Below are 72,089 nucleotides of genomic sequence, written 5' to 3' on the forward strand. Positions count from 1 at the left end.
TGCTAAATTTGTCAAGCATTGCGCACGCTCCTAAATCTGATTCACATCCCGGGAAAAGCTGAATCCTAAAGTCGCGGCAAGTATGCGCATGTACAGCTCCACCTACACACTGCCATGTGAGCGGGAAAAGGGAGGAAGGCAGAGAGCACACCACTTCTCAGCCATGGCCCTTGAGGCTTTTCTGGAGGCTATGGAGAGGTGCAACAAAGATTTTCAGAAGGCTGTGGAGGGCCCCATCACTTCTCCGCCCACAACACGGTGACCCAGCCGTCTCCCCCCGCGACACGGTGACCCAGCCTGTCTCCGCCCACAACACGGTGACCCAGCCGTCTCCCCCCACAACACGGTGACCCAGCCTGTCTCCGCCCACAACACGGTGACCCAGCCCGTCTCCCCCCACGACACGGTGACCCAGCCCGTCTCCCCCCACAACATGGTGACCCAGCCGTCTCCCCCCGCGACACGGTGACCCAGCCCGTCTCCCCCCGCGACACGGTGACCCAGCCTGTCACCCCCTGCGACACGGTGACCCAGCCTGTCTCCGCCCACAACACGGTGACCCAGCCCGTCTCCCCCGCGACACGGTGACCCAGCCGTCTCCCCCCACGACACGGTGACCCAGCCGTCTCCCCCCGCGACACGGTGAACCAGCCTGTCTCCCCAGCGACACGGTGACCCAGCCTGTCTCCCCCCGCGACACGGTGAACCAGCCCGTCTCCCCCCACGACACGGTGACCCAGTCCGTCTCCCCCCGCGACACGGTGACCCAGCCCGTCTCCCCCCGCGGCACGGTGACCCAGCACGTCTCCCCCCGCGACACAGTGACTCAGCCGTCTCCCCCCGCGACACGGTGACCCAGCCCGTCTCTTCCCATGTCACGGTGAACCAGCCATCTCCCCCCGCAACACGGTGACCCAGCCCGTCTCCCCCCGCGACACGGTGAACCAGCCATCTCCCCCCGCGACACGGTGACCCAGCCCGTCTCCCCCCGCGACACGGTGACCCAGCCTGTCTCCCCAGCGACACGGTGACCCAGCCTGTCTCCCTCTGCGACACGGTGACCCAGCCCGTCTCCCCCCGTGACACGGTGACCCAGCCTGTCTCCCCCCGCGACACGGTGACTCAGCCGTCTCCCCCCGCGACACGGTGACCCAGCCCATCTCCCCCCGCAACACGGTGACCCAGCCTGTCTCCCCCCGCGACACGGTGACCCAGCCTGTCTCCCCCCACGACACGGTGACCCAGCCTGTCTCCCCCTGCGACACGGTGACCCAGCCTGTCTCCCCCTGCGACACGGTGACCCAGCCCGTCTCCCCCCACGACACGGTGACCCAGCCTGTCTCCCCCCGCGACACGGTGACCCAGCCCGTCTCCCCCCACGACACGGTGACCCAGCCTGTCTCCCCCTGCGACACGGTGACCCAGCCCGTCTCCCCCCACGACACGGTGACCCAGCCTGTCTCCCCCTGCGACACGGTGACCCAGCCTGTCTCCCCCCGCGACACGGTGACCCAGCCTGTCTCTCCCTGTGACACAGTGGCCAGAACAGCGACACAATTTCGCAAAACGTTTAATGACCTCACTAGTGAGTACCCTTTCCATTCACCTTGCAATGTGTTCATGTGCTCCTCTATGTCTTACACTGCTCACCCTTTCTCTGTGGATACCAGGCCATGCTCCTTGTTTGCTGGAGACACCCTAAAACCTCTCTATCGCCTCACCAGACATGCTTGCCCATCCAAGCGTCTCACTTTCTCGCTCCCGACTCAGCCTGAGGACACCCACCAACACTTTTTAACTCTTCACATGCAGTCACAGGCTTTCAGCCTCATACTTACTCATAGCTCTTGGTCTCCAAATCCCCATCATTGACACATGCATTGTGCGCTGCCACGCAGGCTGAGATGCAGAGATACACACCTCGCGACATTCGTAGCGAGTCACTTACTGCAGATACATGTGGCACACCATTAGCTACAGACCCTGTTGTGTCCTTAGATGCTCTAGAAATGACTCCACGAGGCAATGTGTTGTACTTGAACCTTAGTCCTTTATTCGTTAACTCCAGAGTGAGGATCACACCTCGTGGCCTGCTATTTATACTAGGCCAGGCATCACCTACACAGATAACCTACAAGTCTCCCACTGCTGTGCCCTCTGGTGGCACACCTTGAGATAGTACCAACAGTAGCCATGTAGGATACATGACATCACTCTTCCCTGAGCCTTTAGTACAAATCGCCTCTGCATTGACCGTGCTCTGGGCTTAGCTCTATGTGGGCTCTACCTGGTTGACCCTTGTCAGGTCGTTTCAATCTTGGGTGAGAGGTTGATGCAGTAGAGTGCTGGTGGTTGCTGTTTGTGTGTGTGTGTTCCTGACCACTCCATTCTCCCCCCCCCCCACATATAGATTATGTCGGAGGTTCATAGCATTCATATACATTCAAGTTCAGGGAAAGCGTCACATTTGTAGTTCCGTTGTGAGACAAGTACGTTAGACAGGTGAGATGCCTTATCGATGCAGTAACCGGTGTGTGAGGACAAACTAGTTCCAGAACTGCTGGATGGTGTCCCTGCAGTCTGGTGGCGGTGCAGTGCCCAGTGCTGGCAGTGGGAACCTGGTTGGCTCGAGTTGTCTGCTCTTGGGGCTGTTGCCGTGGTCCCTAGCGTCGGGCGGGTTCACAGATGCCTGTGACCTCCCTGTCCTTTCTTTGTGCCCTGGGTCGCTGCTGCTTCCTGAGGATCTGTCGTCGAGCAGTGCACAGGGAACTGCTGACTCGCTGGCCTGGGCGTTGTTTGGTTTGGGATCCTGGCTGATCCCGGTCCCCTTTGGGGGAACTGTGGCGGGTGACCCTTCGTTTATGGGTATGGCCCTGGTGGCGATGGGGTCTGGGGGCTGCGCCTTAGCACCGTCTGCTCCTTCAGGCTCGTGGCAGTTGGTGCCATCGGGTGCCTGAGAGATGGAGCCGATCAGGGGCATGGTATCGATACCAGTGCCATTGCCCTGCTGAGGTCGCTTAGTCTGCAGCTCGTGTGTGTTGGCTGCTTGTAGCCACACTCCATGACTCTGGTCCCCGGGACGTAGGCTACAGCATTGGGTAGCTCGCTGGATCTGTGTGCTCCCGATGGGTGTCTGCCCGCTGCATTAGCTGCGTGCAGTTGAAATCCTGCATCGCACAACTTTTCATTACTTATGCTGGACACACTGTGGGTCCAATCGCGATCGCGTGACTTTTCCTCGCTGGTTGCATGTGCACAATTCACATTATCAGTTACACATTTTACATGATCAATTAGACATTTTGTCTCTGACTTACAATTGCTGTTACATTGCTTGAGTGTGTGGAACTGTCCCTTTAATTGTGGTGGATTGCAGGCCTTACCACCTTTACCCCAATCCGCTTCTCCGTTTGGTGCCACGTGTTGCTCCATCAGCGCTGCACCTCGTGGTCTGGCCGCCGCCATCTTTTTCTTCAGCGCCTCACCTCGTGGTGTGGGCACCATCTTTCCTCCATCCACGATGTCGACTGCGGTGAACCTCTTCTCCCCGGGTTCTGCCTCCAAAGCTGGGAAGTCACCTCTGGATCCGATTTTCTTCCTCCAGCGTCCTGCCACTGGAGCCCGGAAGGTGCTTTCGGGTCGTCTCAGCTGGATCATCTCCACACAGTCGTGCTGAGCGGTCTGTGTCTCGAGTGCCGTGCTGGTCTGCTCTCTGGTGCTGGATCCAACCTCAAGTGAGGGCTTGCTTAGCCTCTGAGTGCAGAGGACGTCGATCGCTGGAGGAGTGAAGTCTTCCCACTTCCAGTGGATCTTCTTCATCCACCTTCTGCCGAGCAGCGTTGGTCCATCACCTGCAACAATCCACAGGGGTAACTTGTGCACCGCGCCATCATGGAGTACCTTTACATCCGCACTACCAACGACTGGATTGATTTCATCAGCGTAGGTGCGCAGCTTTGCCTGAACCGGGACTAACTTGGGTTGTTCAGCCTCTCAAAGGCTTCTTGATTCATTACTGACTTGCTCACCCCCGTGTCCACTTCCATGAAGACTGGAATGCCATCTATCTCGACTTCCATCTTCAGCGGGGAACACTCGGTGGTGCAGGTAAACATGCTGTGTACCTCCCTGTGGGGCTGGGCTGCCTCTCTGCCTATCGATTCATACTCCGCGCTGGATTCCTGGCCATCTACAGACTCTCCATCGACACAGTGAGTCATATTTCTTTTACACATTTGCTGGAGGTGGCCCTTTGTGCTGCAGCCTTTGCATACATAGTTTTTAAAGCAGCACTGGTGAGCCCTGTGATTCCCTCCGCAGCGCCAGCATGGTGCTACTCGATTAGCCCCCCTCGGCGGACTGTGAGTTAAGGGACTCGGGAGCCTGTTCTCTCTTCCCTGAGAGGGTTCGCGCTCTACAGTCCAGCCTCTAAACGGCACCACTCTGTGCACAGTACTTGCCGGGTTTGAGTCCTGAGGGTGAGTCATCTGCCCAGAGCCGCAGGTCGAGGTCATGAATGCCTGGCTCACAGGGATGGCCTGCTGCAGTGTGACTGTGGTATCCGCCGACAGTAGCTTAAGAAGAAGGCCCTCATGGCCGATTCTAATGACAAAAATGTTCCGCAGCGCTTCGTTGAGGTGGTCGCTGAACTCGCATGGTGCCGCCAGCCTCCTGAGGTCTGCAGCGTACTTCGCGGTTTCCTGGCCTTCGGGTTGTCGGTGGGTGTAGAACCGGTGTCTGGCTGAGAGGATGCTCTCCTTGGGATTTAGTTGTTCTTGGATCAGGGTTATGAGCTCCTTGTACGTCTTGGTCGTTGTCTTTGCTGGTGCCAGCAAGTCCCGGACGAGGCCATAGACGGTGGGCCCACAACTGGTTAGCAAGTTAGCTCTGCGCTTATCAGCCAGTGTGGCCGGGTTGTCGCCTGCCAGGTCATTTGCTGTGAAAAAATGTTCGAGCCTCTCCACAAAAGCATCCCAATCATCACCATCGGTGAACTGCTGCAACGTACCACGGTAGCCATTTTTGCGTGAAAGTTCGTAATCTCGTCGCCAATTGTTGTGTCCTTAGATGCTCTAGTAATGACTCAATGAGGCAATGTGTTGTACTTGAACTGTAGTGACCTTAATCCTTTATTTGTTAACTCCAGATTAAGGATCATAGTTGGGGGCCTGTCTTTTACACTAGGCCAGGCACACCTGTACAGGTAACCTACAAGTCTCCCACTGCTGTGCCCTCTGGTGGCACACCTTGATATAGTACCAACAGTAGCCATGTAGGATACATGACAGAACCACTGACAACTTCTTGTTTGGGTTATTGCAGGCCAAGCTCGCCCACAAAAGGCGAGAGCAGCAGTGGATGGGAGGAGGGAACAAGCGTCCGCCCTCATGGACCCAACAGTCGGGGCGGTGGCGGCCGAATAGGCAGAGCCCCCGCTCGACAATGACGGTCTGTGAATGGGACGGGCATTTGCTGTGACACCCCTCACCCGTGAGCCCACATGCCTGACAACATGTAGCTCCACAATAACGATGCACCCTCCTTCCTGCCCCCTCCCCAGCTGCTACCCACACATCTGTTGTTTTGTACTTACAGATGATGAGCCAGATGAGTGGCACCCTGCCCATCAGCCGTCTTTGTCACGCCAAGGGGAATATGAGAAGGACCTGGAGACGAGTGTGGCCACAGAGCGGGACCCGTCCTCAGTGCCAGCGAGTGGAGCAACCAATGGACGAGACCACGTTCCTGGGGGTTTTCAGATCCGGACGCTTCTGGACCCAGTGGCCAGCAGCAACGCCCAGGAGTCCTGCTCAGAGTCAGGCAGATGAGAACCTGGATTTGGAGGCTCTGTCCAGGGAGTTCATGCAGATGCACCGTGAGATAATGGGTGCATTGGGGAGGGTGACGCAGAGCATGGATGCACTGTGAGTGTGGCGGAGGCCGCCTCCCAGCATGGCCCGTGCCTCTCAGCAGCCCACTGAGCCCAACCTTGCCCAGCTAAACCGTGAAGTGGGCTTAACATGCGACAGTGGGGTCCCAGAGATGATGGCGTATGCCATGATTGACGTGGCAGCAACCATGACATCACAAGTCGAAGCCACGCAAGGTCTTCATGATGTCATGCAGACACTGGTTGCTGGCGTACAATCTCAGACTGCAGCGGTTCAACCGCAGGCTGCTCTGATGCAGTCTCAGAGTGATGCCATGCAAGCCGTGTCTGCCTCTATCCTTTCTGTCTTCTCCACAGTTGGACGGGGAACAGACGGTGCTGCAACAGCTCAGCAATCTGTGGGGGCACACATTGCTCCTGATGCTCTGGCACCGCCCCGGAGGAGTGGCAGTGTGCCGCAGGAAATGGAAGGTGCTGTCCTTCCTCATGGTAACGGCATCCAGCTCCCGCCACCCCTGCCAGTCCGCCGTTGCATCCGCCACGGCCTGCACCCCAGCCATCCCACACTGTGCCGCCCATCCTGAGGTGGTGCAGTCAGCAGCCGGGCTTTCCAGGCCCATAGCTGGTCCAGGGCGTTTCCATCGGCCGTCTGTCCTGTCTCCCTCAGACAAGCAGCAGCCCTCAAGCAGCCTTGCTGCAGGCACTGAGGCCACATTGAGGAGGAGCAGTAGGCATGGGAGGGGGGTGAGACAGAGGGGTGGGAAATGCCAGCGCAAGACGCGCTGATGAAATGTGTCCCAAGGGGGCGTTTGTACACATATTCTGGATGGTAATTATGTTTTGTGGTGTTGGAAGGGGCGGTAGCTCCAGTTTTTATTATTTGCGGGTGTGGGTTTTAGGATATAAATAAATAAAATATTACTTTGACTGTCTCCTTCAGCCTCTGGTGTCTGACTGTGGACTTGTGACGGAGATGTGGCATTATTGTGGTACAAGGCGCAGTCATTATTAGCTGCATCCCTCAGCTCCCTCTGTTTAAGCAAATGAGCCGCTGTTGAATAGCCATGCCGCCGCTAACATTGGCACGCTGCCTCTTCCGTGGCTGCTGCTGGTCCTCTTCATCTTGCTCTTCATTCGGGGCATCGCCAGGCTCCTGTTCCTCCTCCTCGCCCTCCTGAGGTGGGCCTGCGATCCCCATTGGTAAGGCCTGGGCCCTCACGATGGCCAAGTTGTGCAGCATGCAGCACAGCACAATGAATGGTGAGACCTGGTGAGGGGAGTATTGAAGGCTGCCTCCAGAGTGGTCCAGGCATGGGAATCACGGCTTTAGCACCTCTATTGTCTGCTCTATGATGTTGCGGGTGGTGGCATTGTAGTGTTCCTTCGGCTCTGTGGTGGGGGATCATTAGCCAGATGGCCAGGCCGTATCCCTTGTCCCCGAGCAGCCAGCCTCGGCCTTCCCATGGTGGTTGAACCAGCCATGGCACAGTGCTCCCCCGTAGGATAAAGGCACCATGTGAGCTTCCAGGAGAGTGAGCATTGACTGTGAGGATGCGCTGCGTGTTGTCGCACACCAGCTGCACGTTTCGGGAGTGGTATCTCTTTCTGTTTCTGAATACCTCTGCATTCTGGAATGGTGTTCGCAAGGCCTCGTGCATGCAGTCAATTGCTCCTCACACCCTCGGGAAGCCCGCTATCCTGGCAAACCCACATGCGCACACATCCTATTTCTCCCTGGTTATTTGGAAGGTAATGAAGTCTGTTCGACAAGTGTAGAGAGCCTGTGTGATGTCGGGGATGCAGCGATGTGATGCAAATTGTGAGACACTGCATATGTCCCCTGATGCAGCCTGGAAGGAGCCGGAGGCATAGAAGGTGAGCACCACCGTGACCTTCACTGCGACGGGCAGCACAGTCCTGGTGCCAATGTGCGGCTGCAGGTCTTCCTGCAGGGGATGGCATATCTCTGTAATGACCTCCTTTCAGAAGCTCAGCCTTCTGACAGACTGCTCCTCGTACAGGTCCAGGTATGAGTGTTACTGCTGGTGAAGCTATGGGGGGGTGAGGCCTCCTGTCCTGGAGGTCCGAACACTTCAGCTCCGAGACATAGATTCACAGCCCAACGCAGAGGCCCACGTGATCCCAGGATCGTGCGGGCATGCTGGGATCACGTGGGCCTGGACCACCAACGAACATGGAGTACAGGTACAATGTCCAAAATCCGGAATCCTCGGGACTGAGTCCGTTCCGGTTTTGGGGTTTTTTCCGGATTTCAGAAAAGAAAATCAATAGTCTGAAATCCTGAATCCACGATCGAATCCGTGCCGAGTTTTGAGCGGCGAGGTCCAAAATCCATCAAAATCCAAAATCCGGCACGGATTCCGTCGAGGATTCCGGATTTTAGACTTGATTTTCTTGTCTGAAATCCGGAATTCTCCACTGAATCCCGTTTTTGCTTCAGAAATGTCCGGTTTTTGGACAATTCCGGTTTTCGGAGTTCCAGATTCGGGATGTTGCCCCTGTTTTCTCATTGATAGTAATGGTGAGTTCCGTTTGTACGGAGCTCCCATTACTATGAATGGGAATACCCCCAAAACACAGAAACACAATACATAAATTTAAAAAACACTCCACATATTTAAAATTAATTGAAATTGAATTAAATGTTTCAGAAATTTCTTTTTGCAATTTTTAAAAATATGTTTTAATAGGGTTAAAAATAAACTTAATGGACAGGGTTGTTAAGATAAAAATTAGTGATAAAATTTAATTTTTCTATCTTGTAAAACTCTTGCACAGGTAAAAGCAAGCCTTACGCTTGCTGTTACCAGACATAAGAGTTTGAAGGACATTTGCTGGGTAGGAGTTGGGTAAATAGCCCAAATCGCCACCTGTGAAGGCCCTTCTCCCAGGGATGTGTGCAATCCCGCAGGTGCATGCACTTTGCGCGACTAAACCCGGAACTTGTGGGGCCTCTTTGTGCGTCCCGTACGCAGCCAGAGAGGCCGTAATATCAGGGCCAATGTCAGCCACACATGAAAACACTGCTGTCACTGCAAAAGTGCCATTTTATTAGCTTGTTGCAAAAGTCTCCGCAAGATCCTGCAAATCCCCTGGGAGGACAGGTGCACCAACGTTAGCGTCCTCGACCAGACCAATATCTCCAGCATTGAAGCACTGGCCACATTCGATCAGCTCCATTGGGCAGGCCACATAGTCCGCATGCCAGATACGAGACTCCCAAAGCAAGCGTTCTACTCGGAATTCCTTCACGGTAAACGAGCCAAAGGTGGGCAGAGGAAACATTTCAAGGACACCCTCAAAGCCTCCCTGATAAAGTGCAACATCCCCACTGACACCTGGGAGTCCCTGGCCAAAGACTGCCCCAAGTGGAGGAAGTGCATCCGGGAGGGCGCTGAGCACCTCGAGTCTCATCGCCGAGAGCATGCAGAAATCAAGCACAGGCAACGGAAAGAGCGTGCGGCAATCCAGTCCCACCCATCCCTTCCCTCAACGACTATCTGTTCCACCTGTGACAGGGACTGTGGTTCTCGTATTGGATTGTTCAGTCACCTAAGAACTCATTATTAGAGCGGAAGCACGTCTTCCTCGATTCCGAGGGACTGCCTATGATGATGATGATGCAACAGAAATAATATGCTGGTAAAGAAAGAATACAATTATACAGCAGCACTCCGGATCAAACCCTCAGGGCAAAAGAAAAAAGAAAGAAGGTCGTCCCAAAGCAGTTTACATCCAATGAAGTACTATTGTAATGTAGGAAATGTGGCAGCCAATTTGTGCACAGCAAGAGTCCAAAAACCATCAAATGAATGATGTTGGGTCAGAGACCAGATTACCAATCATCTGCCTGCTCCTCTTCAAATAGTTCCATGGGATCTTTAAAGTCTATCTGAGAGGGCTGTCCGGGCCTCGGTTTAATGTTTCATCCAAAAGCCAGCACCTCTGACAGTACAGCACTCCCGCAATACTGCACTGTAGTGTCAGTTGCGATTACACACAATTGTCTGCCTCAGAGGTGAGTGTGCTGCCAACTGAGCCAATGGTGACATTTAGTAAGCCAGTAAGTGAAGAAAAATATAGAATACAGACCCTTGTGACACTGTGCTGGCCTCCGATCGACTGATGTCCGTGACCTTGTGGTCCTACTTAAAAACCCGCTGTAACTGCAATATGAATCAACTCCTTGCAAAAATACTATCGACTGTAGAATAAAAGTTATGTTTTAAGGGGTGTGGGGGAGTGGTGGCCATCCCTGTTGATTATTTTACATTTTAAATGGAACTTTTATTGGTTGTGGTGACATTTCAATTTTAATGTGCTGTTAATTATTTCCGGCAATGTGCGACTGCTCACTATTTAGCCAAAGACAATACTTTGGTTCACACGTTGCTGTAATCCCCTTCGACGAATGCATCGTAAATAGTGTCGCAGATTTCTGGCATGCACTATCTCAGATTAAGTTAGCGTCCTTATGAGCTGACGGGACACAGAGCGTGATGTAAGCATAGCATTTGATTAATAAGAAGCTGTTTCAACGCAACGTCTAGAAGTCTGTTGGGAAGAAGTTTATTAAATCATGAATTTAACAGTGGCAGTAGCTGTCCAGGGGATTTGACAGCTTCCATTCAGCATGGGAAAGCCAGACTATCTCGTACCTCACGGTGATTACATTCATAACAGTCAAAATGCATCTTTACACCAGGGTCATATCAATTCAAAACAGGGCAAGTCCTCCTTGTGTAACATTAATCAACAGGCCATGAATTAAATAGAGTGACTATAGTATATCACAGACGCATGGGTTCGTCAGAGTATTTTGGTTCACTTCCTATCATTGCTGCTCCCCAATCCAGGCATCATAGATCTTCCTGCTTTGTAAGTGTTGAATGATTTCTTAAGTTATCTCTTAAACAGCGAGGAGAGAACATTATTAGAAAAAGCAGACAAAAATACAAAAACTAGCACAGATCCTGGAGAATGGGAGAGGTACAAAGAACAGCAAAGGCTGACAAAACAGATATTAGGAGCTACAAAAAGTGTGTATGAAAAGAAACTTGCAAGGGATATCAAAATCAACACAAATATTTTTTGACAATTATATTAGGAAACAAAGGGTGGTCAGGAGCAAGATGGGCCCCTTGAAAACTGATATCGGTGATATTAGGAAATGGCAGATATGTTGAATAATTTGCGTCAGTATTTACAGTAGAGGAGGAGGATAGCAGGCTGCACATCCCAAGGAAACTAATATTGAATCAGGAATGGGGTCTCACCAAAATTAACATAAGCAAAATAACAGTAATAAAATAATGGCACTGAAAAGTGATAAATGCCCAGGACCAGATGATTTCCATCCCAGGGTTTTAAAGTAGATGCCCAAACTGCAATCTTCCAAAGTTCTCGCAATTCAACAACTGTCCCTTTAGATTGGAAAATTGCACATGTCACTCCACTATTTAAGAATAGCAAGAGAGGGAAACGAATGAATTATAGACCAGTTAACCCAACATCTGTTGTCGGGAAATTATTCGAGTCTATAATTAAGGATAAAGTGACTGAACACTGTGAAAATTTTCAGCTGATCAGAGAGAACCAGCATGGATTTGTAAATGGTAGGTTATGCCTGCCAAACCTAATTGATTTTTTTGAAGAGGTGACTAAAGTAGTGGACAGGGGATTGCCTATGAATATTATTTACATGGACTTCCAAATGGCATTTGATAAAGTCCCTCATAAGAGACTATTAACTAAAGCCCATGGAATTGAGGGCAAATTATTCACCTGGTTAGGAAATTGGCTGAGCGGCAGGAGACCAAGAGTAGGGATAATGGGTAGGTACTCAAATTGTCAGGATGTGACTCATGGTGTCCCACAGGGATCTGTGTTGGGGCCTCAACTATTCACTGTATTTATTAATGACTGAGATGATGGGACAGAAAGACATAGTTGATAATTTAGTGGATTTTTTAATGGATGGAGGACCATGTGCGTAGTGAGTGGGCTGATCTGTACCTGAATTCCCAATACATGTTCTGTCCCACAAAGCTCAGTGCTGAGAGCACGCAACTGTAACACCTGCCCCATAATACCGATACTACGGAACGACAAGGAGCCATAGGCAGTGCATCTAAACATCGAACTGATAAACAGGTAATCTGAGAGAGAAGGATGGGGAGCGAGAGAGGGGGGCCGGGGGTGAAAGAGAAGGAGAGAGAGGGAGGGAAAGAGAGAGAGTGAGGTAGAGAAAGAGAGAGATTACATTGAATGTATACTGTTATCAGAGAGGGATGTGGAAGAATCGCTAACATGCTAAGTGCATTTAAAAAGTTAATGGGATAGATTTTCATCTTCACAATCTGGGCTATAGACCGGATAATCTGCCCATTGGAGAACCCAATGGGATGGACACCAGGCATGGTTCTGTAATGAGCGGGCAATCCGCTTTGCCAGTTTACCACCCGCATGGTGAAGGTGAAAATCTACCCCAAAGGGCACTTACAAGGCGTTTTTAAGTCATCGGGCACCAGGTGGTTTACTCTACAGAATTGCAAAGGAGTCTAAATGAAGAGATAGCAGAGATAGTGACTCTAATTTTCCAAAATTCTCTGGAAAAGGGACTGACTGCAGGTGGCCACTGTTTCACCTTGGTTCTAAAGCTTAGGAAATGGGTAAACCAAGTAATAATAGACCAGTTATCTTCACATTGAAAACCAAACTGTGCGAGGGGCCACATTGAGGAATAGCTTCGGGAAGCACTAAGGCCACGAAATTGCGTAGCGCCCAATATGGGGGCGGTAACAGCCGCGAGGGGAGCGTTCCTGCGCGGAAGTCTCACCCACGACCTATATTTGACTTACCACCCCCGAGAGCAAGTGGAGCGCAAAATATCGCGCATCACTTGCTCAGCGGGGCGGGAATGAGGCACAAAGACTCCGCAAAGGGCGCACAGTTACAAGGTGGGACGCATAGCGCTGCCGTGTGGACAGGGCCCTCCCCTTCATGAAAGGTGCAAACTCTGCAGGTGGTAAACGGGGCCATCCCTGGACTACCAGGGAGCGGGGTGCTGTGGCAGCAAGATCGCGGCAAGGACCCCACGGGTCAGGCCGAAGAAGGCCGTGTATGTCGGCCATTTTATTTTACAACCCACCCCCCCCCACTCTCCCCTGTAATTAGTGCCCCCGCGAGCAGCCGACAGCGCGGCAGCTTCAGGGGGCGCTGTCAAACTGTTGCTCCGGGGCGAAAACGGGTCGCTGCACATGGTGATGACATCATCATCGCCAGCGGAGCGGGGCGTGACCGGTTACTGCCGCCACTAAACTCCCGCGGAATTCCATGGGCGCCGCACCCAGGCACAACATTATTTGCGCCCCGTTAGCGGCAACAGGATGTAGAAACGCACTGAATTTCTCCCCCTTCGCTATGGGAAACTTAGGGACAGTCAGCACAAATGTTTAAAGAGTAGGTCATGCTTCATTAATGCAATAGAATAAATAGTGAAAGATTATTTTTCACTGGCTTCAGTAAGAGGGCATAACTTTAAGATGAATACTGGATTCTTTAAAGGGAGGAAGTCAGAAGAATTTTAATGCAGGTAGTTATTAGGATATGGAGTGCATTACCTTTCCATTTGAGAAGAAATTAGATAAAGATCAAAATTAAAGAATATGGGAAGAGGGCAGAGAAGCGGGACTAGAGTAACGAGCTTCAGTGAACGAGGTTGCACTGGTGCAGGTTTGTGAGACAGGCATTGATGCTAAACTGATCGCGCTGTGTACCACGGTGCTGGTCAGGATGCGTGGTTTGAAACTCAACTCTGGGTCAGACAGGCCACAGCCCGATTCACCCTGAGCAAGTGGCTGGATAACAAGTGTAAGAAATAGTTAAATCTAAAAGTAGGGGTTTAAATCCGAAGGTGATAATAAACCGAAAGAAAAAGACTTCACAGCCCAGCAGCTGAGAGATGGAACTTCGATGAAGGTACAGAGAGCAAACGGCTAACACAAGGACAACCTCCCCAGACATTAAATTGATAAAGGGGGTTCAGCCTAGAGCGGTAGAATCAACAAAGTACTCCTCGGGAGACCTAAAGTCAGACAGCAGGGGGCCAGTGAAGCAATAAAAAGTGTCCTTAAAAAATATAACGAGACATTCAGCACAGAGATAAGAAAGACACTGCTGTCAGCTAGATGGAAGGGCCTGTCAGTGATACCCTCTCCCTGGTAATAGGAGGGGTAAAGGTGATTGACACCAGGTATCCACCAGCCCGTCGAAATAAAGTACAAAAGTGGGGGACCGGGAGGGGGAAGCAGGCAGTGTTGGTTGGATGTTTTCTCAGGGTGGATGAATGCTGACTGAATAGCCGAACAGTTTGGTTAAGTCTTAACCTCTGAGGTGGCTCAATGGTGGCTATCGGTCTAACACCTCCCACAGCTCGAGGGGCAACCCAACAGAGGTGACTGATGCCACAGGCTGCAGGGATCTACCAATCCGAGACCCCCTCTGTACCCCGCCATGCATCTGTCCATCCATCCGGTCGGTTCACCCCACTCATGGGTTGTATGTCTATACCTATCTTAACTGTAAGTAGTATCAGATTATGCTTTAAAACTGTAGCTCTTTGATAAAATACCTTACAGATCCTAAGACCCTGTGGGTATCTGTGTGTGACCTGTGATCCTAATCTTACACAAGGGAACAATTAATTTATAGATTGTTTTATCATTCCCGGGATGCGGGCATTGCTGGCAAAGCCAACATTTATTGCCCATCGCTAGTTGCCCACACAGGTGGTGGTGGGCCTGGCTTGTGGCCTACTAGGCCACTTTAGAAACATAGAAACATAGAAAATAGGTGCAGGAGTAGGCCATTCGGCCCTTCGAGCCTGCACCGCCATTAAATATCATGGCTGATCATTCCCTCGGTACCCCTTGATCCCCTTAGCCGTAAGGGCCATATCTAACTCCCTCTTGAATATATCCAATGAACTGACAGATAATAAATTGCAAATACTTGTACTACCTTCCCTTGAGGAAGGTGCAATTGGAGCAATAAATGCTGGATCAAAAAGTTCATTGTATCCGAGTTAAACCTGCCAGGTGCAGCTCCGTTTGCTTGATACCTGTTTGTTTCCAAAAAATGACTCAAACTCAGCTCAAAGAGGAAATGCTGCACTTCACAATTCCAGATGACAACCCCTTGCCCTACTCAGGATCTGCAGTGTTAAAGGAAAGTAATTTCCATTCCTTTAACTGTGCTGTATACCTCAGGTGCTGTCAGGTGCCCTCTTTCTTGGTTCAAGAATCTACACCTTCCTCCCACTGACACAAGGACACAGCCCCCAGCTCGCTATACTGCCTGAATGCCTCTCGTTTCTTGCCCACCAGAATTAGATCCATGATTAGATGTAGCGCTTCAGATTGATCATGACAGTCTTCCACTTCATTACGACAGTGTCCCCCAAATCGGATGGTGGTGGGAGGGGAAGTCTCAGCTCCAGCATCGATCTATCCCGCAGGCAGTATTTCAATTGGTATACTTTTATTTATTTTACATACAAGGATAGTTAAGAGTCAACCACGTTGGTGTGGGACTGGAGTCACGTATACAGGGTGGACTGCGTAAGGGCAACAGGCTTCCTTCCCTGAAGGACATTCGTGAACCAGTTGGCTTCTTCATGACAATTCAACAGCTTCATGGTCACTTTTACTGATACCTGCTTTTTTATTTCCGGATTTATTAAACTGAATTCAAATTCTTAAATTGCCATGGTGGGATTTGATCTCACATTCTCTGGATTATTATCTGAGGATCAAGATGTTGAATCATTTTGGGTGGAGATAAGGAATGATAAGGGGAAAAAGTCGCTGGTGGGTGTAGTCTATTGGCCCCCTAACAATAACTGCACTGTTGGACGGAGTATAAATCAAGAAATAATGGAGGCTTGTAAAAAAGAAACGCCAATAATCATGGGCGATTTTAACCTTCATATTGATTGGACAAAAGCAAATTGCCAGGGTAGCCTTGAGGAAGAGTTCATAGAGTGTATCCGGGATAGTTTCCTTGAACAGTACGTTGCGGAATCAACCAGGGAATAGGCTATCTTAGATCTGGTACTGTGTAATGAGACAGGATTAATAAACGATCTCCTAGTAAAGGATCCTCGAGGGATGAGTGACCATAACATGGTTGAATTCAGTTGGAGAGTGAGAAAGTTGGATCTCAAACCAGTGTCCTAAGCTTAAACAAAGGAGACTACAAAGGTATGAAGGCAGAGTTGGCTAAAGTGGACTGGGAAAATAGATTAAAGTATAGGACTGTTGATGAACAGTGGCAAACATTTAAGGAGATATTTCATAATTCTCAACAAAAATATATTCCAATGAGAAGGAAAGACTGTAAGGGAAGGGATAACCATCTGTGGCTAACGAAGGAAATAAAGGATGATATCAAATTGAAAACAAGGGCATACAAAGTGGCCAAGACTAGTGGGAGGCCAGAGGATTGGGAAACTTTTAAAAACCAGCAAAGACAACTAAAAAAATAGTAAAGAGAGGGAAGTTAGATTATGAAAGCAAACTAACACAAAATATAAAAACAGATAGTAAGAGTTTTTACAGGTACATAAAAAGGAAAAGAGTGGCTAAAGAAAAAGTAGGCCACTTAGAGGATGAGACTGGGGAATTAAAAATGGGGAACAGATAAATGGCAGAGACTTTGAACAAATATGTTGTATCGGTCTTCACGGTAGAAGGCACTAAAAACATCCCAACAATAGATAATCAAGGGGCTATAGGGAGGGAGGAACTTAATACAATCACTATCACTAAAGAAGTAGTACTCTGTAAAATAATGGAACTAAAGGCGGACAAGCCCCCGGACCTGATGGCTTGCATCCTAGGGTCTTAAAAGAAGTGGCTGCAGAGATTGTGGATGCATTGGTTGTAATCTACCAAATTTCCCAGGATTCTGGTTAGGTCCCAGCAGATTGGAAAAATGCAAATGTAACGCCCCTATTTAAAAAAGGAGGCAGACAGAAGGCAGGAAACTATAACCAGTTATCCTAACATCTGTCGTTGTGCAAATAAGAACACAAGAAATAGGAACCGGAGTTGGCCATACGGCCCCTCGAGCCTGCTCCGCCATTCAATAAGATCATGGCTGATCTGATCATGGACTCAGCTCCACTTCCCCGCCCGCTCCCCATAACCCCTTATCCCCTTATCGTTTACGAAACTGTCTATTTCGGTCTTAAATTTATTTAATGTCCCAGCTTCCATAGCTCTCTGACGCAGCAAATTCCACAGATTTACAACCCTCTGAGAGAAGAAATTTCTCCTCATCTCTGTTTTAAATGGGCGGCCCTTTATTCTAAGATTGTGCCTTCTAGTTCTAGTCTCCCCCATCCTCTCTGCATCCACCTTGTCAAGCTCCCTCATAATCTTATACGTTTCGATAATATCACCTCTCATTCTTCTGAATTACAATGAGTAGAGGCCCAACCTACTAAACCTTTCCTCATAAGTCAACCCCCTCATCCCCGGAATAAACCTAGTGAACCTTCTTCTCTGAACTGCCTCCAAAGCAAGTATATCCTTTTGTAAATATGGAAACCAAAACTGTACGCAGTATTCCAGGTGTGGCCTCACCAATAGCCTGTATAATTGCAGTAAGACTTCGCTGTTTTTATACTCCATCCCCTTTGCAATAAAGGCCAAGATACCATTGGCTTTCCTGTTCACTTGCTGTACCTGCATACTAACCTTTTGTGTTTCATGCACAAGTACCCCCAGGTCCCGCTGTACTGCAGCACTTTGCAATCTTTCTCCATTTAAATAATAACTTGCTCTTTGATTTTTTCTGCCAAAGTGCATGACCTCACACTTTCAACATTATACTCCATCTGCCAAAGACTAAGTGAGTGGGCAAAAATGCTGGAGTCCATTATTAAGAAAGCAGTAGCAGAACAGTTGGAAAAGCATGATTCAATCAAGCAAAGTTAACATGGTTTTATGAAAGGAAAATCGTGTTTGACAAATTTGTTGGAGTTCTTTTGAGGATGCAACGAGCAGGGTGGATAAAGGGGAAATCAGTGGATGTGGTGTATTTACATTTCCAGAAGGCATTTGATAAGGTGCCACATAAATGATTACTGGCTAAGATCAAGTGTAAATTGCGCAAAGTTATCTTTGGCGCTAGAGTTGATCTGACAAGAATTGGCAAAAAAAAACTAACAGAAAACAGAGAGTCGGGATAAATGGTTCATTTTCCGGTTGGCAAAAAGTAACTAGTGCTACAGGGATTGATGCTGGTTCCTCAACTATTCACAACTTATATCAATGACTTGGATGAAGGGACCGAGTGTAATGTAGCCAAGTTTGCTGATGATACAAACATGGGTGGGAGAGCAATTTGTGAGAAGGACACAAGAAATCTGCAAAGGGACATAGACAGGCTAAGTGAGTGAGCACAAATTTGGCAGATGGAGTATAATGTGGGAAAATGTGAAGTTATCCACTTTGGCACAAAAAATAGAAAAGCAAATTATAATTTAAATGGAGAAAGATTGCAAAATGCTGCAGTACAGTGGGACCTGGGGATCCTTGTGCATGAAACACATAAAGTTAGTATGCAGGTGCAGTAAGTGATTAGGAAGGTAAATGGAATGTTGGCCTTAATTCAAGCGGGATGGAGTATAAAAGTAGAATGTCCTGCTACAATTGTACAGGATATTGATGAGGACACACCTAGAGTACTGCAGGCAGTTTTGGTCTCTGTATTTAAGGAAGAATATACTTACATTGGAGACGTTTCAAAGAAAGTTCAGCAACTTGATTCCAGAGATGAGGAGCTTGACTTATGAAGATAGGTTGAGTAGGTTGGGCCTATACTCATTGGAGTTCAGAAGAATGAGAGGTGATCTTATGGAAACATATAAGATAATGGGCCCAATTTGCCCCCCCGTCCCCGCACCACCCCCCCCCCCCTGCACTTAGAACGGTGCACCTCTGTGCCTAAAACTTAGAGGAATTCTCTCCGCTCCTCAGGACATCTTTGGCCTCGGTATAGCGTACCACATACAGTGGGGGGCGGAGCCAGATCCCAGCGCTGAAAACAGTGCCGGGACCTCTGCACATGCGCGCTATAGTGTGCGTGCATGTGCAGTAGTTCCTCGCCCCCACAATCTCTGCAGGCTGTGTGGGAGGGGCCCGAAGCACGCTGCCCCTAGCCCTGGCCCGCTGCCTTATCCAGCCACATGGTTGCAATGAGGGTTAAGATCAAGGCTCAGGCGTTTAAGTGGGAAGTGTTTATAGACTCAATAATGGCGTCTTTGAAAAAAATCCAGACAGGAAAGGCATGCCCTTAAGGGCCAGGCTTCTGACAGTTAAAGAGGATTAGGTAAATGGCAGGAGTTTATGTAATCCACCCATTTTTCGAATGTCTTGTTCGTCACTTAAGCTGTCACTTAAGATAATTGAGCCCGAGCAAAGTCAAAGTATTGACTTAAAGAAAGCATGGGTGCAAATATGAAGAAACGCAAGTTGGGGCTAATTTAGTCCGATTGTAACTATTATTAGGCTCACTTGGCTTGATGTTGAGAAGGCAACAATTTTTTTAATATCGTTTTGGGTGAGTGCACATGCGGCAGTAAATAGGATAGTATAGGCCCCCAGGCAGAGGCCTGGGGACCTTGTTAAGATTAGCTGATTGTCTTGTATTAGCAAGTGTAAACGAATTAATAGGAAGATGCCAGCGACAACCATGGTACTGGAGTGGAGTAAGGCAGAGATTGGCGTGGGGTCTTCTATGGCCGCCTTACCTGTAAACCACCCATGATCAGACCCCCGTAATCAGCCGACTCCCCCCACGATCGGACATGTCTCCCCCCACCCTTCCAGATGTCAGCTCCCCCCGCCGATAGTGGACACCAGCTGTGGCCTGGAGCCGCAGGTCTACCCAGTCAAGGGAGGTGCATCAGAGGCCAAAATCGGGCAAAGAACCTGGTATGGCCAGGGACGTGGAGGCCCTGTCCACCCCCCCCCCCCCCCCCCCACCATCCCCAGGTCTCCCAATCGACGCCATCCCCCCAGACTTTCTAATCGCCAATCAGGGCTGATGCTCCCTTCCCAGTTCTGGGGACCAAACCCAAGGGGACCAAACCCGAGGGTCCCAGGTTGCAGTCACCTGCCGCTGGTGGTCCCTCCCACCCACCAGCCGGACTGTCCATTTGGCCGGCAGCTGGGCAGGAGACGGTATAGACTGTGTAACAGTACCCAGCTGCTCGTGTTTTTCTGCAGTAAAGCTTTGCTGAAGGTAGGACTTCTATTTTTTATGTGTTTATTTATTTATTTATTGATTGATTATGTGGTCCTAAATTCTTGTTTGATTTACATTCAAATTTACTCTTCATCTGCTTCCAAAAGGAATTCTGTAAAATAGTTTGGCGTAAACTCTTATTTACACGACTTGCTATAATGTATTTGCGAGTTTACCAATCCATTTTTAATCTAGTTGTTTAGTGCTTTGTAAGTCTTGGTGCTAAGTGCACCTCTCAGCTTCCTTATATTTTTTATTTGTTACTGAATGCTTATTTTTGTGCCTTGTTTAGTGCTTGGTGCTTCTTTCATGTTGTTGTGAAGGAGTTTAGTGCTTTGCAAGGTCCTCTCACTTCCTTAACTCTGGCTACCTGGGCTGATTTCTTAGCTCACCTCAAGGTTTTTCTGTCCCACAAATGGCCACATACGCTGGTCTAAGTTAGTTTGGAGTAACTTTTAGCTGTCTAAACTTGTTTAAATGACCAAAACAGGCGTAAGTGGCTGGTAACGTCCCCTTTTGAAAAAATACTAATCTAAAAAAAAATCTAACTAACTCACTTAGAATGGAACAAATTAAATGGGCAGAATTGCGATTTTTAAGATACTCCAAAAAAAATCTAGTTGCTCCAAAAAAATAGGAGCAAAACCTGGGCAAGCTTAGGCCCAATGAAGGTGGATGCAGAGAGGATGTTTCCACACGTAGGGGAATCTAAAACTAGGGGTCATAGTCTCAGAGTAAGGGGCTGTCGATTTAAAACTGAGATGAGGAGGAATTTCTTCTCTCAGAGGGTTGTAAATTTGTTGAATTCTCTGCCCCAGAGAGCTGTGGAGGCTGGGTCATTGAATATATTTAAGGTGGAGATAGACAGATTTTTTGAGCAATAAGGGAATAAAGTGTTATGGGGAGCTGGCAGGGAAGTGGAGCTGAGTCCATGATCAGATCAGCCATGATCTTACTAAATGACGGAGCAGCTCGAGGGGACAAATGACCTACTCCCGCTCCTATTTCTTATGTTCTTCTTAATGCAGGCCTCTGGAATGCTAATCCAGTAACATAAACCACTACACTATCTGAACCCTATTTAACCTAACATCAAAGTCAAAAAATGGTCGATTTCATCATTTCAATGTTATTATATCATAGTCTATATTATATTCCCAACAATTAAATGGTTCACTCAATGAAACGCATGGAGTTGTAGTTCAGGATGTGACAGAATGAGGGCCTGGTTCACTTTGAAATGCCCTCTGGTGCAGACACAATCCACAATGATGGAGGCTTTCCCCGAGGAGGACTGCATTTCATTTGCAGCTTTTAGCTCTGTACATCCATTTCCTGAATAATTTAATCGTCAAATAGATTACCGGCTCAGTGCTAATGAAACGAGACATGTTGTGACAGGATCTCAGCTTGGAAGCCCGACATGTTGGCCCTGGGTGAGAGAGGCAAGTAGGGAGGGAAAACATTAGAAAAATCAAGAATCATAGCTCGACCATCTGGCACCTTGGGTTTCCCAGCCTGGCATCCCCGAATATCCCGAACATTTCTGTCTACGAACACCTGGGGTCCCTGCACTGCCAGCGGAGGTGACGTGGAGTGGGACCCCCGGGGGTGGGGTCACCTTGCAGCAGAGGAAATAGACCTCACTCCCAAGTTAATGGGAGAGAAAATTGGGCGGAGTGCCATTTCGCTATCACCCACTTTGTTTTAGCGCCCAAGGAAGATTTATACCCCATGAAGCCAAAAGGATTCTTTATCCAGACAGTGGCTAGAATGTGGAACTCACTGCCACATGGGCTGGTTGAGATGAATAACATTGATGCATTTAAGGGGCAAGTCTACAAGTTAAAAGGAATAGGATATAATGATAGGGCTCGATGAGGGTGAGATTAAGTAAATAATGTGGGAGGAGGCTTGTGTGGAGCATTAGCACCAACATAGACCAGTAGGGCTGAATGACCTGGATCTGTGCTTTAAATTCTATGATTTAAGATGGAATTTTTAAAACAGTATATCTCCAAGGATGCCAAGATCACATACTGAGAGCAAGTGTGTCTTTAGAATCTTTAGCGTATAGAACCAAGCTTGTGAGTAAACTGAAGGTTTATATGATTGGGGAGTTTGGGTTCTAGCACATGACCCTAAGTTTCCATGTACAGTGTGGACATTTCATATTGTGGCCCCACTGTGCACGACCATTGAATGTTCAACATCACTTGCATCAGTTAAGTTTTTACCTTAACGTTTGGTTGATGACTTTCAGAGGTCAGACATGGAGGGACCGAAATTGACGCACTCACCATCCACTGCTGCTGACATTCCTCCTCGGGTTCTGCCCAGTGCCACTTTCGATCTGATGTGGAGCTGGCGGGAGGGGAGAGCCGCCAGGAACCACCCACTGATGTCAGCGGACCGCCGAGATGCCAGATTGGTGTGGGCGGGAGAAAGCGGGAGCCGGCGACAGAACAGGGCGGACCGCTGCGAGGAGGCTGGTCTGCCCCCGACGGTGAGTGTGAAGAGCTGAAAAAAAAGCTGAATAAATATTTTTACATTTTTTTTTTACAGGGACTTACCTGTATGGGGTCCCCTGAAGGTGTTCCGATGTTTTTTTTAAGCTTTTTCTTTGCAGGTCTTCAACCCTCCATGGACCCAACTCCATCCTCAGCGGCACTTGGGCGGCAAGCACCTTTGCTGCCGAGATTGGGAGCTCCCGCTGACTGCCGCCCAGATTGGCGGCATAAGTCCCTCACTTTCCGCCCGCCGTCCTTTGAAGGACCTTTTTGATGAAAACCCTGCCCAGAGTACAGCCAGGTGCCTCGGCGGCCATCGGCGGTCCTTTGGGCGGCACTTGGGTGGGTGCGGGCCTTCACCAATTTCAGGCCTGGAAGCTTTTTTCCCCCCAAACAAATTGCCTTCTGCAGTCGAATGGCCTAACAATACTTACCTTCAAGGTTTACCACATGTGGGCAAGGGATTGAAGGTTGAATGGCTCCCATGTAGCTGTACCTCAAAAGGGAGGGAGAGGAGAGAAGTGGCAGGGAGGGAAGTCCCATTACTCATCCCGCAAACATGGGCTTTAGCCCATTGCACAGTGAATGTGTTCACCCTGTGTTGTGACCAACATGTGCTACACTAAGGCCCGGATTTTCCAGGGCCAATGACCATGTATACGTGATCGTAAGTGCTCCACAAATTCCTAGTTTCTGCATGCGCTGCGCATGCGTGAAAACCCAGACCTTGCAATCTGTCAAGTTTCAGCTGAACAGATCATAAGAATTCTGATGCAGAGTTCTGCCCAGCGAATGCCCCCAAAATATTAAGCTTGGTAAAAGCAGGCATAAGGCCTTCTTTATTCAGCGTAAGGGTTTAAATAATTTTTTTCAGATGATTTAAACATTCATAAAATTTTAGAATTAGTTCAGGTTATTTTTGGACAGCTTTAAACCTGGTTGGGGGAGAAATTCAGTTGGGGTGCTAACTTTTTAAATTTTGAAAATTTTGCACCAGGACCAAAGGAATCTGAAGTTCTTCTAAGTTGGGCTTTAGCAGCCCAGGAAGGAAGGGGGCGGTAAATCAAGCGCTAATGGCCTCAGTGGGGCACGACAGGACCATGACCAACAGAGCGCTACCAAATTTCAGATGACTTACATTCAGCAATCATCCTTCAATCCTTGACATTGGCTCATTCCAGCTCTTAAAGGGGAGCTTCTATCAAGCAGTAGCTGCTCAGTTTCACCAGTCCTGCATCTGAAGGAGATCTAAGAGGTACAGCAACAACTTTTTGGTATGGTTGCTACAAATCCAGTTGTAAGGGAGAGAGCTTGCCATTTTAATGACGTGGCATTGGTGGGGGCAGTCAAACAAAGAATAGAAGTGCTCTTCCCAGCAACTGAAAGGAGGCCATTGCCCCGGTCCTCTCTCAGGTTGACAGCATTCCTGATTCCACCACTGCCACTCTGTCATTGCACTTGTCGCTGCCTGTCACCCAGCCGGCCCACACTGCCGCCGCCCAGCTTGAGGTGGTGCAGTCTACAGCCGGGACTTCCAGGCCCAGAGCTGGTCCAGGGCATCCTGCAAGGTCATCTGTAGTCTCTGGCCCCGACACACAGCAGCCAGCCTTCCACCAGCCCTGCTACAGCCACTGGGGACACACTGCGGAGGTGCTCTAGAATAGTTAAAGCCAGTATTAAGAGAGGATATAAGGTATTGCACAAGGGTGATTTGTAAATGTAATTGTTGTTTATAATTGTGGTGAATGTTATGAGATAAATTTTAATTGGAATCTTGCGCATTTGGTGCCACTGCGAAGTAATATGGAGTCAGAAACAGATGGTAGAAAGGTAAAAAGCAATAGTGGAAGGCCGAGTAAACAAAGGCAAGAAACAAAAAGGGCCACACTACATCATAATTCTAAAAGGACAAAGGGTGTTAAAAGAACAAGCCTGAAGGCTTTGTGTCTTAATGCAAGGAGGATCCGTAATAAGGTGGATGAATTAACTATGCAAATAGATGTTAACAAATATGATGTGATTGGGATTTCAGAGACGTGGCTCCAGGATGATCAGGGCTGGGAACTCAACATCCAAAGGTATTCAACATTCAGGAAGGATAGAATAAAAGGAAACGGAGGTGGGGTAGCATTGCTGGTTAAAGAGGAGATTAATGCAACAGTTAGGAAGGACATTAGCTTGGATGATGTGGAATCTATATGGGTAGAGCTGCAGAACACTAAAGGGCAAAAAACGTTAGTGGGAGTTGTGTACAGACCTCCAAACAGTAGCAGTGTTGTTGGGGAGGGCATCAAATAGGAAATTAGGGGTGCATGCAATAAAGGTGCAGCAGTTATCATGGGTGACTTTAATATGCATATCGATTGGGCTAACCAAACTGGAAGCAATACGGTGAAGGAGGATTTCCTGGAGTGCATAAGGGATGGTTTTCGAGACCAATATGTCGAGGAACCAACTAGTGGGGAGGCCATCTTAGACTGGGTGTTGTGTAATGAGAGAGGATTAATTAGCAATCTCGTTGTGCGTGGTCCCTTGGGGAAGAGTGACCATAATATGATGGAATTCTACATTAGGATGGAGAATGAAACAGTTAATTCAGAGACCATGGTCCAGAACTTAAAGAAGGGTAACTTTGAAGTATGAGGCGTGAATTGGCTAGGATAGATTGGCGAATGATACTTAAGGGGTTGACTGTGGATGGGCAATGGCAGACATTTGGAGACCGCATGGATGAACTACCACAATTGTACATCCCTGTCTGGCGTAAAAATAAAAAAGGGAAGGTGGCTCAACCGTGGCTATCAAGGGAAATCAGGGATAGTATTAAAGCCAAGGAAGTGGCATACAAATTGGCCAGAAATAGCAGTGAACCTGGGGACTGGGAGAAATTTAGAACTTAGCAGAGGAGGACAAAGGGTTTGATTAGGACAGGGAAAATAGAGTACGAGAGGAAGCTTGCAGGGAACATTAAGACGGACTGCAAAAGTTTCGATAGCTATGTAAAGAGAAAAAGGTTAGTAAAGACAAACTTAGGTCCCCTGCAGTCAGAATCAGGGGAAGTCATAACGGGGAACAAAGAAATGGCAGACCAATTGAACAAGTACTTTGGTTCGGTATTCACTAAGGAGGACACAAACAACCTTCCGGATATAAAAGAGGTCAGAGGGTCTAGTAAGAAGGAGGAACTGAGGGAAATCCTTATTAGTCGGGAAATTGTGTTGGGGAAATTGATGGGATTGAAGGCCGATAAATCCCCAGGGCCTGATGGTCTGCATCCCAGAGTACTTAAGGAGGTGGCCTTGGAAATAGCGGATGCATTGACAGTCATTTTCCAACATTCCATTGACTCTGGATCAGTTCCTATCGAGTGGAGGGTAGCCAATGTAACCCCACTTTTTAAAATAGGAGGGAGAGAGAAAACAGGCAATTATTGACCAGTCAGCCTGACATCAGTAGTGGGTAAAATGATGGAATCAATTATTAAGGATGTCATAGCAGTGCATTTGGAAAGAGGTGACATGATAGGTCCAAGTCAGCATGGATTTGTGAAAGGGAAATCATGCTTGACAAATCTTCTGGAATTTTTTGAGGATGTTTCCAGTAGAGTGGACAAGGGAGAACCAGTTGATGTGGTATATTTGGACTTTCAGAAGGCTTTCGACAATGCCCCACACAAGAGATTAATGTGCAAAGTTAAAGCACATGGGATTGGGGATAGTGTGCTGACATGGATTGAGAACTGGTTGTCAGACAGGAAGCAAAGAGTAGGAGTAAATGGGTACTTTTCAGAATGGCAGGCGGTGACTAGTGGGGTACCGTAAGGTTCTGTGCTGGGGTCCCAGCTGTTTCCATTGTACATTAATGATTTAGACGAGGGGATTAAATGTAGTATCTCCAAATTTGCGGATGACACTAAGTTGGGTGGCAGTGTGAGCTGCGAGGAGGATGCTATGAGGCTGCAGAGTGACTTGGATAGGTTAGGTGAATGGACAAATGCATGGCATATGAAGTATAATGTGGATAAATGTGAGGTTATCCACTTTGGTGGTAAAAACAGAGAGACAGACTATTATCTGAATGGTGACAGATTAGGAAAAGGGGAGGTGCAATGAGACCTGGGTGTCATGGTACATCAGTCATTGAAGGTTGGCATGCAGGTACAGCAGGCGGTTAAGAAAGCAAATGGCATGTTGGCCTTCATAGCAAGGGGATTTGCGTACAGGGGCAGGGAGGTGTTGCTATAGTTGTACAGGGCCTTGGTGAGGCCACACCTGGAGTATTGTGTACAGTTTTGGTCTCCTAACTTGAGGAAGGACATTCTTGCTATTGAAGGAGTGCAGCGAAGGTTCACCAGACTGATTCCCGGGATGGCGGGACTGACATATCAAGAAAGACTGGATCAACTGGGCTTGTATTCACTGGAGTTTAGAAGAATGAGAGGGGATCTCATAGAAACGTTTAAAATTCTGACGGGTTTAGACAGGTTAGATGCAGGAAGAATGTTCCCAATGTTGGGGAAGTCCAGAACCAGGGGTCACAGTCTAAGGATAAGGGGTAAGCCATTTAGGACCGAGATGAGGAGAAACTTCTTCACCCAGAGAGTGGTGAACCTGTGGAATTCTCTACCACAGAAAGTTGTTGAGGCTAATTCACTAAATATATTCAAAAATGAGTTAGATGACGTCCTTACTACTAGGGGGATCAAGGGGTATGGCGAGAAAGCAGGAATGGGGTACTGAAGTTGCATGTTCAGCCATGAACTCATTGAATGGCGGTGCAGGCTCGAAGGGCCGAATGGCCCACTCCTGCACCTATTTTCTATGTTTCTATGTTTCTATCTCTCATTTTAGTTTTGGGGCTGTGGTATGGAAGGGGAAATTGATGTCCTGATGGGGACGTACAGAGTAACCGGGCAGTGGGCCGGAATTCACTGGAACCGAAGTCTGATGAGACGCCGTGGACCATCCTTGCAGAATGGCCTGCCTGCTCCATTGCTGCTGATACTACTCCTCCTCCTCCTCCTCCTCCTCGTCCTCCTCCTCCTGCTCTTGCTCCTCCTCCTGCTCTTCCTCCTCATTCTCCTCCTACTTCTGAGATGGTGCAGCTATGCCTGGAAGCAATGGCTGTGCCTTCATGATGGTCAAGTTGTGCAGCATGCAGCAGACAATGATGAATATGGACACCCACTCAGCCGAGTACTGGAGGACTCCTTCCAAGCGGTCAAGGCAGCGGAACTAATGCTTCAGCACTCAGATGGTCTGCTCAATGATGTTTCTGGTGGCAGCATGGCTCTCATTATATGAGTGCTGGGCAGGAGAGATGGGGTTGAGGAGGGGTCATGAGCCAGGTGAAGAGCGGATAGCCTTTGTCTCCGAGCTGCCAGCCACGAGCTTCATGTGGTGGCTGGAAGCGAGCTGGCGCATCTGTCTGGCGCAGGATAAAGTCATCGTGGCTGCTTCCAGGATAGCGGGCATTGATGGTGAGGTTTTGGTGTGTGTGGTCGCACACCAACTGCACCTTCAGTGAGTGAAGCTTTTGCGGTTACGGAATACCTCAGGTTTGTGATGCGGTGCCCACAAAGTGACGTGGGTGCAGTCAATGGCGCCCTGCACCGTGGGGAAGCCCGCGATCCTGGTAAAGCCACATGCCGCTCGTGCTGCTTCTCTCTGGTGATAGGGAAAGAGATATAGTCCCTCCTCCTTCTGTACAGAGCATCTGTGACCTCATGGATGCAGCAATGCACGGCGAACTGGGAGATGTTGGAGATGTCTCCTGTTGCAGACTGGAAGGGTCTACTGGCATAGAAATTGAGCGCAATGGTGATGCTGACTGTCACTGAGAGAGCCATCCTCACCCTGGTCTGAGGCTCGAGGTCAGGTTACAGGAGGTGGCAGAGCTCTGTGACCAGGTCCTTGGTAAACGGTGCCTTTGAACACACTGTTCCTCAGTAAAATTGATGTGGGAGAACTGCTGCCGGAATACCCGGGGAGGGTAAGGCCTCCTGTTGAGAACCTCTTGGCCCTCCTCGCTCTGGCCAGATTATGCAATCTTTCTCTCTGCCTCCGTTGCCTCCGACAGTAACATCAGTGTGAGGTGGAGTGCCAACACAGCCCCCATGATATAATATAAATGTTGGACTTTCAAATGTGCCCTCAATGATAGTCATGAATCTTTTACAAGCAGAACATTCTTTCAACTGGAAATCGGTGAGATCTGTCAAAATGCCTGTCTGACTATGTGGAAGCAAGCAGCAACCATTATTGGCCCGCTAAAACATTACCCGATGCTGGTGCCTTTAAATAGCGCTCCTCCAGCTGATTTCCAAATGAAACACGACAGCTGAAGATGTCGTTGTCAGCACCAGGCAGTAAAACAGGGGGCGAGGACCAATTTATCGTGTAGGGCGGTAACGGGGCACTGCGCATGGCGATAACGTCAGCGTTGCCTGGCGCAGCCGAGTGAGGCGCTACATCTTAGCGCCGCCGCCAAAACCCCGCCCAATTTAGCGGGAGGCGCTGTTCTCGCCACGCCCGGGCGGTAACGGGGCGCATAGTCCCCCAATTTCTCCACTTTAAATTTATTTCTCAAAAAATTAAATGTTTGTTTTAAATCTTTCATTAAGTTGTATTTTAATTAATTTTGAACATGTGATGATTTATTTTTATTTAATTGGGGTGATAAATATTTTTTTAAGTGACTCCTATTACACTTATGGGGGATTCCGTACGTAAATGGAATCCCCATAAGCATCATGCGAATCCCACTTTGTGATTGGTTGGGCCGGCCCACATGATCCTTGGGACGCTTGCGAACCACCTGCACCCCTGGGATATGTGGGCCTTTACACAGGTGTAAGCCTACAGGCCCAGGACTGCAGGAGCCCGAAGATACGGAGGCACCAGGTAAGTGCATACTTTTCTTGCGGTTCGGAGGCGTTCGCCCGCGGGAAGCATCCGACCGCAAGTTCCAGCCCATTGTGTTCCACGTCGAGCTCACTCATTACAAAGCAGCAGCTCCAACTTGTCATTTAACACAAGCAAGAATTTAAAGTACATGTGAAATATAAAACCAAGGTTGTCGAGGGGGTGGAAAGCAGTCAGTGGGCTGGAAACGTTTCTGTCTTTCTGTAAACTGTACACGTGTAAACCAAAGCATGCTCATTGGTGTTTGGGAATGATGTGAGTTATCTGCAATGAGGCAGGTCCTCTGATCTCAGGCTGCCGTTACAGTCGATTTGAAATCACTACCTGACCTATATCATCTACATGGTCTGGTAAATAATTGGAAATGATGAGGAAAAGGTACTTGTAAATTGTATATAAATTTACTGTTGGAGTGAATCAAATCCAATCATTAAATGCAGGTTTACCGACATTTTAAAGATGATTGGTTTCGAACATTTACTAGACTCTGGACACCATCAGTGTTGAATCTATTACATTAATAACACTCAAATACTTTGTGAGCACAGTGTTATTTATCAAAGCGAATATCTGTGTGCATGGTGGGTTTGGACAGGATTTGGGTCGACTGTGATACTTCTCACAGTTCAATGCTGATACCCATTGTCAAAGCTCACATATAAATAAGGACTATTTAGGCAAGTTACTGGAGGTGATTGCAGAGAAGGCTGATGTGGTTGTTGGTGCTGTTGGTGTGCCTGGTGATGCTGGTATTGGGGCTGATCGTGGTGGGATTCTGAGGATCAAGGTGTGTTTTTTTCAAGGGCACTGATGCTGCTGGAATTGAGATGACAGAAACGATCTGTCAATAGTGAGAGAGGTTGCTCCAAGGAGGTGACAGTGGATAGAGAGTTTGCTCTAAACAATTTATCTCCAAACATTTCCAACCTTCCTAAAGCTCAAAAGCGTGTTCCATATCCTGAAAGCTACAGCTTCTAACATTGGAAAGTGAACAGCTGTGAAATGGTGACTTTTATACCACTTTTGCAGCTGTCACTTTTTCAGAGGAATCATCATCATCATAGGCAGTCCCTCGAAATCGAGGAAGACTTGCTCCCACTCTAAAAGTGAGTTCTCAGGTGGCTGTATAGTCCAATGTGGGAATTACAGACTCTGTAACAGGTTGGACAGACAGTCATTGAAGAAAAGGGTGGGTGGGGAGTCTGGTTTGCCGCATGCTCCTTCCGCTGCCTGTGCTTGATTTCTGCATGCTCTCGAGGCGACGAGACTCGAGGTGCTCAGCGCCCTCCCGGATGCTCTTCCTCCACTTTGGGCTGTCTTGGGCCAGAGATTCCCAGGTGCCGGTGGGGATGTTACATTTCCTCTGCCCACCTGGGGGTCGCTTGCCGTGTAGGAGTTCCGAGTAAGAGCACTTGCTTAGGAAGTCTCGTGTCAGGCATGCGAACAATGTGGTCCGCCCAACAGGGACGGTGCCCAATGAAAGCCTGACCTACTTACTGGACATGATCCCTGAGCGCTGTGAACGTTATCCAAAAGCTGGAAAAATAGTAAGTAGTTGGTAAAATGCTGTTTAAGAACCTTTAAACATTCTCTTAACTATTTTATTTGGCTCACCTGCCACTTAGTGTCGGGGCTGTGAAGCGCAGGCAGACCCGGCACTTGGGAAACTGACATGGAGGCGGGTTCAGAGCGAGTTACCGCCGCTGTCAATCCTTTAGATGTTGACAGCAGACCCACCTCCGAACCCACCCTTTGAGTGCGGGCAAAGTCCCGGCCAAAGTGTGGACGTGGATTTTGGACTCTGAAAGATCGGGTTTGACTGTGATGCTTCCTGTGGATAATTAGCCTGCGTCCACTCACGCTCAAAGCTCACACATAGAAATAACTTGCATTTATATAGCACCATTCATGTCCCAAAGAGCTTTACAGCCAATGAAGTATTTTGGAGTCACTGTTGTAATGTCTGGAAAGTGAGTGGGCTAAATGAGTGGGCAAAGATTTGGCAGATGGAGTATAGTGTTGGAAAGTGTGAGGTCATGCACTTTGGCAGGAAAAATCAAAGAGCAAGTTATTATTTAAATGGAGAAAAATTGCAAAGTGCTGCAGTACAGTAGGACCTGGGGGTCCTGGTGCATGAAACACAACAGGTTAGTATGCAGGTACACCAAGTGATCAGGAAGGACAATGGAATCTTGGCCTTTTATTGCAAAGGGGATGGAGTATCAAAGCAGGGAAGTCTTGTTACAGCTATACAGGGGGTATTGGTGAGGTCACACCTGTAATACTGCGTGCAGTTTTGGTTTCCATATTTACAAAAGGATATACTTGCTTTGGAGGCAGTTCAGAGAAGGTTCACTAGGTTGATTCCGGAGATGAGGAGGTTGACTTATGAGGAAAGATTGAGTAGGTTGGGCCTCTACTCATTGGAATTCAGAAGAATAAGAGGTGATCTCATCGAAACGTATAAGATTATGAGGGGACTTGACAAGGTGGATGCAGAGACGATGTTTCCACTGATAGGAGAGACTAGAACTTGAATTTCTTCTCTCAGAGGGTTGTAAATCTGTGGAATTCGCTGCCTCAGAGATCTGTGGAAGCTGAGACATTGAATACATTTAAGACAGAGATAGACAGTTTCTTAATCGATAAGGGAATAAGGGGTTATGGGGATCAGGCAGGGAAGTGGACCTGAGTCCATGATCGGATCAGCCATGATCGTATTAAATGGCAGAGCAGGCTCGAGGGGCCGTATGGCCTACTCCTGCTCCTATTTCTTATGTTCTTATGAAAGACAACAGCTAATTTGCACACAGAAATGTCCTACAAACAACAATGAGATAATGACCAGATAATCACAGAATCATAGAAATCACAGAAATTTACAGCACGGAAGGAAGCCATTTCTGCCCAACGTGTCCGTGCCGGCTGACCAAGAGCTATCCAGCCTAATTCCACTTTCCAGCTCTTGGTCCATAGCCCTATAGGTTACGGCACTTTATAAGTGTGCATCCAAGTACTTTTTAAATGCGGTGAGATTTTCTGCCTCTACCACTCTTTCAGGCAGTGAGTTCCAGACCCCCACCACCCTCTGGTGAAGAAATTTCCTTTCATCCCCTCTAAACATTCCCCCAATTACTTTAAATCTATGCCCCCTGCTTGTTGACCCCTCTACCAATGGAAACAGGTCCTTCCTATCCACTCTATCCAGGCCCCTCATAATTTTATACACCTCAATCAGGTCTCCCCTCAGCCTCCTCTGCTCCAAAGAAAACAGACCCAGCATCTCCAATCATTCCTCATTGCCAAAATTCTCCAGTCCAGGTAACATTCTTGTAAATCTCCTCTGCATCCTTTCCAGTGTAATCACATCTTTCCTGTAATATGGTGACCAGAACTGCACGCAGTACTCCAGCTGCGGCCTAACCAGTGTTTTATACAGTTCAAGCTCTTGTATTCCATGCCATTCCATAAAGGCACGTATTCTATATGCCTTTTTCACTACTTTGTCTACCTGGCCTGCTGTCTATTTTAGTGATGTTGGTTGAGGGATAAATATTGACCAGGACACGAGAGAGATCTCCCCGGTCCTTGTTTGAATTTCTACACCCACCTGAGATGGCAGACATCAGGTTTCACATCTCATCCAAAAGGCAGCACCTCTGAAAGTATTCCCTCAGTCCTGCAATGAAGTGTCAGCTTCGAGTATGTACTGCATGTCTCCAGAGTGGCACTTTGAACCGCCTCAAAGGCGAGAGCGTTACCACTGAGCCAAGACTGGCAGCTCAATGTGTTCCACTGCAGCCAACAGACAGAGGAGAACTTTATGTCATTTGCCTGGGCTGGATTTAAATCCAGATCACATGCAACCTTCATAATATTGCTCTGTTATGGTACTGCAACAAAATGGGCACTGATAAATTAGCGGTGTGAAATCGTATTGCAATTACAGAACTAACACTTTGTAATCATATTGTTATTTATGAAAGCAAAGCTAAATCATTATCAACATTCCTTTAATAATTAAACTCTCTAAACCTATAAGCAAAAATGCTTTTTTATATTTTGAGGTCTGATTATGAAAAGAAATGATTGTATGGTCATACTCCAGTGGAATCATTGACCTACTTTAAACTTTTAATATACTTGCTGTAGGGACACCAAATAATTCATGATTTTTCCTGTTATGTGCAACACTCTGGTATTCACTGTTCTCTCCAGCTATCATTTAAATTGCCCCGCTCATGTGTTTTATGATACTTTGGTGCTCCTGATTCCGATCTGTAGCTGTTTTTCACTGGTACATACATGGGTCCGAGAGGCTAAATTTAGTCACAGCAAAATTATGGGATGGAGAAGAGATGTTAATCCCAAGGTGGAAGCAGCCTGGATCTCCTTTCTCTGGTTCTCATTGTGTCACCTTCCCACTTCAGGTCGACCTTCAGGCGTCTCCAACTGTGCAGCCAAAAGGACAGAAATGGTGTGTGTGGAAATACCAAGACAGTGAAAAGGCACAAAGTGCACGGTTAGCACGGGGCGATGCAAGGTGTGACCCTTTGAGAATTATTCTGTGAAATATCATGCAACGTCTGGTGCTAGTTTAACTGGATTCACTCAGTCCCAAGACTACAGCTCCCGACACAGAAGAAAATAATAATCTTGATCGGAAATGCGTGTTAGCTCACGTAGCTCCATTATTTAAGAAGGGTGAGAGAGAGAAACCGGAAAATTATAGCCCTGTTAGTTTAACATCTGTTGTGGGAAGTTATTGGAATCTATAATTAAGGACAAAGTGATTGAGCACTTAGAGAAAATTAAGCTGATTAGAGCGAGCCAACATGGATTTGTAAAGGGTAGGTCATGTCTAACCAACCGAATAGAATTTTTTGAGGAAGTAACTAAAGTAGTATGCAGGGGAATGTCTAAGGATGTAGCTTAAATGAACTTCCAGAAGGCATTCAACAAGGTTCCACATAAGAAACCCTTGCCACTGGATCAAGACCTAGCTCTGTCAAGCCCGTGTGGTGGCTGGTGTCCAACACGTAGTTCGGGACCTGGAATATTAGGTCCTTCATTGAAACCCTGTGAACTCATTCCTTTTTTGGCGAGGAAGCAAGTCATCCTCGCTTCGAGGGACTGCCTATGAAGATGACATAAGAAACTGTTAGCTCAAATTAAAGCTCATTGAATTGAAGGTGAATTATTGACCTGGTTGGGAGATTGGTTAGGCGGTAGAAGACTGAGAGTAGGGGTAACGGGCAATCATCCCTCTAATTTTTTTTGTATTGAGCAGGTCACGAACTGCTTTAAGCGTGACCGTTTTGGCCATGGGCAAAATTTACAACAACAACAACATATTTTACAACAACAACTTTTACACCAACAACAGCAGCAACAGCCACCATTTAAAAGCATCTATACGGTAATGCCATATTGCCACCCCACCATCTCAAGCCTTGAGACAATCAGACACGGTTCTACACACATTTTAACATAACTCCTCTGCTTTTGAATTCTATTCCTCTAGAAATGAACCCCAGTGCTTTATTTTCATTTTTATGGCTTTCTTAACCTGTGTTGCTACTTTTAATGATTTGTGAAACTACACCCCTGGATCCCTTTGCAACTCTACTCCATTTAGTCTCTTACTTTCCAAGGAATAGGCGAACTCCTAATTCCTCCTACCAAAATGCACCGCCCCATAATTATCAATATTAAAATTCACTTGTCATTTACATGCTCATTCTGCAAGTTTGTTTACAGGTAAAATTAACTTTCCTGTACTTTTTTTACCGGCTTTAAACCATTTTCCGAATTAATTTTTTGTTAGTATTTTTGTTCCTGACAAAGGCAACCTATGTGTGCCCCCAGGCGGGTTGAGTTCTTCGGCAGACAGATGTGCCAATTGGGTTGACCTGCGGAAAGTGAGGCATCTCAACATTTCTGACGATATAAACCTGACACCAGAGTTCTGGGGCCCAAAATTGGTGAAGGCCTCCGCCCACCCGAGTGCTGCCCAAGGGACCGCCGATGGCCGCCGAGGTATCTGATGGTACTTTTGGCGGGATTTTCATCGGAGAGGCCCCTTGAAGGTTGGCAGGCAGGAAATGAGCGACCTACACCACCAATCTGGGCGGCAGCCGGTGGGAGCTCCCAAGCTCAGCGGCAGAGGCGCTTGCCGCCCAAGTGCCGCCAAGGATGGAGTCGGGCCCAAGGAGGGTCGAAGAGCTGAAAAGCAAAAGCATTAAAAAAAAATTTTAAAAAATATCTGAAGATCCCGTCCAAGTAAAGAAAAAAATTACAAAAAGTTCACTAACTTTTTTTCACCATCTTCTTACTGACCGTCGGCGACAGACCAGCCTCCAGCCAGAGGTCCACCCCTGTTCTCCCGCCAGCATCAGTATCGCAGCCCGGCGGGCGGGAGGTCGGCTGTGCGACTTGGCCGTCCGTTGACGTCGGCAGGTGCTTCCCAGCGGCTCTCTCCTCCTGCCCGCTCCAGGTCAAGTCGAAAGTGGCACTGGGCGGTTCGACCAGAGGAATGTCGGCGGCAGTGGGCGGTAAGTTCTTCAATTTCGGGCCCTTGATTTTCAAACGTAAGCTCCAATTTTCCACACTTTTTAAGTTATTAAGGTTTTTGTGAACTTCCATCAGCAACAAGTCTAAAACCATAAATCCACCCCGGTGCAATATCGGATTTAGTAAAAAGTAGCAAAGATAAGTAAGTTAAACTTATGTTAATCACCCTTCTGCCAAAATGCTTCACCTAATGAGTGAAAGTCTGATCTTACAAACCCGTCTGCAGTGGGATCATTTTATATTAAAAAGCGGATTCACGAACAGCTCAAAACTCATTTCCTCTCCTGAAACATGTCGCTGCCATCTGACAACAACAAAGCCCCTTCTTACTCACCTGTTGCAGGTAAAACTCGGTGACTCACTCACGTGTAACACGTTTAATAAGATGAGGTACACATGGTTATCTACCGCTCACTCCCACCCATTTTTAAAGCTACATCCAACCCCTGTAGCAGTGGCTGGCTGTATTGAGCTTGCCCCCCACAGGAAAGGTCCTCATCACCATGGCAACTGGCTGAGCGCCGCTCCTCTACAGCACGCGGGACTTCCCAGCGGCCGACACAACCAACCCCTCGGGACCCACACCTTCATCACATGTGGCAGTTGCCCCAACTCTGTTGTGACTTTCCAACTGGGATCGGCTCTGAGGTCACAAGGCTCACAAATGGTTCTGTCTGCATTCTGGGCCATTCGGCTGTGCGACTCTCTGCGCGGCAGCTCAGGGACGCGTGCGCGACCACGCAGCCCCGCACCTTAGAGGGAACAGTGATGGTGGGCGTGTACTGAAATTGGAAGAAAGTGACTCGTGGTGTCCCATAAGGACTGTGCTGGGACCTTAACTATTATATTTATTACTGACTTAGATAACATAATAGAGAGCTATTGTGTACGCATAAATAACTAACAAACTGAGCCAGGAGGAAAGTGACTTCTCTTAACTGTGCTTTTATACAAGCCAAAATGGAGCCCCCAAACCAGCATGAACCAGCATGAGTACAGCAACTGTGAATAGTTCCCGCAGGTCCTAATGCCTGTCCTGTAAGCTGTAACAAATAAATAGAGTATGAACACAACATGAGCCATATCTCCAAGTCTGTTGATGAGACAAAGACTTGTGGCATAGTTAGTAGTGTAGACAGGAGCATAAAATGACAAAGAGCCATTGATAGATTAAGTGAGTGGGTGAAATTGTGGTGGATGGATTTTGGCGCCGGTAAGTGTGAGGTCATCCAGTTTGGAACAACAAAGGAATGATCCGAGTATTATTTCAATAGTGAAAAGCCAAGAACAGTGGAGGTCCAAAGAGATTTAGGGCTCCGTGTGCACAGATCATTAAAATGTAGTAGTCAGGTACAAAAAATAATCCAAAATGCTAACGGAATGTTAGCATTTATAACGAGAGGGCTAGAATATAAAGGGAGGAAGTTTTGCTACAGCTATACAAAGCCCTGGTTAGACCACACCTGGAGCACTGTGTACAGTTCTGGGTAACGCACCTGAGGATATATTGGCCTTGGAAGGAGGACAGTGCAGATTCACCAGAATGGCCCCAGGGCTCCAAGGGTTAGATTGTGAGGAGAGAGGACACAAACCAGGCTTGTATTCCCTAGAATATAAAAGGATAGTGCAAGAGTATATGATTGAGGTATTTAAGATTTAGAATAGAATTGATAGGGTAGCTAGAGAGAAACTGCTGGGGAAATCTAGGAGAAGGGGACATAACTTTAAAATTAGAGCCAAGCCATTCAGGGGAGAAGTTAGGAAACATTTCTGCAAATGAAGGGTGGTAGACGTGTGTCATTTACAAAAAGCAGTAGATGCTCAGTTAATAATTTACAATCTGAGATCGATAGATTTTTACTAGCCAGGGGTATAAAAGGATATAGAGGCAATGCAGGTGGATGGAGTTAAGATACAGATCAGCCATGATCTCACTGAATGGCAGAACAGGCTGGAGGGGCTGAATGGCCTACTCCTGTTGCTATGTTCCTCTGTTCCATATTTTGATATTGTGAGAAATAGGGAGATAAAAAGACTACAGTGCTGCACTTGAGAAGTAAATAAAGCAATGCAACAGCTTTCTACATGGCAACAGCTGAGTCTGAAGGTTGTGGATTCAAGTCGCACTCCAGAGACTTGAGCACAAAGTCATGGCTGACACTTCAATGCAGTGCTGAGGGAGTGCTGCACTGCTGGGAGGTACAGTACTGAGGAAGCGCCGCACTGACGAGAGGCAGTACTGAGAGAGTGCTGCACTGCTGGAGGTGCCGGATTGAGGGAGCACTGCACTGTCGGAGGTGCAGTACCGAGGGAGTGCTGCACAGTTGGAGGAGCAGTACTGAGGGAGCGCTGCACTGTTGGAGGTGCAGTGCTGAGGGAACACTGCACTGTCAGATGCAGTACTGAGGGAGTGCAGCACTGTGGGAGGTGCAGTAGTTGGGGAGTGCTGCACTGTTGGAGGTGCAGTACTGAGGGAGTGCAGCACTGTTGGAGGTGCAGTAGTTGGGGAATGCTGCATTGTTGGAGGTGCAGTAGTTGGGGAGTGCTGCATTGTCAGATGCAGTACTGAGGGAGTGCTGCACTGTCAGAGATGCTGTACTGAGGGAGTGCAGCACTGTTGGAGGTGCAGTACTGATGGAGTGCAGCACTGTGGGAGGTGCAGTACTGAGGGAGTGCTGCACTGTCAGATGCAGTACTGAGGGAGTGCAGCACTGTGGGAGGTGCAGTACTGAGGGAGTGCTGCACTGTCAGATGCAGTACTGAGGGAGTGCTGCACTGTCAGATGCAGTACTGAGGGAGTGCTGCACTGTCAGAGATGCTGTACAGAGGGAGTGCAGCACTGTTGGAGATGCAGTACTGAGGGAGTGCAGCACTGTTGGAGGTGTCGTCCATCAGATAAGTTTGCCAACACTCTAGACTTGCCCTGGAGGCTCTGAGAACTAACGAGTAATCTCCCAGAACACTGCTGTCAGCGACTTGTGAGAAAAATGATGTGTTTTTGTTCCACTTTCTTTGAAAATGTTCATTTCCTCGTCATAAAGATCTTGGACACGGGAAGAAAGCTGTTAGACTAACTGTCAAGAATCATCCAATTGGGAAATGAAGGGTCGACTTGCCTTCCAAATGTGGTGGAAAGGCGGGGCACCACGAGGACGGATGTGTCGGGCGACCAATAGCGGCAGGGTGGAGGTGAGACATCATGTGCTGAAACCTCCGGGGATGTGTCGAACTAATACTGCCCCTCCAACACTACCTTCAGATGCAATGTTAAACTGAGGTCCTGTCTGCCCTCTCAGGTACATGTAAAAGATCCCCTAGCACTATTTCCAAGGAGAGTTATCCTGGTGGGAAAATTGGCTGTCGCATTTCCTACATCATAACACTCCAAAAAGTACTTCATTGGCTGTAAAGCGCTTTGGAACATCCTAAGGTACTTATATATATTCATATATATATATATATATATACATATAAATGTAAGTGTTTCTTTCTTAACAGAGGTTAACTCAAAGAAACATGAAAGCTGAAATCAAGGCACACTGGAAAAACAAGCTCAAACAAGTCTCTCATTTTTGCCGGTTTTTAGGATGAAGAATTTCATGCCTCTCTTTATATCCGTTGGGCCCTTCAGTCACTTTATTCCTTAACTCCCATGAGTAATCAACAAAACATAATCATTGAGGTCCATGCCCAGCCAAAATAGGACAGATATTCCACATTAATACATGCAGTTTACAGCCAGTCTATATGTCGTACCTTCCTCTGCATTATTTTTTACTGAAGGTCAGCATTTAGTGCGTGCCATTTGTCAGTTATTAAATATTCATTGAATGTGCAGTGGTTTCAGGAATATAGGAGGCTGCTTTGTAAATGTGGCCCTTGGGTGAATCTGTTCAAGGATTTAACACTGTAATAACACAGTAGATTGAAACAGGGCTGCTCAAGTTCATATCTGAAACAGCATTTATCTTTATTTTAGAAACAATTTATTTTTCTCCATTTCGTCCACCCTTCTCCTGGAGGCACTGGCCTAGAAACCTGATCATTTCTGTTCAAGTTGAATCAGGCACCACGCAGTGCTGCGGTTACCTGTATGGTATAATCACAGAGGTGTGCAGCCAATGAGCGCTGCTACACACCTCCCCTCATCACTCTTCTGCCCCGATCACTCGTCGCAAGTCCACCACAACCTTCCCGCTCCTCTGCTGTACCAGGGCCCCACCAATGCTCCTGTCCATGCTCCAAACGCGACCTGGGTCCTGATGATGTCACCCAGTCGCCCACCTCGTGGCTGAGATTTGGTGGGTGATTGTGATGCAGGTTCGGTGAATGTTTGGTGCGGAGGTATGGCAGGAGATCGTGGCGGAGGTGTGGTGAGTGTTTTTGTGGCAGAGGAGCGGTGGGGGATCGTGGCAGAGGTGCGGTGAATGTTTGTGGCAGAGGTATGGCGGGAGATTGTGGCGGAGGTGCGGCGAGTGTTTTTGTGGCGGAGGAGCGGTGAGGGATCGCGGCGGAGATGCGGCGAATGAGGGTACGGCGCCCAGATGAGCCGAGGGCCCAGGGGCAGCATGGACCTGCTCACATTGCGATATGTGCCCATACTGGGTCCGTACAGCTGAGCAGGTCTCCAACCGTCCTGGTTAACCCTTGCCACTGGATAAAGGCCTAGCTCTGTCAAGCCCATGTAGTGGCTGATGTGCAACGGTCACCACACGCTAAAAAAATCCACGCACAGGCATCTTCCACCCCCTCAACTGGAGTTCAGGACTGGAACATCGTGTCCTTCATTGAAACATATGTGAACTCTTGTGGAAGCAATTCATCCTCGCTCGAGGGACCGCCTATGATGATGATGACATGTCTCCCAGGGGGAGTAGGTCCGGTTAAATATTAGGCGTCCCTGACACCGCTTAAAGGCAGTCAGCACCTCTTAACGGGGAGGTGCATTCTGGCTGCAGAATGAAGGGAACGCTCAACAATACGGAAATGGCTGCAACAGGCACAGAGAGAGCACCATGGTTCTTCGGTGCTGCTTTGGCGGTCCTGCTGCAGGCAATGGACAGGAAGGAGACCCTGTTCCCCTCCAAGGAGTAGGAAGCAGCCCTCCAGGCAACAGCTCAAGAGACAGGAAAAAGAGGTGGCACAGCAAGTTAATACCAGGAATTTAGCAGCCAGGTCATGGCTGCAATGCCGGAAAAAAATTCAATGACCTGACTAGAACTGTTAAGGTAACAATCCTTACTCAATTGCTCCCTGCTCACAAGATCACCACCTCCTGCCTTCCTGCTCACAAAACTATTTGTCCCCGCTTGGCTTTTCTCTCCTACACTCACTGCCTCACACTTCACTTTCCTCACACTCAAAAATTCACCACTAGTACAGCTCCCACTTTCCTACACCTCGTATCTGGCACACTGGCCTAGAAATACTGCTGTTTTACGAGCTCCAACAAGACTACAAAGCCCCCAATGTGGCAAGCAGGAAACGCATGAAACTTTCGGTCCAGAAATGCGTCAGCACTATTTGAGCAAGGAGGTTGCACAGGTTGACAATATTTAAAGGCGAGAATAATTGATGTAAATTAAGGTCCTGTGCTTCTTGCTGGCCCCATTCTCACTCTGCGATTGTCCCAGAGTTTCACTCACCTGAACGTGCTGAGCTAACCTGAATGCGGTGCTAACCTGCAGGAATATAGAAAGACTTGCGTTTATATAGCGTCTTTGACGACCACCGGTTGTCTCAAAGCGCTTTTTGCCAATGAAGTACTTTTGAAGTGTAGTCACTGTTGTAATTTGGGAAACGCAGCAGCCAATTTTCACACAGCAAGCTGCCACAAACAGCAATGTGATAATGACCAGATAATCTGTTTTTGTGATGTTGATTAAGGGATAAATATTGGTCAGGACACCGGGGATAACTCCCCTGCTCTTCTTCGAAATAGTGCCACGGGATCACTTACGTCGACCTGAGAGAGCAGACGGGGCCTCGGTTTAAAGTCTCATTTGAATGACGGCACCTCTGACAGTGCAGCACTCCCTCGGCACTGCACTGGAGTGTCAGCCTAGATTTTTTTTGTGCTCAAGCCCCTGGAGTGGGACTTGAGTCCGCAACCTTCTGCCTCAAAGGCGAGAGTGCTGCCCACTGAGCCACAGCTGACACCTCACAGGCTCCCACACCTGAACTATTTAAAGGCATAATGCCGCACCTCCAAGGTTAATAGTTGGTTCATCACTTCTGGGTGCGGCTTGACTTCCAGGTGTTTCTTTGGTGTGTTGTATCTGATACGCTCATAATAAAGGACGAAATTGAGTAATGTGAGCAATGAGTAAGTGTGATCTTCGCTCCTTTAATAAGATTCCAGGTACCGCGTGGGTGGCCTATTTATATACAATGCTCCCAAGGAATGCTGGGATCCCTTTGGACTCCAACAGGTAGGCCCTCTGGTGGTGGTGTAATACAGGTTGCCAAGGGTTAAATACATAACATCACTCTCTTGTAAAGTTAACAGTACACATATTTACAGGGTGAGACAATCTGGGGCTTTTCACTCCCTTGTCGATCGTCTCGGTACAAATGCAGGTGTGGGTGGGTTGGTTGGTTCTTCATTGGGCTGCTGGGCAGCCGGCCTTGCCGGGCTGCTGGGGATGGTGAGTTCGGCTTCGTGGTCAACCATGATGTCAGTTTCCACTTGTGTGTGTGTTGGAGGGTCAAAGTTTATGGTGTCTTCTTCGGGCTGTTCGTAGCTGTTGGTGAACTGCAATTTGATTTGGTCCAAATGTTTTCTGCACGTTAGTCCATTGGCCAATTTGACCTGAAACACCCGACTCCCTTCTTTGTCTATGACCGTGCCAGCGAGCCATTTGGGACCATGTCCATAATTGAGTACAAACACAGGATCATTGACCTCAATATCGCGTGACAAATATGCTCGGTCATGGTACATACTTTGTTGATGCCGCCTACCCTCCACGTGATCATGGAGATCAGGGTGGACAAGAGCAAGCCTTGGTTTGAGCGCCCTTTTCATGAGCAGCTCGGCTGGGGGAGCCCTGGTGAGTGAGCGGGGTCTGGTGCGGTAGCTTTATGGTCTGAACTGCCCGTTCTGCCTGGTCATTGGATGCGGGCTTGAACGGGACAGATGTGATGTGCTTGATCCCATTAGGGGTCATGAATTCCTTGAATTCAGCACTGGTGAAACACGGCCCATTGTCGTTGACTTGGACAACAGGCAGGCCAGGCCGTGTGTGGCAAACATGGCTCGTAGGCTTTCGATGCTGGCCGTGGACGTGCTTACAGACATTATTACACATTAAATTCATTTTGAGTAAGCATCCATGACAACCAAAAACATTTTGCCTAGAAATGGGCCCACATAGTCCACGTGGATCCTTGACCACGGTTTGGAAGGCCACAACCACAAATTTAGCAGTGCCTCTCTGGGTGCATTGCTCAGCTGAGAGCAAGTGTTGCATTGACGTACGCATGACTCTAAATCTGAGTCAATGCTGGGCCACCACACATGGGATCTGGCTATGGCTTTCATCATTACAATGCCTGGGTGGGTGCTGTGTCGGTCACAAATGAACTTTTCTCTGCCTTTCTTGGGCAAGACCACGCGATTACCCCACAACAGACAGTCCGCCTGCAGGGACATTTTGTCTTTGTGCCTGTGGAATGGCTTAATCGCCTCCTGCATCTCTGCTGGGATGCTGGACCAGCTCCCATGGAGGACACAGTTTTTTACCAAGGACAGTAAAGGATCCTGGCAGGTCCAGGTCCTGACTTGGTGGGCCGTAACGGGCGACTTTTCATTTTTGAATGCCTCCATTACCATGAGCAAGTCCGCAGGCTATGCCATTTACACCCCGGTGGTGGACAATGGTAGCCGACTGAGAGCATTAGCGCAGTTCTCTGTGCCCAGTCTGTGGTGGATTACATAGTTGTATGCCGACAGCATGGGCGCCCATCTTTGGATGCGGGCAGAGGCATTGGTGTTAATCCCTTTGCTCTGAGAGAACAGCGATATGAGTGGTTTGTGGTCAGTTTCAAGCTCAAACTTGAGATTGAACAAGTATTGGTGCATTTTTTTCACCCCGTAAATGCACATCAGAGCCCCTTTTTCAATCATGCTGTAGGCCTTTTCGGCCTTGGACAGACTTCTGGATGCATAAGCGACCGGTTGCAAAATCCCCAATTCGTTAGCCTGTTGTAACACACACCCGACCCCGTATGACGGCGCATCACAAGCTAGCACTAATCGTTTACATGAGTTATACACGATAAGCAGTTTGTTTGAACACTACAGATTTCTGTCTTTCTCAAAGGCAGTCTCTTGTGCATTCCTCCATACCCAGTCATCTCCCTTGCGCAGTAGCACATGTAGGGGTTCTAGCAAGGTGCTTAACCCGGGTAGGAAATTACCGAAATAGTTGAGGAGTCCCAGGAATAACCGCAGCTCCGTCACGTTCTGTGGTCTCGATGCGTTCTTGATGGCCTCTGTCTTGGCGTCGGTGGGTCTGATGCTGTCTGCTGCAATTTTTCTTCCCAAAAACTCGACCTCCAGCGCCAGGAAAACACACTTCGAGCGTTTCAACCTGAGTCCCACGTGATCCAATCGACTAAGGACCTCTTTCAGATTCTTCAAGTGCTCAATGGTGTCCCGACCTGTAACCAGTGTGTCGTCCTGGAAGACCATGGTGCAAGAGACCAACTTAAGCAGGCTCTCCATGTTCCGTTGGAAGATTGTTGTGGCCGACTGAATCCTGAAAGGGCATCTGTTATAGATGAACAGACCTTTGTGCGTGTTGAAGCGGGTGAGGCCTTTCGAAGATTCCTCCAGCTCCTGCGTCATGTAGGCTGAGGTCAGGTCCAGCTTGGTGAATGTCTTTCCTCCTGCCAGTGTCGCAAATAGATCGTCTGCCTTGGGGAGCTACTGGTCCTGCAGCGAAAAATGGTTAATCGTTACTTTATAGTCCCCACAAATTCTGACTGTGCCGTCACCTTTAAGTACCGGGACAATCGTACTGGCCTACTCGTTGAAATCCACCGGCGACTTCTCACTGCAGCCTGTCCAGCTCAATTTCTACTTTCTCATGCATCATATATGGTACCGCCCGTGCCTTGTGGTGGATGGGTCGCGTACCGGGAACTTTCGTCCCAGAGAAGCTTCCAATGCCTGGCTCGAACAACGATGGAAATCTGCTCAGAACCTGGGCACATGAGGCATCGTTGACAGATGAAAGCGCTCGGATGTCGTCCCAGTTCCAGCAGATTTTCCCAGCCAGCTTCTGCCAAACAGTGTGGGGCCATCCCCTGGCACAATCCACAGTGGGAGTTCATGCACTACTCCATCATAGAAGACTTTGATTTCTGCACTGCATACACAATTCTTCATAGAATTTAGTTGTTGGTTTTACCGGAGCTAGAAGATTCTTCATGAGGCCATTGATTGTTGCCCCACAGACGGTAAGGAGGATTGCCCTTTGTTTGGCAGCATTCTCGTCCCCTTCCAGCTTGTTGGCCACGAAGTATTGGTCGAGTCTCTCCACGAAGGCCTCCCAATCGTCCCCTCCTGAGAACTTCTCCAGGATATCAACTGTTCTTTGCATTTTCGTGCAGTTGTTCGTTATCTTGTCGCCAATTGATACGCTCACAATAAAGGATGAAACTGAGTACTGTGAACAATGAGTAAGTGTGACCTTAGCTCCTTTAATAAGAATCCAGAGTGCAGGTACTTCGTGGGTGGCCTGCTTATATAGAGTGCTCCCAAGGGATGCTGGGGTCCCTTGGGACTCCAACAGGTAGGCCCTCTGGTGGTGGTGTGATACAGGTTGCCAAGCGTTAAATACATGACAGCATCAGTCTGAATAGTTCAGTTTTGTCTATACAGAGATTTTGCTGGTCTTCCACTGTTGTTGCTGTTTGCCTCAGATATCGTCTGGCTGCACTCACGGGCAGTCGCTTCGGGCTGCCTTTGGGGCTGGAGTATGAGGGGAGCAACAAAAAGGATACCACAGAGCAGTAGCAGCTGCCAGAGATGGAAGCAGGTGGAGGGCACTGCGCATTAGGCCATACTCACAGTGGGTATTCAGGGAGTACGTCTCCAACATCAGCTTTACTCAGGAATGACGTCAGGGACACCTTCGCTTCGCCAAGGAGGCTGTCGCTGAGCTATGTCACCTGCTGCAGCTACAACTCGAGCCCCGAATCAGGCCATGAACAACACTGCCTGTCCCTGCCAAGGTCACCATCGCGCGCAACTTTTACGCAGAGGACTCCTTCCAGGCTGGAACAGGTGGCATCAGCACTGTATCAGGGAGGTCACCAAGCTATACCAGGAGAAACACTTCCTTCCAGGTTGAGAGAGCAAGGCGGGATGAGATAGCACGAGGTTTTGCTTGCCTGTCTTTGGGTGCAGGATGCCATTGACTGCACACACATTGCCTTGCATGCTCCCTATCACATAAGAATATAAGAAATAGGATCAGGAGTTGGCCGTTTGGCCCCTCGAGCCTGCTCCGCCATTCAATATCATGGCTGCTCCTACCTCAACTCCACTTTCCTGCACTATCCCCATATCCCTTGATTCCCTTAATATCCAAAAATCTAACAATCTCTGTCTTGAATATACTCAACGACTGAGCAGCCACAGCCTTCTGGGGTAGAGAATTCCAAAGATTCACCACCCTTTGAGTGAAGAAATTTAGAAACATAGAAACATAGAAATTTACAGCGCAGAAGGAGGTCATTTCGGCCCATTGTGTCCGCGCCGGCCGACAAAGAGCCACACGGCCCTCGGTCAGCTGCCCTGAAGGTTACATATAAACCTATGAACGATGTCGGACAGGTAAAGAGCATCCGGCCTAACCAGACTGCCCCACACAACAGCGATACCCCATGTATCACAACATTCTGCATTCCACCCCGCCCGGAGCCATGCGATCTCCTGGGAGAGGCAAAAACCAGGTAAAAACCCAGGCCAATTGGGGAACAATAACCTTGGGAAAATTCCTCTCCAGGCGATCAAAACTAGTCCAGGAGATCACTCTGGCCGTATTAGATTCCCTGAAGTACCTACCATCGTATCTGCGCCAACCAACAAGAGGTTATCCAGTCTAATCCCACTTATCAGCTCTGGGTCTGTAACCCTGCAGATTACGGTACTTCAAGTGCCCATCCAAGCACCTTTTAAATGTGGTGAAGGTTTCTGCATCCACCACCCTTCCAGGCAATGAGTTCCAGGCTCCCACAACCCTCTGTGTGAAAAGTCTTCCACTCAAATCCCCTCTAAAACTTCCACCAACCACCTTAAACCTATGTCCCCTCATAATTGATCCTTCCACCAAGGGAAATAGGCCCTTGCTATCCACTATATCCAGGCCCCTCAAAATTTTATACACCTCAATGAGGTTTCCCCTCGGCCTCCTCTGTTCCAAGAACAAACCCAGCCTTATCCAATCTGTCGTCATAGCTAAGATACTCCATTCCAGGCAGCATCCTCGTAAATTTCCTCTGCACCCTCTCCAGTACAATCATGTCCTTCCTATAATATGGTGACCAGAACTGCACGTAGTATTCCGGCTGTGGCCTACCCAAAGTATTATACAATTTAAGCATAACCTCCCTGCTCTTATATTCTATGCCTCGGCCAATAAAGGCAAGTATTCTGTATGCCTTCTTAACCAGCTTATCCACTTGGCCTGCTACTTTCAGGGATCTGTGGACAAGCACTCCAAGGTCCCTTTGTTCATCTACACTTCTAAGTGGCTTACCAATTAATGTGTAAACGCTTTCCTTATTAGCCCTCCCCAAGTGCATCACCTCACACTTCTCCGAATTAAATTCCATTTGCCACTGCTCTGACCACCTGACCAGTAGATTGATATCCTCCTGCAGTCCATGACTTTCCTCTTCATTATCAACCACAGCCAATTTTAGTGTCATCTGCAAACTTCTTAATCATGCTCCCTATATTCAAATCTAGATCATTGATGAATACTACAAAAAGCAAGGGACCCAGCACTGAATTCTGTGGAACCCCACTGGAAACATCCTTCCAGTCACAAAAAAATTCTCCTCATCTCAGTCCTAAATGGCCGACCCCTTATTTTGAGACTGTGACCCCTGGTTCTAGACTCCCCAGCCAGAGGAAACATCCTCCCTGCATCTATCCTGTCAAGCCTTGTAAGAATTTTGTATGTTTCAATGAGATCACCCCTCATTCTAATAAACTCGAGAGAATATAGGCCTAGTCTACTCAATCTTTCCTCATAGGACAATTCCCCCATCCCAGGAATCAGTCTGGTGAACCTTCGTTGCACTCCCTCTATGGCAAGTATATCCTTCCTGAGGTAAGGAGACCAAAACTGTACACAATACTCCAGGTGCGGTCTCATCTGGTCCCAATATAATTGCAGTAAGGCATCTTTACTCTTATACTCAAATCCTCTTGTAATAAAGGCCAACATACCATTTGCTTTCTTAATTATTTGCTGTACCTGCATGTTAACTTTCAGTGATCCGTGTACAAGGACACCCAGGTCCCTCTGAACACCAACACTTCCCAATCTCTCACCATTTAAAAAATACTCTGCTTTTCTATTTTCTCTAACAAAGTGGATAACTTCACATTTCTCCACATCCATTTTCCATTTTCTTGCCCACTCACTTAGCCTGGCTATATCCTTGTGAAGCCTCTTTGCATCCTCCTCACAACTTTCATTCCCACCTGGCTTTGTATCATCAGCAAACTTGGATATATTATATTTGGACTCCAGCCTGGCATCTTTTTCGATCAAAAGGGATTCCACTCCCTCAACGTACAGCTGGCAGCGCATCGTGCAGGTCTGTGCCTGCTATCTAGGCAGCAGGCATGCCGTTTTCATCCTGCGCCAGTCCTCTGTATCACCTTTATTCCAACCAGGCCGGCAAATTACCGACTGGCTATTGAGCGACAAGGGGAAAGCCCCCTCTGGACATGGCTCGCGACTCCTGTCGAGGGGAACTGTGCATAGCCGCAGAATGGGGCTACAGCGAGAGCCATGCTTTACCACAAGGGTCGTCATTGAGCACACAATTAGTGTGCCCCAGCAATGCTTCTGCTTCCTGGCCCGTCCCGGAGGAGCTTTGCAGTGCAACCCCCGAGGGGGTGTCCAGGTTTGTCATCACCCGCTGCAGGCTACACAGTGCAGAAAAGAAATCCATCACAGAGTACGGTGAGTTAGGAACGCTGACTTTAAATTGCAAAGCGGTAAGTTTGCTTCACAGGATTGATGCTTTTATTTACACTATCAGAAACAGGTCAATCAATGGGAGTAAAGATGAGAGAACCATCACAGACGGAATTACTTCTTTCATGTTTACAGCAGCATTTCATCATTTGTCTGTGATAAAGTTAAAACATTTCCAAATAATTCAGCAAAGACTCGCAGGATAATAGACAGCTCGGATTGAGTTGTGACTGAACTGAAGCCCAATCTGTTTCAAATGACAACATTTGAGAAATGTTGCCAAAACTGGCAAACATAAACCAGTTTCCTTGGAAAGGACTTATTCTGCCTCTGTGCGAGTGTGTAGATGTGTGTTTTGAGTAAATTTGTACACTTTTGCCTGGAATTATTAAATATTAATAAATTTTAACTGTTTTCTGTCAGCTGCTTTTTCTGTGAAAGTTTCCTGCACCCTTTCACCTCGATTAGCTTGTAACTACACTGGTCCTGTCTGGACTGCCATCCACTGAAGCATACAGCGTCTCTGTCTCTGTCTCTTTCTCTGTCTCTCTCTCTTTCTCAGTGTGTCCGGGCGTTTGCTGCCCCGCTTTCCTTAACTCAAGGGAAGGTTTTTCAGGACAGGTCACCTACGCTGGATTAACTCTCAGCTGGCCAAACTTCCCTAAATGGTCAGAAATGGAGTCGGTGGCAGGTTACGCCCACTTTGGCTGAAAAAAAAACGGACTTAAAAAATTCGTAACTAACTGAGTTACGCTGGTGCAAATTGATTGGGGAAACTGAGAAAAAGCAGCCTGCTCAAAAAAAAACGCCGCAAATACTGGGGAAAATTGAGCCCAAAGAAGGGGCAGACTGCTTATATAAATATTTTTACCCCAATTAGGACAAAATTGGTTTGATTAGTTCCTCGAAACTATGTTGCCACGGTGAGGGAGAGAAAGTGCCATGATCTGAATCGGCTCTGACACCACATATATCCTGCCAGAGAATCGGGTGTATCAATAATCCGACATATGGCATGAGGATTCGTTTGGCAAAAAAGCCTTGAGATCGCTGATCCCCTTTAATTCATTGGGAAACTGTTCCGCTGAGTCACTGTGACGAGGAGTAGCTCGATCCAATGTTTGGTGCTACTTAAAACTCTGGCAAAAAGGGATGCTTAATATTCTGAGAAATTGGTTATTTTGGGCACTGAAAACAGTTGGGTGTAGTGGGAGAATTGATGTATGGCATTGACTGCTGGAACTGAACACAGAATCTAGCCTGGCACTTGTGTGCAGTACTGAGGAAGTGCAGTATTGCTGAGTTGTTACCCTGGCTGATTCATTGCTTCAGGTGGATACGAAAGATCCCCAGGCACTACTTGAAGAGGAACTGGGTATTGTCCAAGTGTCTTGGCCAACACCAGCGAAAATAGACTCAGCAATCATTTATCTAATTGCAGTACACAGAATGGCTGCTACATTTGCGGCACGTATCAGCCCAGAAATTGCGCTTGGAGTTTTCCTGCGGGCGGATGCCTCTGACCGCAAAGATTTCTACCAAGGTACCTGTTGTTCCCGGAGTTTCGGAGACTTCTTGATCCTGAGCCTCTATGCGAAGGCCTGCATAGAGGCCCACGTATCCCAGCAGCGTATGCGCTTCGTACGCATCACTGGGATCACGTGGGCCAGCCCAACCTATCAGAGTCGGGGTATTCCCATTCCATCATCATAGGCAGTCCCTCGAAGTGAGGATCACCCGCTTCCATGCCAAAAAGGGATGAGTGCACAGGTGTTTCAATGAAGGATCTAATATTCCAGGTCCTGAACTAAATCTTGAAGGGTGGAAGGTGCCTGTGCATGGAATTTTTTAACGTGTGGTGGCCGTTGCACACCAGTCCCCACACGGGCCTGACAGAGCTAGGTCTTGGTCCAGTGGCAAGGATTACCCAAGACGACTGGAGACCAGCTCTGCTGCACGGACCTAGTGTGCACACATATCGCAGTGTGGGCTGGCCCGTGTTGCCCCTGGGCCCTCGCCTCTTCTGGGCCCCGAACGCACGCCTCTCATGGGCCCCGGTCACGTCCCTGTACAATCTCTCGCCGCTCCTTCGCCCCTCTCGCTGCTCCTGCTGTACCTGCCCACGCTCCAATCATCGACCTGGATCTTGATGACATCCCTGTTCACTGCCGTCACCCTCCTGCGCCAGCTCGCGCTGTACCTTGCCGTGGTACGCCTCCACGCTGTTCAGGGGCTGCCACTCACTGCTCCTTTTATGGCCCCGACCTGCTGCTGATGGTCTCTCGCAGGTCGGGCCGCCACGCTTCTAATCACCTTAAGTATGAATGGGAATACCCCTAAAAACACACAAGCACTTAAGATAAAGTAAAAAAAAAAGCACATATTTAAAATTTATCAAAATGGAATTTAATTAATTATTTAAAACAAAAATTTAACTTTTTGAAAAATACATTTACAAATTTTAAAGGGTCTAAAAATAGGCTGACCTTACTTTATAGGATTTTAAATATTTAAATTATTGGAGAAAATTTATTATTCTGTGCTTTAAAAGTCTTATGCTGATAAAAGCAAGCCTTACGCCTGCTTTTATCTGCCGTAAGCATTCCAAGTGCATTTGCTGGGCAGGAGTTGAGCAAATAACCCAACTCTCCGCCCACGGAGGCTCTTTACTTTCGCATGCATGCGATCTGTCCAGAGAATTCTCGACAGATCGTACGTTCCGTGTTTAGGCTTCGCATACCTAAACCCTGGACTTACGCGGCCCCTAGGGGAGCATGTACACCTCGTACACGGCCGTAGGGGCCACAAATTCAGGGCCATTAAATGCAGGTGCAATGCTGTGGCCATGTTTCGAGGAAAAGTGATGAATGATGCTGCACAACCGCAAAATATTTCTGGTCACAAATCCCAGCTAACAGCACCGCTGCCTCTCGTACTGGTCCCTTTTTATTGGTTTAATATTGCGGGATGCCCACCCAGAGACAGATACATCTTATGATATAAACCTCTCATTAAATCACAGCCCGCCCCCAAGTCTCAGAGGAAGAACCATTATATTCGTTAGAGCAGCCTCATTAACAATAATTGAACCAGCAACTCAGATTTTCGAATGCAGTTGCAATTTATACCGAATTGTTTAGAAATCAGTTATGCTCTGATGCAGAGGTAAAGTGTTATTTGCACCCGAATTTGCAAGCTGAGCTCATTATTATAATTACACATACCTCCATGTGCAAATGTCCGAGTGCAGGGGCCACACAAGTGCAGGGAGCAGAATATTGCTTGTAAGTGGATTTTTAAGGGAGCATTAAGTGATAAAATTCTGTTAGGGCCCAAAATTCGGCAGCTTAGTGTCAGCTGTCAAGGCCGGTTTTGTGGTAAAACTGGCATCCGCCTCGCTTTGTCCCAAATCCGACACAGGCTGCGCTGGACGCCATATTGGTGAGGGCAAAGAAGGAAGTGTTTTTTTTTAATTCGTAGCCAATCTTTCCAATTCTTTGTCAAATCACAAACGCCAGAGATCACCTTGCACACATCAAGGATCACTCTGCGCCAATGCTCTTAGCCAAAAGGCTGAGAGCCACTGCACCGTTCCTGGAAGTACTGCAATACCAGGTTCGTGCCATGGAGGTGGATGGGTCAATCCACCCCACCCACCTCCTATTTCCAAAAAGCATAGGAGAACCACCTTCCTGATCCAGGGAGAACCACTTTGGGGTCATGGTTACTCCCCTGTCAGGTCAGTTACGCATGATCTTAGCCAAAGTGTTGTCTGAAGCAGGTGTTAGGTCATTAACATATTCAAATAATGGGCCTAATGCCTGCTTCTGCTACCTCTTACAAATTTGGCTTGTGTCTGAGGCAGCCAGTGCCAGCGATGTTTACTCCCAAGAAAACAAACGTTAAACAGCGCTGAATGAATAAAAGGTAAGTACTTACCATTGTCATCTGCAACCTGACTCCCGACTCCAATCTCCAGGCCCTCTCCGGCACCCTCCCCTCCCCCAATGCTGGTACCGATCTCCAGGCCCTCCCCCAGAGTCCTTGCTGGGCATTCCATCATTCAGTGCGTTCAGTGCTGGGCCGAACGCCACAATAATGCTAACCACCAGGCAGTGCCCGTGATCATTGTCCCGGCACGAGCAAATCTGTCCCAGGAAGGCACCGCCTGTTGGCGGGCTTTATCGAGTTTCTGGGCCTGAGAGTCATTGGAAAGGCCCAAAAGTTATCTCAGTCCATTAGCCAAGATTGAAGAGCTGGTGATTGACACGAGGAGGGGAAAGGAACTCCGAGGAGCAAGCAAGTGACGGGGCAACCTGGCCACTGGCCCCCTCTTTGATGGGTGCTAAAGTGCGGTTAGTGATGTGTGAGGGGGGCGTGACGAGGATTTCCCTCTGTGTCACTCCACGCATCATCTTCAGATGTACCTCAGGACGGAACAAAGCGTTTCACAGCACAATGAAGGACTTTTGAAGCGTAGTCACTGTTGTAGTGTAGGATGCCGGTAGTAAGGTGGCATTAAGTTTTGGACTGTCACTGGATGCATCAGCTGCCTGGTAGCTTCAGGTGTTCTTGCAGCAGATGGCACTGCCCTGAAGCTGACTCTCCGATGAGCCAGGCTCTGTGAATGCAGTTCCTCATGGCCAGTGCTAGGCAGTGGTTCCAGGGCCTGAAGATATGACTGGTGGCATCTTGTTGGTGCTGCCAAACAGGGTAACTGGCTGTCGATCACTCTGGCACACCTCCTTTCATGTCATACCACTGAAAGCATGATGTACTGTGATTGGGCTCCTTCTGAGGTTGTAACAAACTTTCCAATGATTCAGGCATTCACATATCATAGTGGTTCCCTCAACTCTACTGTCCCAGCTTCCCATGGGAATAGGAGTTCTTAGATACTTCAGTCCTTGGCCAAAGCAAGGAATGTGCACTACTGTCTGTAGATACTGGGTAATGTGGAAATGTATTTTTATCTAAGCTGTACCACACTGTAGTTTTGTGCCCTTTTTAATATAAAACAAAATGGAGTCCTGGTCCTTCCAGAAATTTCTGCAACAAGCAGTCGGCTTACATAAACAGCTAAACCTGGCTTGAAATGACTGATAGCCACCAGACAGCTAGGATACAAGTCCTGCTGAGACAAGTACCACCCATGGTGCTCTCCTATTGTCTATACAACACCAGTTCCGACACCAGTTCCACTCCACCCCACCATTTTTGAAGTACTCAAACCACCAGCTATTATCTCTTGTAGAGACCTCATCCATTTGATGCAAAAAGATAACTGACCAGGAAACTGGACAATCCTGGCACAATGCAAGGCAGGTAATAGCTCATTACCACACTCTCATCGAGTAATGGCCGGCTGGCCAACTAATAACCCTGACAAAAGGAAATATCTGGGAACCAGGTCAGGACAAGGATGTAGTAATTAACTCTTTATCTGTATTCACTGACTGCGAGACAGAGCCAATACGCAGGGAGAGGCCATAACTTGGGTTTAACTGTATAAATATCTCGTGAAATTGTACCATTTGGAAGGTGTTCACTTAGCCATTGACTGAGTGTGACCTTTCCCTTGCTAGCAAGTAAACTAAAGAAACTTCTGCCGGAGCTGAAGGTGTCTGAGTCGTTTATCGGAGGTCAAGATTTTGACAGTTACTTCTTGGAGGTCCCACCGAGATGCATACTCTCTGCCCTGTTAGTAAAACGGATACAGGCATAGTGCCTCTCCAGTGAAAGGCTTCAGTGGCCAAAACAAGGTGAGCCTTTTGCTCACAAGAGGTTTCTTCACTGTTAAATCGCATATGTAATCTGTTGTCCACAGGGGAGGTACTGCAATCTACGAGACTCGACATTTAAAAGCTAAAGTTATTTTTTATGATCATTTCTTTCTCAGCTCGCAGGCAGAAGAGATCTGGTTTTGGAAATATCTTGAAACAGCTCGGGGAAGGTTTCAGTAGGAAAAGGTAAAAAGAGCGCTAGTCGATCGAAGGTTCTTATGTGATAAGAGTTCATTAGGAAAACGGTTCTTATGTGATAAGATTAGGGAAAAAAAGCGCTAATCGATCAAAGGTTCTTATGTGATAAGAGTTAATGTAATGGGACCATAAGTTTTATAAGTTTTATTAGAATAAGTTAAGAACTCGGTCTGTAGTGGAGTACAACGCAGACTGAGAATTGATATTTGTTTAGATAGAGTTTAAGGTTATGATTTGTATACTCGTATGAATGTTGTTTGTCCTAGTTGTCCTTGTTATACTGTTGTGTTCAATACCTTTGAGCGACATTGAAATTAGAGAAACGGGACGAGTCACTCGGGAAAATTGTGATTCGGAAAAACAAGGATTGATTAAGAGAAGAAACAGTAACTGATTGATCAACTACAGTTGGTTCGTGCCAACATATCTCACACACCCAGACTAAGCTCGAATTAGGGCCACGTAACGGCCAGGAGAAGTGAGCGTAGAGAACTCAGTTGGCCGAAAGGATTGTGAGATCAGAAACTGTGGAAAATCTTAATCATCCAGAATGGGTGCTAGAGCAAGTTAAAACACCACAAAAGGCACACCAGCCTATGTTATGCTCCAGAATTGTGGTCAGTCTTCAATTGACCACCAAAACAAATGGGTAAGGTGGACTAAGGGTGAAAACAGGCCATTTCCACCCAATGGTTCATTTAATTTAGAGAGAACAACATGTCTAGAGGAGTGTCTTATAAACAGAGATCCAGGTAGAAGAGGTAAAGAAAAAAAAAAGGAAAGTAATAAAAAAGGCCTGGGTTCCGATTCTTCAAGCCCATGTAAAATTAACAGTGAAGTAAATCAATATGTAAAAAAAAGAGAACCTGATAGTGACTTACGGATTCAAAAAAAAATAAAGCTGGCCAACAAAAAAAGCTTTATTGAATGAAGAGAGACTTTTGTGAATGTCTGTCTTTGAATGAGAGTGCTTCTGTGTTTTTTTTCTCATGTGTCTGGAAATCTGTTTGGAAAGGTTGTGGAACTGCCTGTTTGTTTTAACTCCACCCACTTTTTCAAACAGAGTGGGTTTTTTTTAACCCTTCATTGTGTTGTCCTGTATGTGGGAAGTTTAAGACATTTTAAGTTAGAAATGCAGGTGTGGATTTATTCGGATGAGAAGTTATGGAGCTAGGAAATGCACAAAAGATAGGTTTGTTGAGACATGGTCCCAGTGGTTAAAAAAAAAAGAGAATTTATTTGACACGCTCACTTACTTGTCGAAAGAAGACACGTAATCATTGATTACATTGGGTTGAAAGACATAAATTTAGTCTCGGAATGAGATAAAGAATGGGGAAGGGAAGTTGTAATGCCTTTTAAAAAAGAAAGCCTTTGTGGATCTCTCGAGGCTGCAGGCTGGGGGAGTACGCTCCCAGTGCCCTTTGTGTAAAACCTTGACGCGAAAGCTTCTAGTTCAGTGAGAGGATTTGTTTTTTTAGATAAAGAGTGGCAGTACAATATTTGAATTGGGATTTTGAGATATTTCAGGTGATTCTCCTTGATCAACATTTTGGGTGTATTGGAAAAATCTTGGGTTTGGAAGCCTTTTAATAAAATTATAAAACAAATACTTTACATTCTGTGATCTGTGAATCACGATAAGCATAAATGAGAAGTCTGTGTAACACACCGATTCTTCCGGTTCAGAAGCCCAATAGTGTCAAATGGAGGTTTGTCCAAGACCTACGAGCTGTGAATGAATCTACTATATTCTCACAATGCTTAAAGAAGGATTTGGAATGAAGTATCCCAGAATGCTTTCCAGAGTCTTAAGCAGTGCCTCACTTCAGCACCAGCCTTGGGATTACCAGATTACACTAAGACATTCAAGTTATTTGTTCATCACAAGTCGGGTTTTGCACAATCTGTTTTGACTCAGTTACATGGGGACAGGCAGCGACCGGGAGCGTATTTCAGTACCCAACTAGACCCAGTGGCATGCGGACTACCAGGATGTCTTCCTTCATTGGCAGTAGCTTATTATGCTGTACAACAGGCTCAGACAATAACTCTAAATCATCAAACCGTTTTGTATATCCCACACTCTGTCGAGATTTTACTTACTAAATGTGCCATCCCACACCTAACTTCTGCAAGAACCACTAAATATGAAGTCGAACTGTTGTCAAATCCGAACCTTATCATTAAAAGAAGTACTACATTAAATCCAGCCACTCCACTCCCCACGGAAGAAGACAGCGAACCCCATTCATGTGAAATGGTAACCGAATTAGTGACTAAACTACGTATCAATTTAACAGATGTACCAATGTGTAACCCTGATCTAGTGTACTATGTTGACAGATCAGCATTACGAAATGATAGGGGCCAACCTAGAGCGGCTTATGCAATTGTAACCCAGTTTAATGTTGTCAAAACAGCCTCTCTTTCAGACTCCTTTTCAGACCAACAAGCCGAATTGTTTGCGTTAACTCGAGCCTGTATTCTGGCTGAAGGATGAACAGTTAATATCTACACTGACTCCAGCTATGCTTTTGGGGTATCACATGACTATGGACAAATTTGGAAGATTCGCGGGTACCTGACTTCTTCAGGAACCACTATCAAAAATGCAGAACAAGTGGAAAATCTGCGAGCCATTCAATGCCCCTTGAAACTTGCCATTATCAAATGCCAAGCACATACATGCCAGTCGAATGAGGTGGCACTTGGGAACGCCAGAGCTGATAATGCAGCTAAGTCAGCAGCTCTGTCAAAAGGGGGGATGCAGGTGTCATTGTTTCCACTAAGGAAAAATAATTGCTCAGACCCGCCACCCACTATTAATGATCTGCTGACCTTTCAGACACAGGCCAGTACGGAAGAAGTGGTGACCTGGACGAGGGATCAATGTTATAAAAATAGAACATAAGAACATAAGAACATAAGAATTAGGAACAGGAGTAGGCCATCTAGCCCCTTGAGCCTGCTCCGCCATTCAATAAGATCATGGCTGATCTGGCCGTGGACTCAGCTCCACTTACCCGCCCGCTCCCCGTAACCCTTAATTCCCTTATTGCTTAAAAATCTATCTATCTGTGACTTGAATACATTCAATGAGCTAGCCTCAACTGCTTCCTTGGGCAGAGAATTCCACAGATTCACAACCCTCTGGGAGAAGAAATTACTTCTCAACTCGGTTTTAAATTGGCTCCCCCGTATTTTGAGGCTGTGCCCCCTAGTTCTAGTCTCCCCGACCAGAAGGAATATGGGTTCACCATGACGGCCGCGTGGTGGTGCCCAAATCCTTACTTCCATGGATTGCCCGATGTGTTCATACATTCACACATGCAGGCAAAGGGGAGATGGCAGATTATATTTTGGCAACTTGGTATGCACCAGGTATTTCGGCAATTGCAAAACAAATCTGTGAAAATTGTGTTACCTGTCAGACAATGAATCCGGGTAAGACGGAAAAGGTAGAATCTGCCTCCCACCCAAATCCAGTGGGGCCTTTTGTACATTTACAAATGGATTTTATTGAATTACCTATGTGTATGGGATTCAAGTATGTGTTCATTATTGTAGATGGATTGAAGCCTTTCCATGTAAAAAGGCCGATGCCACTATTGTTGCTAAATGTTTGTTAAAAGAAATCGTACCACGCTTCAGAATCCCTGCTAAGCTTTCTAGTGATAACGGGTCACACTTCATGGGAACTGTTATAAGAGAAATGTGTAAAGCTTTACAGATTAATCAACGTTTTCATTGCAGTTATCATCCACAATCAGCTGGACTTGTTGAAAGATATAATGGAATGCTTAAAAATAAACTGGCAAAATTATGCAATGACACTGGACTGAAATGGACAGAACTGCTGCCCTTAGCTTTGATGGTAATGCGATCTGCAACCAACAGAACAACAGGCCTGTCACCGCATGAGATAGTTATGGGACGTCCCCAACGACTATCTTTTACAGCACCATTTACTGCAAAACAAATGGACATCCACAAAATGGAGGAAAATATGTTGAATTATTGTATTGCACTAACCAAATGTATTTCCAGCTTTCATTCACAGGTAAAGGAAGCTCAAGTCAAGCCAGCGGAAGGGAAGTGTCATAACCTGGAGCCCGGGGAATTTGTTTACATCAAAATCTTTAAAAGAAAAAGCAGTCTACAGCCAAGATTTTAAGGACCATACTAGGTTTTGTTGGCGACTAATACTGCAATCAAGGTAAAGGAAAGACCAACATGGATCCATGCGTCCCATTGCAAAAGGGCACCCGACCAGGAGGAAGGGAAGAAGGAACCAGAGGATCAGAAAAAGGAAGACTGAATAAGGAACTGTATGGACTATGGGGACTGATGTTGCTGGGCTTGACAGGGTTTTACTTTGCATTATTGATTATACCAGGGGTACAGACACACCACCGAAAGGAACTGCAAGTAAACGTATTTATGGCACTGAGTCATAAGTATGCTCAAGAAAGAAACTTGTCGAGTTGTTGGATATGTTCCCATGTACCTGTCCACTCCGAAGGGGGTATTCCCCTGAGATCTGTCCCCTTTAACGAATCAGAAATGGTAGAATGGTTGAAATGGCAAAATAGGACAAACCTAACCAAGGTGTCAGAAATGAAGGATCTAACAGAATGGAGGTCAGCAGGGTATAAACTTACAACCTTCCAGGGATGGTATCAGCCAAATTATAATAATAACCGTCAGCCTCCCTTCCTAAGCATTACTCCCAGAATAGGAAATCCCGAGGGTATAATATGCCTAGTGAGTAATGAGACTAAAGGACCAGAAATGGGACGCAGCAAGCATTCCCAAATGACTAAATGGCAAGCCACAACTAATCCCACTGATGGGAGAAAGATAGCAACCGTTGGCTGAACAATGGTCCATAATAATGCCCCAGGTGAAGGGTGGGAAGGTGAGACCACTCGAGTATGGATGGCGTGAAAGGACCAGGAGCTGACGCCCTATAATTGCACCTACTTTATTTGTGGCCATAAAGCCTACCTATGGTTACCAGCCAACTGGACAGGGTCCTGTTACTTAGGATATGTGGTATCCTTTATCAGATCAATAAAGACTCTAAGGGATGCCTATGGAAGTCATAGATTTAAACGGGATTTGACATGGCTAAATGGAATATTCAAGGTAATGGTGCCACCCTATGGAATAGCATCAACCGAATGGCAGTTACGGGAACTGGCTAACTTAGTCAAATCAGTAGCCAACGCAATTTCCCAAGCCTTCGAAGGGGTGAATGATGAAATGGTAGCTATTCGAACAGTGGCTCTCCAAAATCGTATGGCCTTAGATTATCTCATAGCCAAGGAAGGAGGGACATGCGCATTAATAGGTGGAGAATGCTGTACGTATATCCCGGGTAAATTAGAAGAAATCGGCAGTCTCACTGAATACATTAGGAAAAAGGTAATAGAGTATAAACAGACAGTTGGCCAGGATGGTATCACCTTGTGGGGTTGGGCATTGGGATGGTTAGGATTCCTAGGAAGATCCGTGGTACAGGATTTGATCATATTCCTGCTGATAGTCTTCGCCCTATATCTATTACTTGTCTTGGTTAAGTGTTGCTGTGCCAGGCTGGGAAAAACCATGTTACCTACCGAGACCATAGCTAGAGTTATGGTAGCAACCACTACTGAAGGCTCTTGTGTGGAAATGGAAATAGAGAGACTGTACAAGATCAGAATGGATTAAGTTGTCCTTGTGAAAGACAAAATGGGGGAATGTGGAAATGTATTTTTATCTAAGCTGTACCACACTGTAGATTTGTGCCCTTTTTAATATAAAACAAAATGGAGTCCTGGTCCTTCCAGAAATTTCTGCAACAAGCAGTCGGCTTGCATAAACAGCTAAACCTGGCTTGAAATGGCTGATAGCCACCAGACAGTGAGGATACAAGTGCTGCTGAGACAAGTACCACCCATGGTGCTCTCCTATTGTCTATACGACACTAGTTCCACTCCACCCCACCATTTTCGAAGTACTCAAACCACCAGCCATTATCTCTTGTAGAGACCTCATCCATTTGATGCAAAAAGATAACTGACCAGGAAACTGGACAATCCTGGCACAATGCAAGGCAGGTAATAGCTCATTATCACACTCTCATCAAGTAATAGCCGGCTGGCCAACTAATAACCCTGACAAAAGGAAATATCTGGAAACCATGTCAGGACAAGGATGTAGTAATTAACTCTTTATTTGTATTCACTGACTGCGAGACAGAGCCAATATACAGGGAGAGGCCATAACTTGGGTTTTACTGTATAAATATCTCGTGAAATTGTACCATTTGGAAGGTGTTCACTTAGCCATTGATTGAGTGTGACCTTTCCCTTGTTATCAAGTAAATTAAAGAAACTTCTGCCGGAGCTGAAGGTGTCTGAGTCGTTTATCGGAGGTCGAGATTTTGATAGTGGGAAAAGGACATTTATGATGCAGACTGGCTTGCCTGTTGTCCTTTCATTGGTCCTCCTCTCCTTCATCCCCAAAATAGGAAGCTGCAATGGGAAACCTAATGTGCGAGCTGTTGGGGGTTAAAGTGGCTCCCATAGGGAATGACACAAAGAGGGGAAAGTCTCGGCTACAGAAACAAAAACAATAAAATGCAACATGGATAACCAGTGTTAACTATTGCTGTGAATGCAAAGACACTTTCATCTTCCTCAGAGAGCATAATAACTCTGTACACTGGTTTTATACAGGCGAGGATAGGAGATAACGCAAATGACACAGAATCAACAGAAAATAGAGTGCCCGGCAGCATTACATAACTTTCTCCTCTTTTGCTTAGAAGCAACCAGAAATGGGCGAGCGCGTCCTGCAGCCGCCGAAAACCAGAGGAAAATGGGATGGGCACCAGAGTGTGCGGAGACTCTGTGTAGCGGGTCTCCACCCCATTTCCTGATCACAGTTGCCCAATTTCCACTTGCAAATCAGGAGAACTCTATTGGAAAACCTAGACTACCTTGTCTGATCCCGGTCATTCCCCATAGCCTTTAATATTCCCTTTTTTCAAAGAACTAGTTCCCTTTTAAAAGAAGTTATGGACTGTGCTTTAACAATGATCTGTGTCAACTGTGGCTCAGTGGGCAGCACTCTCGCCTCTTAGTCAGAAGGCTGTGGGTTCAAGTTCTACTCCAGGGACTTGAGCACATGAATCTAGGCTGCCACTCCAGTGCAGTGCTGAGGTGTTGTCTTTCGGATGAGGCGTTAAACCGAGGCCCTGTCTGCTCTTTCGGCTGGATGTAAAAGATCCCATGGCACTATTTTGAAGATGAGCAGGGGAGTTATCTCTGGTGTCTTGGCCAATATTTATCCCTCAATCAACATAACGAAAACAGATTATCTGGTCATTATCATATTGCTGTTTGTGGGAGCTTGCTGTGTACAAATTGTCTCACGTTTTCAACATTACAACAGTGACTACACTCCAAAAGAACTTCATTGGCTGTAAAGCGCTTTGAGATGTCTGGTGGCAGTGAAAGGTGCTATATAAATGCAAGTCTTTCTTTTTTAAAGAATTGCACAATCTAACCACCCTAAAGTGGACTGGGGGTGGCGGGGAGGTGGTGGAGTGGGGGGGCTGCTGAGGGATCCTACAATGACCTTTCACTTCTGGGTGCTGGGCTCTAATTCAAGGCCAACTTGCAAAATGAGTGTTGAGTGGTTACAAGGATCAACTCAATACCTCGGGGCACGGGGCCTACAGCACAAAGGCCTCCTCTCATGTGGTACAATGACAATTTTACCCAGAGATGTGACAAGATAGCTGGTGTGGGAAAAAAATATATTGATGTCGTCAGAATACTTATCAGAGCCTGGGCTGAGGTGCACTGAAGAAGCAAAATAGTTATAGAAAGAACAAAGAAAGACTTGGATTTATATAGCGCCTTTCACAACCACTGGATGTCTCAAAGTGCTTTACAGCCAATGAAGTGCTTTTGGAGTGTAGTCACTGATGTAATGTGGGAAACGCGGCAGCCAATTTGCGGACAGCAAGCTCCCACACACAGCAATATGATAATGACCAGATAATCTGTTTTTTTGTTATGTTGATTGAGGGATAAATATTGGCCTGGACATCGGGGATAATCCCCTGTTCTTCTTAGAAATAGTGCCATGGGATCTTTTACATCCACCTGAGAGAGCAGACAGGGCCTCGGCTTAACATCTCCTCGAAAGATTGCACCTACCAACAATGCAGCCCTCCCTCAGAACTGCACTGGAATGACAGCATAGATTTATGTGCTCAAGTCCCTGGAGTGGGACTTGAACCCACAACCTTCTGACTCAGAGGCAAGAATGCTACCCACTGAGTCATGACTAACACAGCTTTGCTTTTCTTATGAATAGTGCCTTTGCAGTTTTCTGTCTTTGTAATGGGAAATGTGGTATACACCCTGAATATATATTAAGAGATAAGTAGAGAGGTCTGTGGAACCAGCTAAACTTCGATTGAAAGCTCTTCTTTACATGAGCTGCAACTGGATGAATTCAACTAAAGCCCCTATAGGTGTTGGGAGAGCAACATGATGCTGTCTGTTAAGTTTAACTACCTGATGGAAAATATCTTACGTTCTTTATTAGCTCATGTATTTTTATATTCAGTGAACAATCTAGTTGAAGGACCAGGGTCCATTGAGTAGGACAGCTCCAGGGTTCAACAAGGTAGGAGAGAAGGTCAGACAAATCAAGAAGCAGAGGTTAGGCGATAGTTAGCTTCAATTTAAAATGCTGAAGGGATAAGGAAGTCAAGGGTTATGGGGAGCGGGCGGGGAAGTGGAGCGGAGTCCATGATCAGATAAGCCATGATCTTATTGAATGGCGGAGCAGGCTCGAGGGGCCATATGGCCTACTCCTGTTCCTATTTCTTATGTTCTTATGGCCGACTGAAGAAGGTATGTTGTTCCACCATTTTGAGGACCTGGGGAAAGAATGCGATAGAATACGAGCCAGTGTGATGTGTTTTGAATTCAATACAATAAGGTTGCGAGGAGGAGCAAGGATATGTAGGATGGTATATTCACAGTTTAGGATGAATACTCGAAGGAGCAGTAGCCATTGTAGCATTGAAAAAGAAGAGACGTTTCAATATGGAGAGATGGAGGCTAGGGCAGAGATTCGATTGCCGATCAGACCTATCCTTGCTGACAGTTTATCTCTTGAATTTCTCTTTAATTCAGCTCTAAGGTTACATTTGAAACAAAATGTTTGTTTGAGATTGATGTAAAGATTCTTCATCAGCTAAACTTGCACTGACTCAATATTTACTGTTGAATTAATCTTCCATTTGCTCTGATCCACTTACACACCCCAATATTTGTCAGAGAGGCCTTTTGCAGATCAGGAAATGTGATGGATGGAGATAATTAGCATGGAGCTGCAAATTGAATGTGTGCAAAGTTTATTGGAGTCTGAACTTGTGGGAGGTTATTAGCCACACAATTACTGCTGTGCTGAGGGAAAGCTTTCAAAGGGAGACAGCAAATTCAATGGCGACAAGAAAACTAATTAAATATTTGGATTTTTTAATTAAGCTTTTTCATCAGGAGATGTTGCACAGAAATAGAGTGAACATTGATGAAGACATGCACGCTTATGGCATCTGGTACTTTCATTCCCTTCATTTGGAAAGGCTGATCGATCAAAGTGAGAGTAAAGAAGCGGAAACACTTACAGCACGTTTCACTTTTCTTGAAGAAATTCTTCCTTTGTATCGATCTCTGAGATTATATGTTCAAGTCTGAATTGCTGTCACGGAATCTGGTGCAGATAGGCTGATTCTTTATCCACGCCAATGTATCTCGAGCGTACTCAACTCGTTCGGGGATGGTTCCCTCTGTCTGCTATTTGTAACAAAATGATATACATGCAGAGAGTGCTGCCCCCATCTGCTTTAGGGTGAGTAAGTGCTGGCACCAGGGAATTGGGAGGCAGTGTGTTGCCGATTTTCTGACACGCATTGGCAGCGGGCGATGAATCCTGCCTCAGCACATACTTGGAAAAATCGGAAGCAATAGTCCGAGCTAGAAAGCGGAAAGCCATACTCCCACCCACTTCTCCATCTATAATGAGGAGGCATTGGTTGTTAAAATTTCTCCAGTTTCTAGCATTTGCCATTGTTGGTCTCCATCGTTTTAATGGATTGTTTCGATGGTAGTGGTAATGTGTGCACCTGTGAGTATGCTCACAGGTAACTAAAATAGTTGTAGAGCTGTTGAGTTGGGAGTGGCTTAGCCAGTCACGTGATGTTCATGAGACTCAATAAAACCCCAGCCAGTTGGGTTCAGGCGATCCACGATGAGGCAGGTGCTTGTCAGCCTGGTGGATGAATTGGTCATGTGTAGTGTGATTGTTAAACCTTTGTTAATAAACCAACAAGTTCTTAATAGCAATGTGTTGCTATGAATTCTTAAGCAAATAACCCATGAAACAAATACATTACAGTAGTGAGGACTGACAAGGATCGGTTGGGCTGGAGACTAACATTTACTGAAGAAAGTGCCACAATTTAAGGTTAAAGAGAGACTTTGAACAAGATACATCTCTTGAAGGTAAAGTTGACAGTTGCACCATATGTGAGTGAGCCGATTAATATCGGAAGAGTTAGCAATCATAGTTCCGTATCGAGAATAATCTATTCTGATTGTCTGATATTTCTGTCGGTAACATCCACTCATCGAGCAGCTCTAGAATTACTTCTCCGACCATTCGGACAACACCAGCTTACTAGTTGTCTTTGTCTGTGAAAACGGCATCGCACATTTAAAACGGAAAATGTCAAGAGAGGAGTTAGTAATAAACTAAACCAGCGAAGTACAGCAGCATTGTATTCAAAGAGATGATATGGGTGATTGTCCATCTCACACTTCCTTTGCCCCACCATTGGCAGCCGTGCCTTCAGTCAATTAGACCCTAATCTTGGAATTCCCTCTCTCAACCTCTTCGGCTCTCTACCTCTCTCTCCTCCTTTAAAATCTACCTCTTTGACCAAGCATTTGGCCAACTGTCCTAATTGGCTTGGTGTAAATCTTTGTCTGATTACACGCTTGTGAAGCATCCTGTAAGGTTTTATTACATTAAAGGCACTATATAAACACATTGATTATGTGATCCAACATTCCCAGTAGGTGTTCTGCTTTCAGAGAACGTTACTTCCTCTTGGGACTACTGTTGGGTTTTAGGATCACTCCTTATACATTCAGGTAGCAGGACTGGATAGTAAAATATTTATCACTTTACACGCAACTGGAACCCAGAGTACTAGTTAGTGGCCTTTATCAATCAAATATCATATGTGCGAATTCAGAAAAGTGAATGCTCGACATTCCCTTGTCAAATGTGACAGCAATACATGGGCCTTTCATAAACCGACTTGATAATGCACCCTGACCCCAATTTAATGTAATAAGGAGACTAGAGAATGACTGCTTTTGACAAAGATTGGGTATAGTGAAGGGCCCATCACTTCCGACCATGATTCTTGTCTTGACTTGTTCCCTGGGTAATCACAGTAATGGAGTGGATGAGGTGATGGAACAAGAGGTGAGGAATAATGCACTAGACTGCTTCCTTGATAGATAATACAACAATATTCTTGTGGCTATGCTTTGCGTTTGAGTTCAACCTTGTAAAGGCAATGGGCCTGCTAGGAGATGGGACTATGTTGACCATATTGTGATTATAGTATAAAGCTCTGCAACCTTTGACCTTGAATAATAAGAGACTGAGAGGTCAAAGTGCCACGTGTCGGAAACAAATTATGTTCTCCCTTATTCAGGTCTCCTTTCTGACATTCGTTTTGCTGTTAATGGCAAGTTTGCTTTCTTACAATAGACAGCACAGCGATGAATTTGTGTTACTTTTCAACCACAAGTAGCACAGCTCTGGTGCACAAATAAAACGATTGAATGGCCACTTGCTCAAGGTACCCGAGAGTTTACGACAACTGTGGACCTGTACTTCCACAAGAGTCAGCACCATCAGAGGGAGTGCAATATGGTGAAAGAAAAGATGCAGATCCTAGACTAGGACCATAGAATCATACAGTGATAGGGGTCGAAATTCGCTCTCGCCCCGTTTGCCAGCAACAACTGAGGCCAGGCGGGGCATCCTGTGCCCAGCACGGAAGTTCCGCCCCGGACGCGAAATTGGGGTTAACACCGCCAAGAAGATGGTCACGATTACAGCGTCTCTGAAATCTCCTGGCATTCTCTCCTCCTTCCAGATAAGAGAAATGAGTTCATGGATTCGCGCCAATAGTGCTTAGAAACATAGAAACATAGAAAATAGGTGCAGGAGTAGGCCATTCGGCCCTTCTAGCCTGCACCGCCATTCAATGAGTTCATGGCTGAACATGCAACTTCAGTACCCCATTCCTGCTTTCTCACCATACCCCTTGATTCCCCTAGTAGTAAGGACTACATCTAACTCCTTTTTGAATATATTTAGTGAATTGGCCTCAACAACTTTCTGTGGTAGAGAATTCCACAGGTTCACCACTCTCTGGGTGAAGAAGTTTCTCCTCAAGCTTCTATGCTTTAGTGTTTCGACAGGGATTCCATCTGCTCCTGAGGTCTTGTTGCTCTTCAGTTGTTGAATGGCCTTTTCAATCTCATGCCGGGCTGGGCTTCTGCTGAGGTGGTGGTGGATAGCATGCTGCGGTAATTACAGAGGAGTTTTCCTGCTGTTTGCCACAGGGAAATTCATCACAAGAATCCTCCTCAATCGCTTTCTGGCAGAAGAGCTCCTCCCAGATTCGCAATGCAGATTCCGTCCACTAAGGGGCACAATGGACATGATCTTCACCGCGCGGCAAATCCAAAAGAAGTGTAGGGAACAGCACAAACCCCTGTACATGGCCTTCTTTGACCTCACAAAGGCCTTCGACAGTGTCAACCATGAGGGAGTATGGGCTGCCCTCAAATGTTTGTCATCATCCTTCGCCTGCTTCATGATGACATGCAAGCCGTGATCCTGACCAACGGATCCACCACAGACCCAATCCACGTGCAGACCGGGGTCAAGCAAGACTGTGTCATCGCACCAATACTCTACTCGATCTTCCTTGCGGCAATGCTCCATCTCACCCTCAACAAGCTCCCCGCTGGAGTGGTGCTAATCTACAAAACAAACGGGAAATTGTTCAACCTACGTCACCTCCAGGCCAGATCCAAGATTGTTCCAACCTCTGTCATTGTATTACAATATGCAGACGACACTTTCATTTGCACACACTGCGTACGAGAACATGGGCTTTACACTAAACATCCGTAAGACAAAGGTCCTCTACCAACCTGCCCCCGCCACACGGTACTGCCCCCCGATTATCAAGATCCATGATGAGGCCTTGGACAACCTGGACCATTTTCCATACCTTGAGAACCTACTGTCAACAAGGGCAGACATCAATGACAAAGTCCAACATCAGCTTCAGTGTGCCAGTGCAGCCTTCGGTCACCTGAGGAAGAGAGTGTTTGAAGACCAGGACTTCAAACCCGGCTCCAAGCTCATGGTCTACAGAGCAGTCGTGATACCCGCCCTCCTATATGCTTCAGAAACTTGGACGATGTACAGCAGGCACCTCAAAGCACTGGAGCAGTACCATCAACGCTGCCTCCGCAAGATCCTGAAAATCCATTGGCAGGATAGGCGCACCAACGTCAGTGTTCTCGCTCAGGCCAACACCCCCAGCATCGAAGCATTGACCAAGCTCGATCAGCTCCGCTGGCCGGGCCACATCATCTGCATGCCCGATTCTAGACTCCCGAAACAAGTGCTCTACTCAGAGCTCTGACATGGCAAGCAAGTCCCAGGTGGGCAGAGGAAATGCTTCAAGGACACCCTCAAAGCCTCCTTGAAAAAGTGCAACATCCCCACCGACTTCTGGGAATCCCTGGCCCAAGACCGCCCAAAGTGGAGGGGAAGCATCCGGGAAGGCGCCGAACACCTCGAGTCTCTTCGCCGGGAGCACGCGGAAGCCAAGCGCAAACAACGGAAGGAAAGCACGACAACCCAAGCACCCCACCCACCCGTCCCTCCAACTACCTGCCCCACCTGTGACAGAGACTGTAGATCCCACATTGGGCTCGTCAGTCACCTGAGAACTCATGTTAGTGCGGAAGCGAATCATCCTCGACTCCGGGGGACTGCCTAAGAAGAGACTAGAAGACTACCCTGAGAGGAAGTGGTGCACAATGTCGGGCGGTCCACTTCCTCTTGGGCGGGGGGGTCGGGGTGGTGGGACCAGGTTGGTAAGCACGCGAATTTACCACCGCTACGCAGCCTCTCTGTTAAAGGGGCGGTCACGCTGTGAGCTCTGCAGTGGGGCGACGGGCCTCCACCGAGGATGCAGGGCGCCTTGGCCACAGCCCGGCACAGAAGTGGAGTGTGCCAGGCTGCACCATCGCGGCACGGACCCCGTGAAATAGACCACTGTAATGTTATTTGCTTCACGGGTTCTTTGCTTAAGAATTCATAGCAACACATTGCTATTAAGAACTAGTTGGTTTATTAGCAAAGGTTTAACAATCACACGACACATTATCAGTTCATCCACCAGGCTCACAACCACCTGCCTCATCGTGGATCCCCCGAACACATCTGGCTGGGGTTTTATTGAACCTTGTGAACATCACGTGCCCAACAGCTCGACAAACAACCACAACAACTTGTATTTATATAGTGCTTTTAATGTAGTAAAATGTCCCAAGGTGCATCACAGGAGAGTTTTAAGACAAAACAAATAAATTTGACACCGAGCCACATAAGAAGAAATTACGGCAGGTGACCAAAAGCTTGGTCAAAGAGGTAGGTTTTAAGGAGCGTCTTAAAGGAGGAAAGAGAGGTAGAGAGGCGGAGAGGTTTAGGGAGGGAGTTCCAGAGCTTGGGGCCCAGGCAGCTGAAGGCACGGCCACCGATGTTTGAGCGATTATAATGAGGGATGTTCAAGTGGGCAGAATTTGATTAGTGCAGATATCTTGGGGGCTTGTGAGGCTGAAGGAGATTAGAGAGAAAGGGAGGGGCGAGGCCACAAAGGGATTGATTTGTTAGGTCGTGTCTGACTAACTTGATTGAATTTTTTTGAGGCGGTAACAAAGAGTGTCGATGAGGGTAGTGCGCTTGATGTAGCCAACATTGATTTTAGCAAGGCCTTTGACAAGGACCCACGTGGCAGGTTGGTCTGAAAAGTAAAAGCCCATGGGATCCAGGGCAAAGTGGCAAGTTGGATCCAAAATTGGCTCAGAGGCAGGAAGCGAAGGGTGTTTTTGTGACTGGAAGGCTGTTTTCAGTGGGGTTCCACAGGGCTCAGTGCTGGGTCCCTTGCTTTTGTGGTATATATCAATGATTTAGACTTCAATATAGGGGGCATGATTAAGAACTTTGCAGATAATACAAAAATTGGCCGTGTGGTTGATAGTGAGAAGAAAGCTTTAGACTGCAGAAAGTTATCAGTGGACTGGTTAGGTGAGCAGAAATGTGTCAAATATAATTCAACCCAGAGAAATATGAGGTAATATATTTGGGGAGGGCTAATATGACAAGGGAATAGACAATAAATAGTTAGCAATGAAACTAAGCAAATATGCAAAAATGGTGGCCTCCATGTCAAGATAGCCTAATGCAAGGGAGTTAATTAAATAAAGCACAGACACAGGCCATTCGGCCCAACTGGTTCATGCTGGTATTTATGCTCCAGATGAGCCTCCTCCCACCACTCTTCATCGAACCCTATCAGCATATATTTCTGTTCCTTTCTCCCTCAGCTATTTATCTACTTCCCCTTAAATGCATCTATGCTAAACGCCTCAACTACTCCCTGTGGTAGCGAGTTCCACATTCTAAGCACTCTCTGGGTAAAGATGTTTCTCCTGAATTCTCCATTGGATTTATTAGTCTTATATTTATGGCCCCTAGTTTTGGTCTCCCACACAAGTGGAAACATTTTCTCTATGCCTACCCAATCAAACCCTTTCATAATCTTAAAAGACTCTATCAGATTGCCCCTAAGCCTTCTCTTTTGCAAAGAAAAGAGTTCCTTTCCTGATAGTTACAACCTCTCAGTTCTGGTATCATCTTTTGTAAATCATTTTTGCACTTTCTCCAGTGCCTCTGTATCCTTTGGTGTTAGATCTCTTAATTTCCAATGAAATACGAACTCCGATGGTAGTTTTAACTTCTTTAACTCTTTTTGGAGTTCACCTGCAAAAACATAAAACATTAAACGGTGCCACCCGACCTGGGTGACACTCCAGACATTTACAAGGCCCTTTTTTTTTTCCCCCCTTTTTTTTGTTTTTTTTTGTGTTTTTCTTTTTTTGGTTTTTTTTAACTTCTTTATTTCTGGCAGAGAGCAACAAGCTGCTGGCTGATTGCCAGTTCCTTTGTCTTACTGAAACACATGGTCAAAATGGCTGTATTTATATCGGGTTCAATTTACAGAAAAGAACTCACTTCTTTGACCTTATTGGCTCAATTAATAGACTTTTAACCTTTTAATTGGCTCGCTACCCAAGGTCTAAAATGTCAAGTTGATTGATGAGTTAATGCAACATGCCGAACGGCACATAGTAGCTTTGTCTTGGGGGTCTGTGAATTTTCAAAGCCTGTCTAAATGAGCC

This window comes from Pristiophorus japonicus, chromosome 18 (assembly GCF_044704955.1).
Source record: "Pristiophorus japonicus isolate sPriJap1 chromosome 18, sPriJap1.hap1, whole genome shotgun sequence".
NCBI lineage: Eukaryota > Metazoa > Chordata > Chondrichthyes > Pristiophoridae > Pristiophorus > Pristiophorus japonicus.